Source organism: Hetaerina americana, unplaced genomic scaffold, assembly GCF_022747635.1.
Source record: "Hetaerina americana unplaced genomic scaffold, ioHetAmer1.1.p SCAF_27, whole genome shotgun sequence".
Classification (NCBI taxonomy): Eukaryota; Metazoa; Arthropoda; class Insecta; order Odonata; family Calopterygidae; genus Hetaerina; species Hetaerina americana.
Window position 1 is genome coordinate 1,502,335 of NW_027286841.1, and position 72,089 is coordinate 1,574,423.

A 72,089-nucleotide genomic window follows, 5' to 3' on the forward strand; every position below is an offset into this window, starting at 1 on the left:
TGACATCCGACATTCGTGACAAAAAAACATAATTTCTCGACATCGACATAAAAAACCCCCAATCCACCAAAGGGGTGTGTGGCAGGGGGTGCAATCATCTGGTGGGAAGAGTGAGTGATAAGGGAGGATATCGGAGGGTACAAATTTTTATACATGCTGAAGGAAAACTTAATTCAATCCAAGTGTTGATTTCCTTAGTAAATCAGTCATTTGTAATGCAAAAAATGGAATAAAATGAACAAATATTATTTCTATAGCAGACATCCACAATAACAAGACAGGTCATGTAGAACTGAGAAGTAGGAAGGGGAAATTCCACTACTACATGGAAATGCAACTCATGGTCTCCGCCCTAAAAGTCACAGGCAGGGAATGAGTCACACCGCTGTAGTCCGCAACTGACGGCGTCCCCCGCTACAGAGAGAGAGAGAGAGAGAGACGAAGGATGAAAGGTAGACTGACATCAAACAAAGCAAGGCAAGCAATACTGTAACCAGAACTGCATTCATTAAATGGAAGTTGTATGCGGTCATGCGTGAAGGGATTTGACAACAAAACACACGAGATTTCCCAGTGTACTCTCCAATATCCCCTAACGTTTCCTCCCAATTTGCGTCGCCGATCCAGCACTCTCCCAACTCGAGCACAGCGTTTAATGGTCACTCACCCTTGCAATACCTTCCATCCTCTCCTCCCTTCATCACATCACAACGGAGATCCCACTTCCCCTACCAAACCTAGCGTTTCCTCATGTGTTTCCCTTTCCTGTCCGCTTAATTTCCTCTTCTTACTTTCCTATTCTCTTCCAAGTCTGCGTCTCAAAGGCAACGTGTTTTCTCGAGATCCCTGGCATCACCTCCGTAATTTTCACAAAATGCTTCTTTCGCTTGTGAAACTCTTTCTTTGATGTCCTAACTATGAGGGGCAGTCAAATGAAAACCGGAAAATACGTGCACACTCGTCAGGGGCATGCAGTGTTCACCATACACAGGAGACATGCGAGGGTAAAGTAGTTTTTGAATGGATGGCAGGGTGTCATGTGAATGAGGAAATAGAGGGAATACATGTAAAATGACTGGTTGCCTACCACCCCCTGCCACACGTCCTTGCGACGGCCTGCGGGAGCTACATAATACGTAGATGTAGATGACTTCCGCGTACTCCAGCACCCACAGCCACCAGAAAGCGAGCCACACCTCTCTGCCCTTACTTGATTGCATCTCCATTTCTACAGCAACACACTCGACACCGTGTCGATGCGTAGCAACAGTGCTGCCACCTTTCGCGCGGACTGTGCGTTATGGCATGTGTTCCGTTTTCAATTGACTGCTCAACATACGAGCACTTTACAATACACTTTTCCTAAAATATTTTCCAAGTGTTCTTCCCACTGTAATTTATTTTTTTTCAATTTTAAAGTTTATCTTATCTTTTATATTGTTTCATAGTCTCATTGTCTTTTTTTTCATTTGAATTGATTTTCTCATAACTGATATCTATTGCGTAGATACCGCAATAACTGCGTTACTTGGCTGAAGGGCGATCTAAAGGTTGATCATCCGCATATCTGGCTTAAATAGCTCCCCGCCTACTTTCATGCTTCTGCATTCTCATTACATTATTATTCCTTTCCTTCAGTGATCATTTGCTGCCATGGTACTTCATACGCCTTCCCGAACTATCTCGCAACTGTATTTCACCTTAGCACTCAATTTCCCAATTGTAATTTTCATTGATGTACGTATTATATAGACCTTGTGCCTGGAACACTTCCCCTTCTTGGTCTTCTTCTTCTTATTGAATGTCAACGCCATACTCTTCCTTATTGCTCACCTCCTTACCAGCGGACAAGTGTAATTCTTCATTTTCCAAATGGTCCTGCAAGATCAAAGATAAACATCACTTTTTAGGTGCATAACAATGCAAAATATCCAGCGAGGTCCCGCCGTCTTCCACCATCTTGAATTTTGGATACGTGCAAAGCTGTGCAGTTTATTTTAAATTTTAAAATAATATTCCCACTGAAAATTAATTTCATTGAAATTAATTTTCTATCTTCAAATAACTCTCTACGCATGAGTCAAACCTTTCAACATCAACAGATATACATGGGTGGTTTGAAAAGTTTCCGACCAAACAAAGATACAAGATATTTTTCTGAAATTTTCGATGCCGGAAACTTCTCAGACCACCCTCGTGTGTGGTGTTTTGGTATCTAAGTAATCATTACAAAAAATACCCAGGATGTCAGGATTAAATATATGCTTCAAATTAATTCGCCATGTAAAAAAGCCATTTACAGGCATATCACTAGACATTTATAGGCATATCACCAGAATACGTCTCCATGCTTCAGCTTCTCAAAATACTCTGGGTAAATTTAACGACCTCAAACCTGCGCGTGCGTGTTGAGGGGAATGTTTCTTCCACATGCCTGCAGGAGTGCTTATGAAGTTAATTTTGTCTGTGGTCTAGAAGCATGTGTGCCTTAGTTGTCAGCCTTCCCTCGTGCATAGGTATACCTAAACTCAATTACGTGTACCAAAAGCTTTCGTATTCCGCTCTCTCGACCGACGTTGACCGAATCCCCTCTGGTTTGACCGACAATTTTCCTGTCGTATCTTGAACTCTTCGCGCTGATCTTCATTTCATAACTATACAGCGTATTTCATCCATATAGCGCACCCATTTTGCTTTTCCTGTACACTTTTCCTCCCTATTCCCCTGTAGCCAAATTAATGTCGCCGTTCAATCGATGCAAAACATTTGAACGAGACTGAAATTGTCTTTTGTTCACCATGTATAAGTCGAACAGACCAAAAACTCGCTCGGATTCGCGCCTAATAAATCATGTAAAACCTAGCGGATTCCATTCATTGCTAGGAAGGGTGGATGCAATGTAATTCACAGTTCTTTCGAGGCCCATGGTCTTTTCGCGTGTGAGGTGTGGTCCGGGGCCAGCTAATGGCTACAGGAAATCGCCGACACCCCTGCTACGAGGCACAAATCCTCGATTGTGCGACGAGGGAAGTCGTCGGATTCGGGGCGTGCTCTCCCGGACTGGAAATTGTCTAAATTCTCAGAACTGGAAATAACAAACTTAAAAAAAAATGTTGACCTTCAAACAATTTAGCCTTCATTAATACCGTCACGCCATGTCTATGCTTTAATCAAAGAGATATATGAAAATTGTTGCTTCTTATTAAGTATATTACTTCCAATTTACCAATCTTCATTCTGCCCTTCAGTTCTATTCTTGTTCGGCTTTGGCTTTCTCTCCAATGCCACTCCCCTTGGTACTAACAATATTTGGACAAAATCACCATCATAGCCTTCATATCAACGCTACGCAATCTGATATATTCATTCATATGGATACAGGTATAAGGAAAAGGGATTGGAACGCACATAAAAGACAAGCACATGAATGGTGGGAAAGGTGGAATCGAACAGATCACAAACGTGAAATAATTTCCTTTACCGGGACTCGAACCATTGAGCTTCGACTTACCAGTCCGATTCTTTTGACCAATTGATTCATCGAGGAAACATAAACCACGGGGGAAGGGGGTTATGCTACCACCTGCCTGGATTCTTTGGCCAAGAGATGGCGTTAGGGAGCCGTCTCACCCACCAAAGGAGAAATACACAACACACACAAGAGGAAAGGACGGTAGGAAAGCAATCATACGACGTCATAAAGGATAGGAACAGTGCGTTTCGTGCCACGGAGAGCCGGAAGAAGGGAACAAGCCACATTCGCCTAAAACACATTCAAACACGAAAATCCGCCACATGGCAAACTAATATTCATTCACAATAAATCGAAATAAGGAATAAATATGAATATAATATAGAGAGAGCCCGCTATGCCTCGTGCAGTTAAGGCCGACTCAGCGCTCGCGTTGCCTCAGGAGAGGACGAAGGGGCATCGCCGTACAGCATCAACTGGCGACAGGACGTCGTCGTCTGGAATTGTGTCTCCTGAGGACCTTCGTCGTGTGTTCGGGAGAGGGGAGTCGGCGCCAGCGTCGGCTTCCCCGATCCCGTGGACGGCGAAACCAAAGGAGACCGCTGGCAACGTACCTGCCACAAAAACAGATCCAGCACCAACGGTGACACAGGATAGCTCCAGCGGCCCTTTTCAGGACCAAACTGGAGTTGACGACCAGCAAGGTCGCAAGACCGCCAAGAGGAAGAAGGAAGCGAGAAAAACGGTGCTGCCGGTTTCCTCGCAACCAACTTCGTCTTCGGCGCTCCCAGGTGATGAGGAGGGAGCTGCCCGAGCCCTGGACTCGGGCGACGAGTCGGGCGACGGTTTTACCGTCGTCGGCTCAAAGAAAAAGAAGAAGAAGACGTCAACCCCTACGGACGACGCCATCCCGAGGCCTGCTGCCACCGAAGGAGCACCAACGGTGACAAAAAGGAAGACGCCTCCCATTGTGCTGTATGGCGTCACGGACGTCCAGGGGCTCATCGAGCGACTGGAAAAGGAACTCGGGGACGAGTTTGGATTGGAGGTCAGGCGATCTTCCATCCGACTCGTCACCGAGACCATTGAGGGTCACCGAAAGGCGACTGCGGTACTGGATTCCTTGAGTATCCAATACCACACTCAGCCCATCGAGAGAATTCCCGGGGTGAAGCTTTTCATCAAGGGCGTATCTCGGTGGGTCAGCGATGACAAGGTGACTGCGGCCCTTCAGTCACTTGGCTACGTCGTCAGAAGCCTTCGTCGCCTGACGGTCATGGAGGCTGGGAAACCGGTCCCCATTGATCGCCTCGTGGCGAATGTCGTGAGGACGCCGAGAGCAGTGCAGCCAAGGGACATCCGAAAGCTGCACTACTGCTTCGTCACGGTGGAACAGTGCCGTGGGGGAGGTGGCCCGTTGCAGTGCAATAACTGCATGCGCTTCGGGCACATTTCCCTTGCATGTCGCTGCGCCACCAGGTGCCTTCGGTGTGCTGGAGCCCATCGAGTGGAGGAGTGCTCCAGGGGGAGGACTGACGCAGCCATCTGCGCAAACTGCGGAGGTGACCACGCTGCTGTTGCTCGACGCTGTCCTGTGGTGATGGAGGCCTTCCGCCGCCACAAGGAAAACGGCGACGCGAAAAGAAAGGTTGCTCCGGCTGCTGGGAAGCCGGCGAAGAAACCTGTGCCGGCAAGGGCTGCAGCGAAGAAAGTGGAGGGGGGAAAATCCTTCGCCACGATCTTAAAAGGCCCTTCTCAGGACCAAATGGAGATAGACACGGCGACAAACGCCCGGTACCAGATCTCTTCCCCTCCCCCGAGCACAGAGAGGACCGAGGACTTGTCAACCTCGGCCCCGAAAGTCAAAGGGGAAGTCCTTCCGGGGACAATGGAGAAGGAGAGTACGGCAGAGGACCGGGGAACGTCGACGCCAGCAGGCGCCGCCAAGCCTGTGCCCTCTAAGTCTTCCAAAAAGAAGAAGAAGAACTCCCTTCTAGCTCCTGCGGAGAAGAAGGAGGAAGCTGCAGCGGAAAAGCCAGCCAAAACACCGCCGACCGACGCACCCCCGGACCAGGCAAGGACGGCCCTTGTCAGGACCAACGCTCCCCGTGACCCAGAGATTGCTTCCGCGGCTGTCGCTCCCGTCGCCTCCATTGCTCTGCAGGAGGACCAGGAGCTTTGGGTGACAGTTGCGACGATCTCCAAGACTCTGAGGCGGTACATCAGCAGCAAGCAAGGGCTCCTGCTCCTCTCACTCCTGGAGGAACTGGCGAGCGCAGGATCGGTTTCTTCACCCAGTCATGGGTAGAGACCCTCTAGTGCTCGTCCAGTGGAACGCCAACGGCATTCTTCGCCGTCGTGAAGAACTTCGGGCGTTCCTCCAGGACAAGAATGCTGCCGTTGCAGCCATCAATGAGACGCATCTCCGTCCGTCCGACGCATGGAGACTCCCCGGCTGGACCATCTTCAGGTCTGATCGGGAACTTCAGCGCCAGGGTGGTCGAACATCAGGAGGTGCGGCCATCCTCGTCCGGAATAACATTGAACACCGAGCGTGCCGAATGATCACTCATCGGAACGCGGAGGCTGTCTCGGTGGACGTCCGGACGCGGGGAGGATGGCTCCGGATATCTTCCCTATACTTCCCGCCAGGGAAGCCCTGGGACCCGGATCTCATCCTGGACCTACTAGGAAACGGCAGCCCGGCCATCATTCTGGGAGACCTCAACGCCAAGCACCCCACCTGGAATTCAAGGTCTCTCAACACGAGAGGACAAGCCCTCCGCGAGCTTGCAGACGACGAGGGACTAACGGTGATTGGCCCGGCGACGGCGACGCACCAGCTTGGAGACGTCCTTGACATTGCAATCTCACGTGGTGTCCGGACGTCTCTCAGTATGCACTCGTGTGTTGAACTGTCGTCGGATCATAACCCGACCATCCTGCTGCTGGGGACCAGAGTTCCAGTGATTCCAGCCAGATCTCAACTTGACCTTCGTGCCGCGGACTGGAAGACCTTCCGAGGGCTCATCGCTGGTAAGCTGCCGAGGGAACTGACTCCACCAACATCGGAGGAGATGGCAGACCAAATGGTCGGTCATCTCACTGCTACCATCACCGCTGCCATTGAGGCTGCGATTCCTAGAAGGGAGAGGCGCTCGTACTACTTGCGTGTGCCGCTTCCTCCCCCGGTTCGCGGACTCATCACGCGCCGGAATAACATCCGCAGGCGCTGGCAGCGGTACAGGACCGACGACCTTCGGCAGCAGCTACATGCGCTTGACCGGGAAGTCCGCTGCACCCTCCAGGAAGTCCGCTCGGACAACTGGGAGGCGCACCTACGGGAAGATCTCTTGCGGGAGGATGGCGCGGAGGACATGGAAGAGATCTGGAAGATCTGCAGGAAGCTGCGAGGAAGCCAGCGACTGGACCCCATCGTATTCTGCGGTGATGAGGTGGCGACATCTCCCGGGGCGAAGGCAGAAATGCTTGCGACCTATCTCGAGGGCACCTTCAGTCCTAACCCCGGGAACGCGGATTCGGCGGCCATCGAGGAGGAGATCGCGGTGTCGGAGGAAGCGGTGAATGCTGCCCCTGAAGATGCTAAGGCTGCTCCCCAGTTCCGGAAGGAGGACGTTCTGGGCACGATACGCTGCTTACGCAAGAGGAAAGCCCCGGGAAATGACGATATACCCAATATCGTCATCCGGGAACTTCCGAATGCAGCGGTGGTGTACCTGACCAGCATCTACAACGGCTGCGTCAGGATTTCCTATTTCCCGACCACTTGGAAGAGAGCGAGGGTCATATGTCTCCCGAAGACGTCGAGGACGGAGGTGGGACCCGGAGACTTCCGGCCCATTTCTCTACTCGACGGATTCGGGAAGATGTACGAGAGACTTCTGCTGGAGCCGATAGTAGGTTTCGTCCGAGAGGCTGACATCCTCCCGGATGAGCAGTTCGGCTTCCGCGAGCGGCATTCCACGGTCCATCAGCTGGTGAGAACCACGGACTTCATCACGGACGCCTTCAACAGGAAGATGTCGGTGGCAGGCGCATTTTTCGACGTCAGCAAGGCGTTTGACCGCGTCTGGCACCAGGCACTGCTGTTGAAGATGCGGAGACTCCACTTCCCGACGTGGATCATCGAGGTGATCCGCTCCTACCTAAGAGACAGGACCTTCGTCGTTTCCTGGTCTGACTCGTTCTCTGGGGTGCACCGGATCTCCGCTGGTGTCCCCCAGGGTTCGGTTCTCGGGCCAGTATTATTCAACATCTTCTCCCATGACATTCCCAGGAGTCATGGGAGGCACGAGGTCCTGTCACTATACGCGGACGACGCGGCGCTCCTGTGCAGCTCCCGACGAATATCTTTCGCCGTGGAGAGGCTGCAGATCGTCGTCGACGAGCTACTTTCGTGGTATCGTCGCTGGCGGTTTGCAGTCAATGCCGGGAAAACGAAGGCAATCGTCTTCCATACCGGCAGAGGAGCGCCGACAGAAGAGGAGCTGTCGGTGAATGGAGTCACCCTTCCGTGGGAATCCGAGGTTCTCTACCTCGGAGTGCTGATGGACCGGAAACTCCTTTGGAACGCCCAAGCGCGACGTGTCCGAGGGAAGGCCTTCGCGGCGCTTAACCGGCTTCGGCCGATTATTCGTCCGGGGGTCCTGAGCTCGGAAACGAAGCGTCGACTGTACCGAGCGTGCGTGTTGCCTGTCATCACGTACGCAGCGCCGGTATGGTCAGGAGTGCCGAAGTCTACCCTCGCTCTCATCCAAGTGGTGCAGAACTCTGCGCTACGGTGCATCTTGGGATGCGGGCGCTACGCCCGCGTGGAAGAGATGCACCAGGACGGGAACATGGAACCTCTGAACGTCCTTCTTCCGGAGCTGTCTCGAAGATTCTTCGAGAGGGCTGCGGATTCAGACGTCGCCACCATCCGACGCCTCGGAGAGATCCAGGTTTCAACGTGGGACCGCTATAAGCGCCCCATTGCGAGCATGGATCGCCAAGATGCCCTCCCAGCGAAGAAGAGGCCCAGGCTTCAGTAGCAGGGATCGCCAGAACGCCGTGACAACGCAGAAGACGACGCCCTGCCTTAGAAGCCTAGGCGGCTGGAAAGGCAACACAGTGGAGCCCCGACCGGAGTAACGGGGGTCCGTCCACGAGAATTGAATATGAATATAAGGAAAAGGAATATGAACCACCCCGAAATGTGTAATTATGTAGAGGCTTATGTATATGTACGCGCCATTTCATAGACGCGCCTGATGTATTTCAGATCAGGATAACCTTATTTGAATATTTCATCTCATTTATTTTTGGCTATTTTACGGGAGAGAAGTGAAAATCTCTTTATATTAAAGAAGAAGAGACTTGCACTTTTTTCTCTTGGATATAGGACATAGGCCCCGGATATCTATCCTGGACCTAAATGTCAATCTGGGACATAGACCCGAATTCTATTGTCAAATCTCAAACACTGCACTAGAGGGATCGACCCTGACATTAATTCCATTGTTTTTAATGTCCTGGTTTTCAAGTTTGATCGAAGAGTGATTCGCATATGCAAGGATTGCCTCGAATGCACTTGCATCCCGTTTTCCATTCCAGTTTGCATCTCCGTAATTCGTGAATTGAACGCGGGATGGATGCGGTGCACGATATAGTGCCATTTAAGTTTCTGCGAGTCAGCGACGCGACAACATCAACCTTGTTCACGCTCGATTGACTTTGTAACTACCCAAGCTGTCATTGTGTGCCGCAGAGTTTAAAATGATGTATTTCCAGTAGACTGAACGTCTTACTGGTAACGAAAATGATTGCATAATTAGTGACATATTACTAACCACATATTGTTTCGGTGCAGTCTCCAAATTGTAAAGAATATTTTATTTTATCGCATCAGCAAATTGTTCACGCCTTTTGTGAACACACTTATTTACATAATAAATAATATTTAATTAATTAATTAAGTAATTAATACATATTATATATATATATATATATATATATATATATATATATATATATATATATATACACACACATTCAAACACGAAATCCCGCCAAACGGCGAATAAATACTCATATATACAGAAACAGATATAAGGAAAATGGATAGGAACACATATAAAGGACGAACACAATAGAGGTGGGGATAGCGGAATCGAACGGATCACAACCCACGGGGATCGAGATGGTGCGGGGGCTAACGTACTGGCTTCCCACCCTGAGGGCGCGGGTTCAAATCCCGGCGGTGTTGAATATTTTTCAGAGGTATCTCGATCCCTACTTGAGGTGCTTTGTGGAGGGCACTTTGAGTGAGTACGGCGTCCGTCGGATGGGACGTTAAGCTGCGGACCCCTTGGCGCCTTTCGTAAAGAGTAGGCTAATGCCGACGCCGGGTTTCTCTCCACCCTTCATCCTTTCCTATCCATCCCCTATGGCGCAAATGACCTTAGCTGTCGGTCGCCTCCCCTAAAAACTACTACGGATCACAAGAGTAAAAATATTTCCTCAACCGGGACTCGAACACCGGATCTTTATATGTGTTCCTATCCATTTTCCTTATATCTGTTTCTGTATATATGAGTATATTCTCTCTCTATATATATATATATATATACACACACACACTAAACCGACCTTCGGGTTGATTACTGTGCTTATGGTTTTTTATATATGTACGTATATATATATATATATATATATATATATATATATATATATATATATATATATATAAAATATCTTCGAAATGGAACGCTCTTCGGCGACACACAAATATATAAAAACACAGATGTAGATTTTTAGAATATAGAGACACAAAGAAAGGACACTCACAATTTGTTATTTTACGTTTCGACAGCACGGCTGTCGTCTTCAGAATCTATATATATATATATATATATATATATATATATATATATATATATATATATATATATATATATAAGGGTATGTATGCATATATATATATATATATATATATATATATATATATATATATATATATATATATATGCATACATACCCTTCAAGCCTCCGCCAGCGTGTTGTGGCAATGGGTATACACCAGAATAATTTTACCCGAATATGACCCTACCGCGGTCAAACAATGTTATTCTGATCCCTTATTGTTCGTGGGAAAAAACATCGTAAATCTATCTGATCTACACTTAATCCCACTAATTTTATTAGTATGATCTCTCCTACCATAGTACAATGGGGGTAATAACACATTTTCAACATCACTGCTAAAGAGACCTCCTTCCAATTTATGCAAGATATTTAACCTGTAATTTCACCCTCGCTCCGTGAGTGATTCTCAGCCTAGCTGCTCTAATATTTTGGATACGCTGCTAAATTTATCATAACAATGTTTTACAAATCTAGTTCTTCTACGCTGCACACGATCCCATTCGGCCTCCCATCAAGCCAACTTCGTGAGGATGCCATATGCACTAGTTGGATATCCTAAATGAGTTCTAATATGACGTGTATTCTAACATGCATATTGCAAAGTAATGCAGTGACTCCCTCAATCACGGGCACAAACATTCACAATTTAAATTCTGTATGATTTTGCGACGCATCATCTCTCATAAGAATGAATTTCGAATAAACGGCTCACCGTTGTTTCTTTAAGTTACTGAAAACTTCTTTTCCATAATTTCTCATTGGACAATGTTTTGCAGAAGATGACGTATTGCGATTGGGGTGACAAGGGAACATATCTGTGAGAGTGAGGATAATAGCCATGTTGGGCGGAACGAAAGGAACACATGCGGAATGTATTCATAGTTTGTTGTAATCTGCAGATCCAGGTCTTGTTTGGTTATAAGAGGAAACTGAATGCATTGCCTTCTGATCGTCACGGCGTGTCCATTCAAAACCAACCTTAATCGAAAAATGACTAAATAATAATAATAATATTTATGTAAAAACGTCTCACAAACAAATATACGAGGGTCATCCGGAAAGTAGTACCCGTTCGTGCCGCATGAAGTGCTGACGACGCGAGTAGCCGCTGGACGAGGTCAGATAGCTTCAGTGGCTTGTCTGCCTTCTCTGAGCCAAGTTGCGTGACGCTAGCATTGCCTGTGTTGTTTCTGTGATTGTTTACAATGTTTAAAAAAATTGAGAACGCCGCCAGTTGTGAAGTGAGGGCAGTGATTAAATTCCTCAATGCAAGAAACGTTCGCCCATGTGATATTCATCGCCAATTAAAGGAGGTGTATGGAGACAATGTAATGGACGAGTCGTCTGTTCGGCGGTGGTGTCGCAACTTCAACATGGGGAGGGGGAACACACACGACGATGAGCGTTCGGAGAGACCGTCTGTCATTACAGACCAACTGGTGAGCTCAGTTGACGAATTCGTGAGGAACGATCGGCGCGTCACAATTGATGACATCTGTGAGCATTTTCCCAATGTTTCTCGAACAATTGTTCATGAAATTGTTAAACACCATCTGCATTATGCAAAAATTTGTGCAAGATGGGTCCCTCGCGTATCTCAATGAGCTGGCGGCGAAGGACTATGCAGCAGGAATACAGAAACTTGTCACACGTTATGACAAATGCCTTAATTTGCTTGGAGATTATGTTGAGAAGTAGTTTAAAGTATCCTCTTTCAAATAAAATTTTTTATGTTTGTTAATATTTACTTTTGTGTCTTTATTTCACGAACGGGTACTACTTTCCGGATGACCCTCATAAATGAGTATTTTAGGTAATTTAACATGCTCAAGAACTTATTGTTTGTAGTAAATATTTTAAATAATTAAAACGATTTCAATTTCTTGGTGTATCCAAATACGTTCAGAGTTTTATAACACACACTATTTTATTGCACCAATTAAATATTGGTTTTAAATAGCTTTCACCATTCGACGAAGACTATGAATGTGACGTTTTGATTTCGAACGCCTCCAAAACTTAGTTTGGAAGTTTTCGAGAGTTGGAAATGAATAGGATTAAAGAAACCAAACTGTACAGGAAGGAAATCAAACGAGGAGATGCTTAATAGGAGTGGGGGGATGAACTGCTGTCGGGCAAATTCAAAGAAGGGAGAGACTGACTTAAGACTTATCGAGTGGGGATGGAATGTTTGAGACTTCAATAGAGTTGGTGCGCATCATGGTAACAGGGGGTGGGAGAGATTAAGCACATTTAATGGAATGCAGAGCTCCAGAACATAAGAGCAGGGATGATTCATTGTGATTTAAGCTGCTTAGGGGTGAATGTAAGCGAGGCTTAAGAATGTAACAGTGCTTTATATAGTATGTGCTCCTGGAGTACCTGCGTTAACTGCTATAGTGACATGAATAATAGTTTTCAGTTCACCTTTGAGTTTAGTCGTCCCCACTCACGTTCAACAAGTGGCGAGGGTCGGGTCCATTGGGCGAGTTGGTTTCTCCGACATTCCCAACCCCTTCCTACTTCGATCGCTCACCTACCGTTGAACCAGGCGACTAACGTGTTGCGGTGCTGTACGTAGGCTGTGCAATAAATACGCAAACATGAGATTCTTAATATAAGCCAACAAAAAGGCCTAAATTGCGAACAATCTCCTTTAAAATGGAAACATTTCATTGCATAGTTAGATATTCGATCACGACAAAGATAGAACGAGAGATAAATACAAATTCTGGTGGAAAAAATGAGGCGAAATGCATGGATTCGTGGTAATATAAGTACGAGTATGTCCGTCCTCAGATATCGTCTGCACTAGTTTCATCGCTGTTTATGTGTGCTTTGTGAAATTTTTATGTTAAATCTTGTAAAAGCGTGACGAGGGGTTGGGTGGTAGGAGAGACTCCGTAGTCTCAATCCCGCCCCCAAATAAAGACGACTGTCTCTCCTTCCACTATTGGAGAAACGTGCGCTTCAGAATATTGCCTACGTAATATAAACAATTTTTACGACACCAAACACTTTAGCGGCTATAAAAGAATTTAGCCTTACTGAGGCCCTAATCATGGCGTTTATTATATTTGAATTTTCTATTTAGTAGTGCAATTCCAATTCCAAATGTCCAGGCTTAAATATTCTTCTTAAAATGCGAGTAACCCAACATTATTTTTCCCTGTTTGCCAGAAAACAGCGTGTTCAATAGGTTTTGGGTGAATTAAGAGTGAATAATCGAGTATGCCTCGAGTGAAGGTAAAGAGCCCGTCAACCGCCAGAGAACGGTGAAGTGGCAGAGAAGAGCATAATGGCTGGAGTCGAGCCTTTTCCCCTCCTCCCCCGCCCCCTCTCGTGAGCGTGTCGTGTCCCTCCAAATGAACAATCGACGCGCGTCGGAGCGAACCCCTCATTAGGGCCGAAGGGGACTGCCCGCCTCATTTGCATGGCATTTCGGCTCGCCATGGCCGCGGTGGGAACGGGCCGCGGAATATAAAACGCGCGCGGTCTGAGCATGCCGCTCCTTAGGATGATTAAGGGGGGCGGGGGTGTGGGAAGGATCCCAGATCAACTTCCCGCGGGATAGAATAGCGCTTCGAGCTTCCCGAACGCGGGGCGCCCGAAGTCTTGAAAGCTAGGCGACCACTCCAGTGCGGCGATACCACGGCGTCCACAGTCGCAGTTAAATCCGGACAAGCATGCGTTTCCTCGAATGAGATTTCCTTGCAGGATTAGCCAAACCTTCCCCAGACTTCGCCGAAGCATTATACTTAGCCAAAATATCGTAAACAGTTGATTTATGGAGTACCAGAAGAATCGAACTTTTTCGAAAAATAACGCCCAGCGCAAACACTTTCGATAATAGCGACTCTTCGAATCCACTCCGTACTTGTACGTAAAATTCCGGCCATTTTGAGGTAATGAATGTTTACTAGATGCCTATCGCTTTCATGAACACCGGTCATGACCTCCAGTGGAACAACGAAATGGCGGGAAATCCAAATTGAAATTTGTACGGATTTAAGCGCCGCACCCAGTATACGTGCATACATAATTTATATATGATGATGTAGATCTGTTAAAAAGATGTGCCTATTAGTTTAAAAAAATAACATACATGAAAGAAAAGGTATTGCAGGGCTAAAATTTCCCTTTTTCAGCGTTCAACTCTGGCAATTTGTATTCGAATTACGTTTGAGAAGTAGAGGAATTGGTTAAATGAGTTTTATCCATTATCATTTTCAAAATAGCGAGGGTGGGGAAGGAATCATCCGTCCGGCCGTGGAGCCTCGATGAGGGCGGATTAATGAGTGCAAATGATAACGCTTCATTTGAATTCCATGGAAATTGAACCGCATGAGCAATTAAGCGCCGTGGCTGGAAGGGGGGCCGTATTCGAAGGCCTGCCTGGTCATCATCGCCACCGGGCTATTGACATCCCCGGCTCGCTTCCGCCCCGGACGCGCGAAGAATCGAGATGAGGTCGCGTTCAAATCAGACATCGGTTTGTCGGCCTCGTTCGGGAAAGAGACGGGGGTGGGGGGCCTATGAGAGAAGGGGGGGACATCGATTGGAGAGGGAGGCAATAAAGGGTGGGCGTAATGTCGCGACCCCCCTCCCTCGCCCGATCCCTGGGAGTGGGCACGATAGCGACCTCACTCCGCTCTTCCCAACAAAGGTAGTTCATCCATGAGTTTTGAACCGTAGTCGTTAAATGGGCGCGCGTACTCCGATCAGGGTGAAGGGCAGTGAACGTGGGATACCTGATAACGAAAGAATACTTTTCAAGTTATCTGCACGTATTTCACTATGCATAGGTTAACTTATATAGGAGCTTTCCAGAAGAAGAACCTCCGTTTTCCTGTAGCGTGAGAATAAGTGGAAGAGGGAGCCGAATGGTGGTTGTATTGAGGCACACAGTATGTCAGTACGCCTCGAGCTGCAGTGATTGGAAATTCGATTGTCGTTTGTTTATGCAATAGCGAGGAAAAATGAACAGCACCATTGTAATTCCCGCCGCATGTGAAGTCCGTTCGATGATAAGGTTTTCACTGATTGAAATATTTTAAAGCTGCTGACATTCGCAATCGGGAAATTCGTGTTCTGCACGGACCAAATGTGATGAGTGGCGATCTGTGTGGGTTGTGCGTCTGTGTTCTCGTGCGTTTAAGAGTGAACGGACAAATGTCCATGAAGAAGATGATAGAAATGTACGCCCCCGTTTGTGGCAAACATCGAACTGCACCTAAAAATTGATGAAAAACTTCGTGAACACCGGCGTTTTACGTCTTCTGAAATTTTTGGAAAGTTTTCCACAGATTTCCACGACTCTTGCATAGAAACACGACTGAAAAGTTAGGCTACTAAACATGTTTTGTGCTCGTCTCGACGAGGGAATTCAACTGATGCCGCCATCGGTTGCCTGCGATCTCAGGCGGCAGAATTTTATGCTGAAGGAATTTTGAAAAATAGCTCAGAGATATGAAAAATGTTTAAAACTGTTCGGCAGATATGTATAAAAATAATAGGGATATTTAGTTTTAAAATGAAAATAATAAATTTTTGGTATCTACTCAACTGAATTTTGTGTAGTATAGCGGAGGTTACTTTCCGGACAGCGCTCGTGTATAGACACGCCAACAAACGCAGGAACGTATTCATGAATATGATGGAGACCCATTCATTTTTTCTTTTGTCCCGCTCACTCAGTATTCTAACACCCGCCATAGTCTTCAAACATTCCTAAGGGAGTTGCAATTGAATGTTGGAGAGAGTGATTTAGAGGGTATAATGAATGACGGTACGAGAATAGATGCAGGAAGTGATAAGGAATGATGTGTGGATTTGAAGACTGGTTGTTGCAGTTACGTTGTAAAGTGTCTTGTTGGGCGAGGCAAAGAAGTGTAGAAATGCGCTGACCCCAGAAACACCTTGACCAGTGGATCATCGCCAATAATGACAAGTCTACATAAATAAGTCTTCTTTGGCATTATGGTCTTAATTTATACTCATAGAAACAATAGGATCACGACATTTACAATATTAAGAGTTTTATTTTTACGTGTACGAATTAACGTTGCCATAGCAGGATTTCGCTAATGACTGCGCGAGCACACTGATATGTGGCATTGATAACTTTTGCTATATCACTACCTTAATTGAATGTAATATTTATATAATTATTTATTCCGCCTGCATTCCAATTAAATAGACAATCTCATATTTCACTGTGGCTTAAAGTAAATGTAATCATCTTAAAATGTAGGTATTATTTTATTGCGCAATAGAGATTCGAAATAAATACGCAAACTGAGGTCATTAAAATCTTTATTTTGCAAAATTTAGTATGCATCGATTTTGTCCCCTTCAAAGTATTCTCCATTCGTTGCTATGCACTTATTCCATCTTCTTCTCTTCCAGTTTTTGAAGCACGCTTGGAAGTCCTCCTTGGTAGCTAGGCTTTTTAGTTTTCTCGTCGTTTCTTGCTCTATTGTGTCCACATCTTCCCAGTGATGTCCCCTCATCACATTTTATGCATTTTGGTAAAGGAAAAAGTCTCAGGGGCGAGATCTGGTGAATAAGGAGGATGATCAAGGATCAAGGTGATTGAGTTTGTTGCCAAAAACTGGCGAATAATCAATGCTGAATGGGCAGGTGCATTGTCATGGTGAAGGATCCATCGCCTTGGGTCAAATTTAGTCACACACGACGAACGCGATCTCTAATACGCTGGAGAACGGTAAGGAAGAACTCAGTATTTACGGTAAGGAAAATTGGCCGCACACGATCAATGTTGTCATCAACACCGGTGGTTGAAAGTCGTCCCGGCCTTTCATCATTTATGGTGTCCTGTCGGCCATCTTTGAAACGCTTAATCCACTTGAAAACGGATGTTTTCTTCAAAGCATTATCACCGTAGACAGCTTTCGAGTAGTAGTAGTAATAATTAGGGGAGGCGACCGACATCTGAGGCCATTTGCGCCATAGGGGATGGACAGGAAAGGATGAAGGGTGGAGAGAAACCCGGCGTCGGCATTAGCCTGCTCTTTACGAAAGGCGCCAAGGGGTCCGCAGTTTAACGTCCCATCCGACGGACGGCGTACTCACTCAAAGTGCTCTTCACAAAGCACCTCAAGTAGGGATCGGGATACCACTGAAAAAAAACTAAACTTTGAACTCGGGCCCTCTCGGTGGGAAGCGTGTACTTTAGCCACCGTATTATCGCTATTCCCGTAGGAATGCGTAGTAGATCAGCGCGGGGCAACTGAAACGATAGTTAATCAATTTTGAATGAATTTAAGAAAATCACGAACATTTCAAGTAGAGATAGAGATATCTCTGAAAAATATTCAACACCGCCGGGATTTGAACCCGCGCCCTCTGGGTGGGAAGCCAGTACATTAGCCCCCGCACCATCTCGATCCTTAAACAACTGTCGATATTTTGGTAATTTCTTGATAACTTTTACCGCACTTCAGCAAAAACTTGATGCTGATTAGTTGCTCCGTGATTTCGTCAGTTTCCATTTTGGACTAATGGTAAAAACAAGGACAACAGAAACTAACATAACTGACACCATGCGCACAGCTCGACGATCCGCCAAGCACAGACGGCTCATTGGGTCTCAGGCAACTAGCGCCGCTAGCGGGCTGGACTATAGTCCGCGTCATGGCCGCCAGAATGCGCCGGTTCGCCAATTTATCGTACGTGCTACGTATATCAAACATGTTCACTTTTGAACTGTGAGAAGAAAAGAGTCTTATGTATTTTGCCCCTTAAATAACTCCTTAGGCACACCGATGGCGTACGTAAATACTGCCGCAAATATGTTTTAAGCATAAAAAAAGTTTCCATCGTCTCAACCATTTTTAGCTTTGGACACCTTCTCCCAGGCTCAGTTAATCTACGTATCCGCCCCGTTTACCCATTTATTCATAGGCGCACACGAGAGCAATTGCATGTTCCCAGCGGAAATGGAAATGATACTGTGAGAATTAATTCTAAGGATAGATATTCGGCGTTTAAAAAAGACCCATTCAGTATTTTTCATTCGGACTTGGATTGGCTCCCATTGCCGATCGTCTGGTTCACAATACATCTACACCTGCATAATACCCAGCAAGCCGCCGCAGGGGCGTGTGGCGGTGGGTGTTAGGTCACCATCCATAAAAGAGAATAAAAACCAAATGCAAAATATTTAGCCATCAAAGTCATGTCAATCTACACCTGCAGAGACATTCTTGCAAAAACCTTTTTAAGGCACACGCTTGCAAAAACACATAACATCAACTAACATACAGGGTTCGTCCGGAAAATAAGTGTACTGACTCCTGGGCTGGGCGCGCCTGGAGCGGCGCGCCCAGCACCGCTCTGACGGGCTGCGATTGGAGGGGGGTATGTTGGCAAGCGATGCTGAAAAAGGCAGTCGGCTCTGAGCTGTGGTGTAGTGAGGAGCTCTGTTAACGCGAACCTCCACGCTCGACCCACGTCACGGAACGCGATGCCGAAGTTTTTGGAGCAGCGTTATTCCATCAAATTTGCGGTAAAGCTTGGGAAATCGTCTACCGAAACTGTCGGTATGATTAACCAGGCTTACGGGGAGTCAGCCACGTCCAGAAACATGATCTTTCGGTGGCACAAGATGTTCGTGGAGGGCAGAGAAGAGGTCGACGACGAGTCTTCGAGAGGTTCCCGATGATGCCTTCGCGGGAGCGTTCCAGGAATGGGAACGCCGCTGGAACACGTGCGTGTATCGACTCATAAGGGTCCTATTTTGAGGAATATTAGCTTAAGATATATATAAGTGTAATAAATTTTTTTTCCTGAGCTCAGTACACTTATTTTCCGGACGAACCCTGTACATATGCACCTATGAAAATACATTATGTCTACGCAGCGTTTAATCTTATCTTGGCTTGCAAATCGAATGTCTTTAATATATTTATTGTGAATTAGGTTTCTAGCTATTAAGATTCCATATTGTCTGGAGGAAGAACGAGTAATTGAGATTTTAAATATAAGATAATCTGTGCTGGAATCTATTTCTCCCTTATCTTATTATCTTTGTGGCCTGATCTATCCAAATAGTATGGGGCCATAATAACATTTCCTTCAGAGTCATTCTTAAACTCGTTTGTTCTGAACAGCTTCAGAAGCCTATGTCTCCCTTGTTCCCTTCGTATCTCAAGTGGTTTCCACCCTAATTCCCCTAAAAGGCCTTTACAATCATTTTCCGTGAATGTCCATGCACAAGTCCTTGTATTCTCTGTCGTTTGACCACCGTGCATGACAAAACAAAGCCGATCGAGTAATATAATGATTTGTTTTTACTTCCTACATGTTGAGTAAAGGAATAATGTCTTTATTTGACCATTGAATCCATAAGTAACGCCGAATAAATTTAAGCGAAGGACGGTTGGCGCAAGAAGGAGTCGTACGAGACCGTGGACTGCTCGGCGCCGAAAATTCTCTCGCGTTTCGTCGATATGATGCGATGCGTGTGCCAGAGTCGAGGGCATGAAAGAGACGCGTTTTCCCCGCATGTCCAGTCAACCTCCGGGGTGAAAAATAACGAGCGAACGAGATGGGCCATTAATTTCAAAAGAATTCTGTGCGAAGCGCGTGCCGGGCATATTGCACGACCCCTCGGTCGAAGCGATTCCCGAAGAGATGCCAAAAATTCATAGATTGCGTATTGGGAGGCTGATGATTGCAAATAAAAAAGCCAGAAAAAACGTTAACAAATATTCGGATCAAATATGATGGGTCACGCATGTAAAAAGGTTATCTAAATTTGATGAACAATAATGTACGAGGGTTACTAAAAAGAATTAATGGTTTCGGGTAATATGTGCGTCACCATAAATTATTAAAAACGTATTGTGTCGCATCCATTGTACATAATAAAACAATTTGTCGTCATTTAACGCAGTTTTTCTGTTGAAAATTGATAAATTGTGCCAAATTTCTTGCACGAAAAAACTGGAAAATTACAGCGTTTTAATAACCAGCGATGGATCACGCTAATCATCAAGGTTAAACCTTTGGGAAATATTTGTATTATTTCACCTCAGTCCATCATCTGTATATTTTTTGCAATTCGCAATTAATTATATGTAGGATAATTAGTGATTGCAGGTGGCACAAAGCAATCCCTTCTCCCTCATTCACCCCGGGGTGTGGATTTTGTTCGTCGCGTGGTGGTCAGTACTGGATAAACTCTTAACTTCAACGATCAAAAATAAACCTTCGGCTGGATTACTATGGCCGCATGGGAAATTAATGATGAGCTTATTTCAAGTGGTGCAGCATGAGGATAAGAGAGAATTAATCCCGTTAAAACATGCACCTCACAAATCACTTTTGAAAATGGCTGTTTACTGAGCGAGGGCGGAATGGAAATTGACAAGGCACGCCTCGGCGGTTCCATTTCGCACTTTTCAACTGATGTTTTCCATGTCAAATAGAACGAGTGTCGTGGCCATGTAGGAATGCGTAATCACTGGGGTAGTTGGCCCTCATTTCACTGGCTTAACCACTCTTCTGTCACTGTAAACAAACATCGAAGTCAGTTGATGGTAAGTGCTCTCAGCGGCAGATTAGAATCCTGTTGTTGAAACAGGTGAATATAACATTTAGAATCGCTCCTCCTCTTCATTTATATCTTTTCTTACCAGTCACCAAGAAGGTATGTGGCAGGGAATGTTAGAATATTAAAGGAAATATGCTTGAGAGAACCGACAGTTATGATCATATACCTATTTTATTTATTTATTTAGCCTTAGTCCGAAAACAACACTCTGGCCTTTCCATCGGACTATTAACAAAGAATAACAATGGAGACGAGTACAAACACCCAAGCCCTAGGTGGAAGAAACCCACCCAGGCGGGAATCGAACCCGCGACCCATGGATTGGCAGACGAGGACGTTACCCCAACGCCACCGAGGCCGGCGCTATTCTCAGCCATTTTAAAATTTTAAAAAGGGGATCGAGATGGTGCGGGGGCTAACGCACTGGCTTCTCACCCAGCGGGCCCGGGTTCAAATCCCGGCGGTGTTGAATATTTTTCAGAGATATCGCGATCCCTACTTGAGGTGCTTTGTGGAGGGCACTTTGAGCGAGTATGCCGTCCGTCGGATGGGACGTTAAAATTGCGGACCCCTTGGCGCCTTTCGTAAAGAGTAGACTAATGCCGACGCCGGGTTTCTCTCTTCATCCTTTCCTGTCCATCCCCTATGGCGCAAATGACCTCAGCTGTCGATCGACTCCCCTAAATACTACTACTACTCGAAACCGTTTGATGAAGCCGAGTTTCTTATAAATCGGATCCGCATGTTGTCGGGATATGGGCTCCCCACGAAAGGCGTGGCGTCAGGTCCAAGCGGTTCCCAAACCCTCGTCGTCCCCAGCTGGGCTCCTCCCTCCCTTCCTCCCTTGTCATTGCCTCCTTAAGAGTCACATCTCGTCGCCCTCGCCTCTCTCGGATAGAGGAGGAATATACCGTTTGCGGAGGTCGTGAGTCGAATTCCTCGGGGGTTGTGCCAAACGCGAGGGGGGCAGTGGGGGGCGGGGGGCAGGAGAAAAGTCTCCGTGTGGTATGCCGGGTATGCTCCTGCAAATTCACAGGCACGCACGCACGCGCACGAGTGCGTGCGCCGTTCGACCTCCGCCGCCCAGAGCCCAACTTCGGGCCGCGGGATTCCTGGAACACGGCCGACAGGGCGAGGGCACCTGGCGAACCTCGGGAAACTGAAGAAAGAAATTGACCCCCCTTCCCAAACTTATAAGTAAAGAATTAACCATACACCCAAATGATTTCAGTTTTTTTATGGCTTTATATTTTAGTTTTATACTTGGATAATATTTGCTACAAATTTATCTGTGATTTAGCGTCGTACTTGACTCTTGTCATACCTGTATGTCAGCTTTTTCATTTTAATTGATGAATACGTTCGGTGATTAAAAGGGTTTCGTTCATTATATTTCATGAACAACGAGCCCATATTATTTTGGGTTTATATACATGTAAATGTACACAATACCCCGCAATCCGTCGCAATGACGTGTGGCAGGGGGTGGTTGGTCACCAGCCACTATACATATAATTCCTGTACTTTCTCGTTCACATGGCAACCCGCGATCCACCAAAAACCGTGTGGGAAGGGGGCGACCGAACATCAATCACGTAACCAGCCAACACATATTACGAGTGTTAAATGTTTAGCAGCTATTCCTGCGCCTACATAAGGATGACATGAAAACGCGTAAAAAGAGGGATGGTACATATACAACACAGACATTTAAATGCGGTTAGTATTCTACCCGTTCCAGATGGATTAAGTATTCACAAATACAACAGACTTTATGTGCGAGTACATTCGCCAATACTCCACCCGGGACAATGGCGCCCGGCGGGGGGTGTTAGGTCGCCAGACTTTGAGAGTGTTTTTTATTAGGAATTTAATCCTTTATAACCATACTTTCGACAGCATGTACCTATTACTCTCTTATGTGCTCCCCCTTTTATTGCTGTCGCGAATAGTGTGCGGGAAAAACGAATTGTCGAATCTATCAGTTCGACAGTCTCTCCAATCTTTTCGCATTAGTCGGCCCTGCCAATGCAAATGGGAGTATGATTATATCTCGAATGTCGGATGCGGGATCTTAATGATTGGCATTAAAATAAATTATTTATATTCCTATATGTATATGTATTTATTTATTTATTTTGACGCATCCATTTATTTATGTATACGGAAATAATAACAATGGGAACCAAGGAGATATCGCAACAATGCTGCCGACAACATATGTGTAGTTACCGATACTCAAAAAGCTATCAGTGGTGAGGTTGTGGGGAGCAATTTAGTTTTCGGTTCGCTTTATCACTTGATATACTCGTAATATAGTACACTACAAGCGCAATTGCTATAATGGCGTCGTGCAATGGAAGTGATGCTCTCTACGGAAAGCAGTGTTCTGGAGGTCAAAGAGTAATGGAAGACTATTTCTTCTGTTTGACGCACGCACAATGGTGTCTCAAGATGCTTCCCAAACCCCTGCGCAAACAAGCGGGGGCATGGATCAAGTTCTTGATCAGAACGAAACCCCGAAGCGTAAAAGAGATGAAGATACGAAACATTCACTTCGTCAACTTGCTTCTAGACATGTTTCTAGGGACTCTGAGGGGAATGTACCTCAGAAGTCCCCCGAAAGCACACGAGCCGCTCCCCCAGGACGTACCATCATCCGCTTCAACTGGGAGGAGCAGCCGGTTGAAGAAAGTCAACCCACAGAGGAATGTGCCTTCCGGATTCCTGACTGGATGGCGAGACTCATTGATGGAGGCGAGCCATCGCCTGCAGACCATCCAAAGGACCCCCAAGTGAGTCACACCTCTGAAGATGGGCGACTCTACGTTGCCACCAGAGCTCTCCCTGGGCGGCCGGGTGCATGCGGCTTCGTGAGCATATCAGGAGGTGCCGGTGACGACATGCGAAGAGGGGGTTCCCCGACAATTAGAGAAAGAAGCGGAGAGGACGAGAGGAGAAATGCGACGGGTCGAAAGATGCCATGCCGCGGTGAACAATACCCCATTCACCGGCAACAAGCAAGGGCTGGAGCAACACAGCATCAATGCATTCCCGCTACTGCACCTCAAGACATGAGAAGAGGCCAATCCACCGAGGTATAGCAGCTCAAATTTAAATGACTATACAATTGCAAATGCTCCACATATTGCCATTATATGCGTACTACCACCCTTTGTATTCTCCTTGACAATTTTCTTCTCTGTACGTGAATTTATTATTCACTTCAACATTAAGTTCATGCCATCTACAAGTTTGCTTGTATATTAAAGATCAACATTAAATATCCATGAGAAAAGCATTATGGTGCACGATAAACAGCTTTCAATAGAGTCACCCCTTCATATTAAGTTTTTAATTCCAATTGCCATTACACAATTAATATTTAAACGAATGGCATATTCTAAGCGGTGAATTATCTACTTGTTTAGTCTAGACATGTCCGAGAAATCATTGAACGTGCCAAGGAACAACTTCAGGCTGATTCCATTTATGAGCTCAACCAGAAACTGGCCTACCTGAGAGAGAGAATGTTAACCAAGATTTGAGTCGTGCTCAAAGGAAGTATCAATTTGCGCGGTGGTCATATGAAATGGCGATGAGGGCACGGGAACAGGCAATTGACGAGAAGGAGAGAGCATTGGCAAGAAATGTCAATGCCCTTTTGAACAAGCTGGATGTACTGGAACGCCGAAATGTGTACCTTTTAGATTTGATCGAGAAGGGAATGATGAAATTGTATGAGACGAGAGGATATGTGAGGGACATTAAGATATTACGAGCAAGAGAATTGAAAGATCTCGAAGATGAACTAAGCATGAAGCAATTGCATCTGGCTGATTTGATGAAATACTACGAGGAGAATTACCTGTGTCCTCCTGAATTCACTGGCAATTATTCAAATGAGCAGCAATTATAATTTTTTATTAATCCTGTAAATAAAATATTTTGTTTATTCCTATCGATATACATTGTGTGTTATAATTAAATGTTATTTAATAAGAGTTATCCCGTTTGATTTTAATAAAGAAATATTTCAAAATGAAGTCATTTGCATTTTCACTTTTCTGGTGGATTTAGGCCAATTAGAAATTAAAGAAATACAGTTTAGTACCCTGTAAGCCACCACTTGGATGTGTGGCAGGGAATGAATACACACCAGACTATTTTTTACCCAAATATAACCCTACCGTGGTCACAAAATGTTATTCTGGTCCCTTATCGTTCGATGTCCTGAAGATGTGACGTAGTAACGAAACCTAGGTTGTAATAAAAATACTCCACGTGGAAAATCAAAGTGTCATCCTCCGCTAAGGAAAGAGTACGTCGGCGATTCGCATAATTTCACAAGACAGACTTGGGGGTAGAATTTTGGATATCAGCAGAAGAATTGAATTGGGAAGGTTATTTACAGAGCCGAAGAGAATTGATGGAGATTATACCAGTTAAAGATACAATCTCTATGTACAAACTCAAACAAATATCTATAAAATTTGTTGCGTCTTCTTTCTCCATACCATCTAACTTAATTTTCAATGACCACCAATCTCCCACTGGAACACTGCCTTCAATTTGCGCCTGTGACCCATTTTTCTCAAATACCTAGTTTCAAATCCCTCTCTTTCAGTGATCTACATTTTTTATCTTACTAGTACTTTGCCAAAAAGATCATTGAAATCAACGACATAAATACCCCGCGATTCACCAAAAAGGTGTTTGGCAGGGGGTGCAAGCACCATGCGGGTAGGAGGGATATAGAGGGATATGAAATAAAAAGGGAAACGGGAAAAATGTTCAATAAAAAACTATGAAATAACCTGAAAGTTTTTATACATGCTGGCGGAATACTTAATTCATAGCAAGGGTTAATTCACCTAACCAATTAGTTATTTTTTTTGTAAAATAAGGATATAAAAATTAACCAAACAACTTTTAAGATCGACATTTTACGTTTAAACACTTGAATATGCGACTCGGATAACCCACTCACCGTATTCAAAAATTTAATTCCTATGTGTTATGTGGTTTTGTTCCCTTTTACGGATGGTGACCTAACACCCTCCGCCACACGCCCTTGCGGCGGCTTGCGGGGTATTATGTAGATTTGGATATTCGGGAAAGCACATTCCGGATAAAATGCCAGTTGAATGGCACTCTGATTCCACGAGGGTTGTTAATTTAAGATGTCGATGGTAGGAATGCCACTGCTCGGGCGCTTTTATCTTTTTCTTTTTTTTGTATCCCGAGAAAAAGAAATGAAGTCTCCGTTTCGGTCGAGCGGATTTCAAACCGTCACCTGGAGGCGGCGACCTTGACTCGTTCGATGGATCGATCCCGCGTCGACTTGCACTCACGGTCCCAGAGCGCGGCAATCCAAGAGTGACCTTAACCGTCCGACGTCGATACGTTGAGTTTCGACATTTCCACCGCGCGCAGTAATCACTTCCGGCTCTCAGTGGTCCGGGAACAATGGACGATGGAGGCGAAGCCGATTGACGAGGATGGGCGATGGGAGTGATGCTGAGGAGACGCGGGAACAGGGAATCTGGCGATGAAAAACACATTTTTGATTCGCCATCATCTTTTTATGAACGTCCAGCAAGGCTATGGAGCTTACGGTCCGCTCTTCTCTTAACATCTATGCAGTACTCCGTAACTCGCCGCAAAGGCGTATGGCGGGGGGTGTTAGGTCGCCAACCATGAATGACAATCCAAATCATTACACCTCTACACAAATATTAGTTTGATCGTGCACTCGAAAAATGTTATTCATTCGAAAGAAAGTACTCACCTACAACAGTATACAATAACAAGATGCGTACATTCAAATCAAGCTGTGGAACTATTAAAAAAGATGGGTATGCATGTATTAAATAAAAAATATATAATTAAGCAAAAAACACGCAGAATGTCAGCAAAACATATGCACTACTAATTCTAATTACCTCTAATGCGATTTTTGTCATGTCTATTTTGATCTCTAATGGTAAGAGGGTAAAACGACATTTTTTAAATCTATCCGTTTTACCGCAAAACTCCCTGATTTTACATACGTGATCTGATCTAGCGTAACAAGTAGGGGCATGTGATGTGTCTTTAACATCCTCAGATAAGTAACCTTCCTCAAATTGACGGAGTCAATTAAACCACTATTTAAGCCTGCGGTCAACCAGTGGCGCCCATCCTAATTCTTCCATTAGTGTCGTGACACTGCTACCTTGGTCATAACAGCTTTTTACAAACCTAGCTGCTCTCTTCGTTGCACTCGATCTAGTTCCGAAATTAAACTTACTTCATGAGGATACCATACGATCGCAGCATACTCAAGGTGGGGCTCAACTAACTGAAAATTACAAAGATCCTTGACCCTTTAATTACAATTTCCTAGCACCTTTTTTATGAATCCTAACTTTTTATTTGCTATTTAGCGAAAGGATTTTTCCTAGGACATATCAGTAGTTATCGTTACACTCAAGTATTCACCGATTCCACGTGTGTTATGTTGGTTCCCCGTATAGTGTAAGTGTTTTCGGGTGAAATACCTCCAAAAATTTATCGAAACTGAATTTAAGTTGGAAATTAAGATTTAAGAGTATCGAATTTAACAATCAATAAGTCCGTGTTGATGAATACGTGTCTTTTTCCTTCATTAAAATAAAATAATCCAAGAAAAATCAATTTCAATTTTAAGAAAAAAAAAATCGTTTGTCAGTTGACTTCTATTGAGCGAGGAATCAAGAAGTGTAAAAACACTTTTGCGTTGAGGATTACCGATGCTTAAGTTCCTTTGAGGAAAGGAAAAAAAAACCTGCATTAGCTTCAAATATTACATGCTACTGATGTTAATCATTTCGATTTGTGCCTTTTAACAGCTCTTCAGTTATTCTGAAATCCCTCCCATTATAATTATTGTCATCACATCCCTACCGGTGTTTATGGATTTTGATTATCTACTCCCGGCCATTGAGTTAAATGAACAACGGGAGTGAAGTCGAAGGTTGGTTAAATATGTAACGGCATGATCATTATTCCCCTAAGACTGTGCCCATTTGTTGTATGAATTCTAGATAAACGGTAAAAAGAGTGGCCAGTTCTTCATTTCTTGCTGTATTCTGTTCAATTTTGTCAAGATCGCTGAAAAAATTAACGCATTTATGACTTAAATGTCGGTAGTTTAACAGGATAATCTTGTCATTGGCAACTATTGGGACGCTGCTGGTTGCATTACAATCAATATCATAGATGTAGATGTAGAAAATGGTGTGGGGGTCGATCACGCCTGCCTGGCAGAAGGCCAGAAGCTACTTTCCATGAAATTGGCGCTCATTCCGTCCATTACTACGTTTTGTTTTCACGAGGTAAGAAAAGCATGAGCACATTTCACAGCTTGGTAGGTTTGTAGATCAACTTGTAGTGTGGAAGTCGTCGATGAGAAACGTTTTTTGAGACATAAAAATATCGCGTCGACTTTTCTGAATTTCTCCAATTTGAAGATCATTAATCCCGGTTATGTTTCGCATGATTTGCTCTTTCAATATCCATTTTGGTTATATTTTTTGTAATTTTTTTTACTATCCTGCTAGCTACAGGGAGTGAATGGCAGGGGGTGAATATACACCAGACTAATTTTGATCCGAATATGACCCTACCGCAGTCGGACAATGTTATTCTCATCCCTTATTGTCTATTCTACACGTAATCTTTCTAATTTTATTGACATGATCTCTCCTACCGTAGTACGATGGGGGTAATAATACATTTTTCAATATCACTGCTAAAGAGACTTCCTTCCAATTTATGTAACGAATTAAATCTGCAATTCGTTCTGCGAGTGATTCCCAAACTAACTGATCTAATATTTTAAGTACGCCACTAAGTTTATCATAACAAAGTTTTACAAACCTATCTCCTCAACACTGCACGCGATCCAATTCGGCAACCAATCCAACTTCGTGAGGATCCGATATTATACTTGCGGCATATTCGAAATGAAGCCTAACCAGCGACAAATAGCATTTCTATTTGACATTTTCAACGCAATTACCGAGTACTCTTCTAATAAATCCTAATACTTTGTTAGCTTGTCCACATATTCCCCGGATGTGTTTCAACCATGAGAGATCGTGAGTGAGGGTAACGCCTAAGTATTTAATCGAATCTACATATTCAATTTCGGTGTTTCCAATGCAGTAGGCGTTTGGGTGGGAATTGCTCCTCTTCCAAAAATTTATGACTACGCACGTCATTAAGTTTAATTATAATTTCCAAGTGTCGCACCAGCATTGTATAGCATTAGGATCATCTGATAAAGCTGTTGTGCCCTCAGGATTACGGATATCTCTGTAAGCCACTGCACCGTCGACAAATAAGCGGATGTACTGAAGTTGTTAGTGAGAGAGAGAGAGAGAGAGTATTACTCTCTAGGAAATGGATGACGTTGATCGGAGTCCATCTCGCCGACAGCCTGATTGTGGTCCTGCCTGCCAGTGCCACCATTCTCTCGGCCTCGAGATGAGCGAGGAGGGAGAGGGTTTGACAGAGGAGGAGGGGGGGGGGGGTTCCGGCGGGGGCCCAAATGGAAGAGAAAGCGGACGGCGACGTCCGTGTCGTCGTTACCACTTTTTTCCATTACGCCCTGCTCTGGGGAAGTCATTGGTGAAATTACCTTGACAACCTGATACCCCTTGCCTTTCCCGGTTTCCCTGGGAAAGGGAAATTATTACAAGATAGTTGACCGGCCAAGACGGTTTGACTGCTTTTGGGCGACATTTAAATTCCCATCAGCGCCGCACATATACATATATATATATATATATATATATATATATATATATATATATATATATATATATATATATATATATATATAAAATAATGGGACGGCACAATAGAACTCAAATAGTTGCTGGCATTCCATATCATTTATGGTAACGCCAAACAGAGAGATGAGATGAAAAACCGACATGTTTACAGATCTACACGCATGTACGGAAACTTTTTAGTCTCATTCTGACCCCCTTCCTCTCATCGTGAGTGAATGGACTATCATGATGTTTTCTCCCTGGGACCCATCTTTTTTCTAGGAGTGACTATTCAAAAATATAGCAGACCCATGAGCCTTAATTGCTTCGCTTAGGCTTTCTCCTTTGGAACTCACTCAAAGGTTGTCAATTCAGAACGTAGTTGAACCAAGGATGGATAGCAGTTCACCTTTATTTTTCCTTCTGTTTTCCAACACACGAGGAAAGGTGTTTGAGCACGAAAGTCCATTAGACCTACGCTAAATCTCTCTGAAGAATGCAGCCGCGATCCAATGAAGGACGCAAGCAATTTAAAGGACAATGTACATAATTCGATGATTAACGTTCAGTAATAACTTTATTGCGGTTCCTACCAGAATATCTAATATAATTTTTTGAACAGTACGTTTTTTTAAAATTTTAAATCTCAGTAGGAGTCACTTTTTCAGCAGTTAAAAATTCGATAACAGCACGCTGTTTAACTCGCGTTCACATATCACTAGAACACGTCTCCATACTTCCGCTTCTCAAAATATACTGGATGAATGTAGCGACCTCAAACCTACGCATGAGTGGTGAAGGGGAATGTTACTTCCACATGCCACCTGGAGTGCTTCCGAAAGTGAGTTTGTTTATGGTCTACAAGCATGTGTGTATTAGTTTTCAGCCTACCCTCGTACTACCCTCGTGAACTAATTTACCTCTTTCCTATGTATTAGGAACGAATCGGAGATTTTGAAGTTTCGCGACGATTCCCCGAAGCGTTTGTCGTCTGGTCTCTCGCGCGGCTTGATCGACTGCGACTCTCGCTGTCTCCCCCCCCCCTCTCGCACCTGGAAGGCGAACCTCCGTGTCGAATAAGTAGGAGCGGCCGGCCTTCATCGAGGGCGGAGGGACCGCAAAATCGAATGTTCGCAGTGGCCAAGGTGAAGGCGTTTCCCCTCCCTTCCCCTACTTTTTATTGTTTCGCTGGGTCCCACGGGCAAATATCGTCCCCACGCCATGATTCGACCTTTACAAGAGATTATTCGGGCTGCTTGCCCGGTGGATTTGGGTTCCCGTCATATCTCCCTCCTTCGGAGTTTCCGCCCGAAGCCAAGGAATCCAGCAGATCTCTCTCTCTCTCTCTCTCTCTCTCCTCGTTCCAGGAACGGTCAGGACAGCTTCATTTCTCTTTGTTTGAACCGTTGCGCATGCGTACGTGGGTTTATAATACGCACATTCATAAATTTTGATAGCACGTGATTTCAGAAGTCACGGACGAATATTCGGAAATTTGATTTCCGTGATCTCAAAGATAAAGGAAGAATATGAGGGTCGGTGGATTTTTTTTTCGCAATCCATCATCTGACCTTGGAAATACGAGTTAATATAGTTTTGCATCGCCTTGTCCAGTTTCATTCTTCTTTTAATTAAGGAGATTTAGGTCCCTTCGATATCTTATCCCGAAAATTATTAAGCGTAATAATGGAGTAGTAAATGAGGACTATCTCATTGGTGGGTTTGAAATGATTTTTAAAAGAATCGTGACGGGTTGCGGTGAATCGCGTGATAAAAGCTGTTTTTCTTTATATAAAATAAGGTCATATAGGTATAGGTATGTCAGTTATTTTAGTATCAAATATATGAGGAATATTGCAAATGGAAGAAACAAAACACGTTTTCTTTATCATTGTACTGGGGTCCGAAGCAGCTCATTTAGCAGCAATATTAATTGAGCAATAATCCCGAAAAGCTAGCGTATTATCTCATCATATATTTTGACTGAACCAGCCATTACAACTTCCTTCTACAAAACGCTCTACGGATTTTACCAGCTCAAATGGTCGCTGGGACAATATATTATTATTAATCCACTGAGGGTCATTGCACGCCCGAGTCTCTCCCTTAATTCCCTCATCCTTTCCAAGTAACAGTGCCTTGACCCTGGTCTTTTCCTTTCTCTCTTTATTCTCTTAAGGCGGGTCACGAATTCAGTCTGCCTCACAGTTCACCGCTGCCGATACCTCTCCCTCCCTCCGTATGGAATGGCAAATAAAAATATCTAGCGTTGGGTCACTACCTCTGTCCTTGGCGAGGAGACTGTTGCATGTTGCATATCCATGTGGTGGTGGAATTTCGCCTTCTTTCTTTTCAAAATCTAGCTTGCACGTTATTGCATAAATTTCTCTTAAGGTGCAATTATTTGTTAGATGATAGAATATGTATGTATATGCATGAGCGTGTAATTTGAAATGATTTTTGCATGAATGTACGTATTCGCCACCGTAGGTTTGCGTGCATGTGTTGATTTTGCTTGTGGTTTTGCTCCCTTCTACAGGTGGTGACCTAACACCCCTTGCCACACACCCTTGCGACAGCTTTCAGGGCATTATGTAGATGTAGATGTACCTAAAATAAGATCCACGTTTCCTTCTCTGTATGGCAAATTCAGAGGCACGGCCACAAATAAGCTAGAGCTCCGGCGAACCTTCTTTAGTTGCAGTTAAAGTTTCCCAGAGAGCAGTGTGGTCGCCTCTCTATCGCCTACAACTGTTCAACGGTCCGCCGCGCAGAATATTTTTGTGACGCATAGCATGATATCGCTTACATGTGCATCGTGTGTTTTTGCACGCATAACTGCTATCCTGTATGAATCAATGGGTAGTTAGTAATTATTTGACAGGCTGTTATTACAATGAAAGTCATAAAAATGAATATGAATATCATCTATAAAAATCAATGCAACAATTTCAGAGTGTAAAAATCATTCGCCTTGACTGGGATTCGAACCCAGATCCCTCAATATCCGGTCGAGTGCTTTAGCCACTTAAGCTACCGAGGCGCCCTCTTAAACTCTGAAATTTTTGGGGCTGTTGCGGCATCTCCCGCAGTTTCTTTGGAAATCATCTATAAAAAAGCTGTTTGCCGTAAGCGCGTAGAATTAGTTTATAATTTAACATTTTGGAAATGAACAATATTTCTTTAAACTGAGTAGCGTTTTATCAGAGGAACTAAACTGGGATTAACTCACGGGGCGGAGGTTAAATTACTGAATGAAAATCATGCATTAATTGTGAGTCTCTTTAGCAGCGATGTTGAAAATGTATTATTAACCTCCTCGTACTACAGCAGGAGAGATCATGTTAGCACTATTAGAGAGATTTAAGTATAGAGCAGATAGATTGAAGATGTCATTTTTCCCACGAACGATGAGGGATCAGCATAGCGTCGTCCGACCGCGCTATGGGGGAAAGTGTTTTGTGTCAATTAATCCTTGGGGTAGCTTGCAGGGTATGTAAATAATTTAAGTTAAATGCAAATACTGACGGAATAATTCTAATGCCGAATGGATAGACGAGACCAAAAGGGGAAATTAAAGGAAAATGGCTGTAGAACCAATCGGTATTGGAAATCGTTTTTCCCTCTTGGAGGTCGAGATCTCAAAATCTTAGAGCAAATTTAACTTCCAGAGTGTATTAATTACGAAATACTCAGTGACCCAGCACCCTCTGCCACACCTTCTCATGGAGGCTTGCAGGGTAAGATGCAGATGAACGTCCTACTACATGCGATCTCGAAGGCTTTCAATGGGACTTGTTAAAACATTTTTACTTCCCGGTTCGACCAAGTCCCCCGGATGTCAACAAAATTCCGGGCAGTCAGTCACACAACCCTTTGGAATGTAAGGCTCTCGCCCCACGGCCCCACGGCCCCTGGCCACCCTGCCCCTCCCGCCCGCCCCCAAATGCCATCCCCCGCTCGGCCCTCCCGTCGCACTTGCCTCCTGCCGTAAGGTGCTTTGCTCCCCCAAGGACGTCGTGGAGGCCGGAGGGGGAGGTAAGGTCGCCCGAGGGGCGGCGAAAGAGGGGGCGGGGAGGGAGGCGAGGAATGTGGTGAGCGGAGGTGGGAGAGTTTGGAGGGTGAAATGGCGGTGAAAAAATACCCTCCACCCCCAGAATGCGTAGTAGAATCCATGAGAGAACCTATCCCACGAAACTACAGACTCCATACTAATGTAACAATTGCAGAGGGTAAAAATCATTCGCCTTGATCGGGATAATGTTTTACTCGGCAATTATTACATTGTAATGCATACGTATTAGCGGATAACTCCGCCAAAAAGTTACTGTAGCGGCATCTCCCGCAATTTCTCGTTGCTGGCTCCATGCCTAATCTTAGCACTATTTTAATGTACGATCCATTATGACGTGATTTAGTCATATGTTAAAGTGCATTCTACAAATTTCATTTAAATTAGTGGCATCTTAAGCCACAAAGGATGTGAAAAATAATGCATAGTACTTACGTCCCTGGCAAGTCGAGACCCTGATGCTATCGTATTCAGGGGGAAGTTTTGAATGGAAGTCTTTTTAGGTGGATTTAGGCCGTCTATCTACAGTTATAACCTAAAACACGTGACATTTGTGGGGTTATTTCATTCATTCAGCTATGCTATTTCATAATCTTAATATTTCTCGCACTTGGTTGAAATTCACTTCATTCCAATAAGATTTTCCTCGGAGAGATTTTTTCTTTTTCTCATCGCCGCCGGACTCGATTTTTTGTTCCTCCACATCCCTCGCTGCATCCCGTCCGTCGTGCGAGGAGGAAAGGGTTCCCGACTCGCCCTAATCTGTGTCGGACACGAAAGTGGGACGCCGCTTTCGAGGAGGAAGGAGGGGCTTTTTGACGGCGAGGGATTCCCCACACACCACAGGTGTGCGTGTATCCGGGAGCGGAGAAAGGGAAAGCGCTTCACGGTCCGGACGCTCACAGACGATTACACGCACAACCGCCCTTCATTCCTCCCTCCCAAATCTACTGCATGTTCCTCATTCATGAACGTACCTACGAACTATACCTTCCTCTGCACGGAGGAACTGACCTTTCAGAAAACTACTTTCCCCAGAGGAAGGTGGTTTTGCCACCGGATATTCGGAATCTGTGTGAGTTTCATTTGTGTATTTCTCTGTGTTTTTTTCGCTAGCGCCATCTCGCTTCTTCGTTTAAATAGTTAATCACATCCGTGACACTTTCTTCAAGATGTATATGTATATTTTGTTTGCGCATATACATAAGCACACGTGACATTGTACATGAACCTATCTATATGGATGTGGTCGAGATAACAATTTAACTTATCTTTTTGAGTTAATTTTGAAGGAGTGATCACGTCTGATTTGGTTTTGGTTGTGTAATATGCGTGAGAAGGACGAGTGCTTGAATGGTTCACGTGACGGTGTCTGCTCTAATATTTTTACCTGGTGGTCCTATCCACCTGGTGTAATGGAGAATGATAGCAATTTTCTCAGTGCAAATTCAAGTTTTCTGTACATTTCTAAATTCCCGAGTCATGTGTGCTCTCTTCGTGACTGAGGGGCTTCTATCCTAATTCATTGCATAAAAAGTTATATATTTCAATTATGAGATGAACATATCTGGATAAAACCTGCCGCTGTTACATACACATGGCTACTCTGTGAATTTTCCGTTTATCTAATAAATCTTCGCTGCAATCGTTCGGTGATTCGGGGAGTTGGATTATTTTAGGAAACCAACGAATTATACTGGACTGTAATGTCTCTTCGCGGGAAATCGTAATAATAGGACTGACGATCTTAGTTATTTCGCGTTAGTTAGGCCCCACCTTCAGTATACTGCAAGTGTATGGGATCCTCACGAGGTTGGTTCAATTTTGGAACCAGATCGAGTGCAACGTTGAGCAGATAGGTTTGTGAAAAGTTGTTATGGACAAGGTAGACATGTGACGAAACTATTGGAAGAATTAGGATGAGATCCACCAGTTGACCGTAGACTTAAATGCAGGTTAAATTTACTGCGTAAATTTGAGGCAGGTTATTTCTCTGAGGATGTTAAGGACATGCTACAAGCCCCGACTTACTATAGAAGATCAGATCACGCACGTAAAATCAGGGAGATAGATAGTAGAATGGATGGATTTAAAATGTCGTTTTTTCTCGTACCAATAGAAATCAAAATAGATATCACAGCAATCGCGCAGGAGAAAATTAGAAATGGTAGTGAATACATTTTGTCGATTTCCTGTATGCTATGTTTTTAATTTAAAATACCCATATTTTTGACAGTTCTACATCATGATTTGAATGTACGTATCCTGTTATTGAATACTGTTGCATGTAAGTGCTTTCTTTCGTGTGATTGATATTTTTCGAGGGCATGATCAAACTAATATTTGTGTAGAGGTGATAGGATTAGGATGCATGGTTGGTGACCTGACACCTCCCGCTACACGCCCTTGTGGTGACTTGCGTGGCAATTTGCAGATGTAGATGTGTAGATGAATTAAATAGCCGAGAGAATGGGGATCCCACCTCTGTGCTCTACCGCACCGAGGGTGGGAGGGGAGGCGGCGGCGGGCGGGGAGAGTGGGGGACGCTTTCTTTTCGACGGGACGACACCCGCGTCAAGGAGACATACTACCCTGCTGGACGCTCTCTCTCACTCTCACCCCCATCCATGAGCACACGCCAAGGGGCACGCAAACATAGGGTATCCGATATGGCTGCGTGGAGGACACGCCGAGGTCGACCGTTTTTGTGCCCCCCCCCCCTGTTATCCTCCCAGCGTCCCAACCAAGCCACGGCGCGCCCTCACCTCGGAATGGGAAAAAAATACTTGAAAGGGAAAACTCGAGAATCACCATCACACGGGGATAACGCTCATTTTCACGAGTTTCTCCGCTCCGCTGAGTTTCGAGACTTAGAAACTCACGGTGTCACGTTTCATTCTGCCGACGGGCGTTTGGAGTAAATTCGCTAGAATTTCAAAGCTACGTTTGTCGAGGTATTTGGGCCGAGGTTTGTCAGGATATTGCAATGGTAGCAAAAAAACCAGGAGGATCTTCAAAGATCACTAAACGTATTGGATCAAGTCCTGCAAAGATAGATCATGAACATAACGACGAACGAAGGCTAAAATCCTAATAGGTGGAAGAGAGAAGCGGAATACGATAGTCTCATTGAAAGGATAAAAATTAGAGCAAGTGGATTCCTACACCTATTTCGGAAGTACCATCACATTGGATGGAAGAAGTACTAAAGACATCAAGTGATGAATAGATCAATCTAAGAGAGCATTCGCAATGAAAAGACAACTACTGTGTTCAGAGAAGATGGAACTACAGATGAGGAAACAATACGTGAAAACATTCTTATGGAGCGTGGCACTCTATGGATCAGAAGCATGGACCATCGGAAAAATGGACCAGAAAAGACTAAAAGCCTTCGAAACCTGGTGCTGATGTAGGATGCTTGAGATCAAATGGATGGATAAAATAAGAAATGAAGAATGGTACAGACAAATAGACGAAGAACGAACCCTATGGAACACCATAAAGAAAAGAATAACCAGATTGATTGGCCACACCCTGAGGCACAACGGATCCGTGAAGAATATAATAGAAGATTAAATAGAGAGAAAAGTCCCAAGAGGAATGCCAAGGTATAAATAAATTGGACAACTAAAGAAGAAAGTACTTGCAAAAAATACCAGCAAGTAAGCCAATTAAAATCAAGGAGGGCAGGATGGAGGGCTGCAGCCAACCACTCTTAGGATTGAACGACCAATGACGATGATGACGTATGTCGAGTGCCTCTGATTTGACGTAGTGACAAGAGACGTCTTAATTCAAGATTTAAGTCTACATTCGGTAGATAAACCACAGTTATAAATTTCAGGGAAATAGATTTGGTTAAATAAACGTTCCAGAAACAGATGTTAACAGTGGAGAAATTTTGTAATATTGCTAGGTTAAACTAGATACGAGGGTAAGCTGAAAATTAATGCACACGTGATTGCTGACCACAAACAAAATTACCTTCAGAAGCACTCCTGGTGGCATGTGGAAGTAGCATTCCTCTTCAACACGCATGCGCAGGTTTAAGATCGTTACATTCATCCAGTGTATTTTGAGAAGCGGAAGTATGGAGACGTGTTCTAGTGCTATGTCAACAAGAGTTAAACAGCGTGCTGTTATCGAATTTTTAACTGCTGAAAAGTGACTCCTACTGAGATTCATCGTCGTTTATAGGCTTTTTATGGTGACGATGCTGTTGATAGGTCTACTGTAAATCGATGGGTAGTAAAATTTCGTGGTTTAAAGCCTGGAAAAGCCGTAATTGTTGATGACACTCGTATTTATTTCACATCTTGCGTCTGCTGATCTTCCATCAACCATCACTTTCGTGCATGGTATCGTCATCGTGAGTAAAGCTAAAACCATTTAATGAAAATTGATCATCCAGAGATCTTTTCTATTTCTGAGAAATTCAAATAATTGCATTTTTTCTTTCTGTTCTGATACCCTCAATTCCTAATTGATTCAAACTAAAATTTTGCTTCATTATTGCAGTCTTTGATCCTCCGGACATTCTCGAGTCCAGTTCTCATTTTCTGACGGCCACGTCAGTCGTGAAATTAGAGGAATTTAGATTTCATTATGATTAGGCAGTCGCTTTGATGTCTGCCGCTCACAAAAAAATCTGTGTCACGGCCTCTGAAATCATTTTCCTTTTCCGCTTTTTACTCAAAAAGTGACTTAAACTCTAATAACACTCGGTGAGTAAAAAATGAGGCTTTACATTGCGATATAATGGCTTCCTGCTGGAGGTCAAACTTTGGAGAACATTGGAGGCCGCGAATCTACAATCATTTAATTTAAATCTCGAAGATCTATTGCATTTCTCAACTAACTCAAAAGTTCACCTTAAATAAAAAACGTATTATTCATAAACAAAATAAGTCTGTAAATTATTTTGATTGGGGTCTTCTATCACCTGGCTTTGGTGTCCTACTCCTCAGCATGTGTGAGGTCAATGTCCTGATCTGTGTTGTAATTTGGAAGGCCTGACGTATAAGTGGTTTTGGTTAATTTTATTCCCTATTTTGCATAACAAATAACTAATTAATTAGATGAATTAGCCTCAGTTTTGAATTGTATTCCACCAGAATGTATACAAATTTGCACCTTATTTGATAGTTTTTAACAAATATATTTCCCTTTTCCTTCCCTCTCTCCCATCCTTCCCAACAGGTACTTGCATCCCCTGCCATAAACACCTTTTCGGCGGTATTTACTATATGTTGATATCGATCAATTTCTATCAGAATTATACTTGGGAACGTTGAAATTTAAAAACGTATCTATCAATATATTTAATTGAGAACATAGACTTTGATGGTGCTTGGCTAAGCATTAAGGGTATGTAAGGGAAGGGTCGTCACCTAACACCCCCCGCCACACACCCTTGAGACTGTTTGCGGAGTATTGTGTAGATGTAAGCATATCAGTGAGAAATCATTGAGCAGGGTATGTTAGTTCTTTGAGATCCGCCGCATCGTTTGCAAGGGTGGGTGAGAGTGTTGCCAATGTGGACGTGTCGCGAAAAAAGAGTTTCTGTGCGCGCATCGCCGGCACCGGTGTCACTTGGTGGCACCTCGAAATGTTGTATTCCAAGGCATAGCATCAGTTTCTATGAATGGATTTATCTTTAAAAAAGGACTGTTTATATTATTGATGTTATTTCATTGCTCTTTTTAGCAGTAAAATACACACATCCCTAATCATATATTTCCAGTGCCTATTTGCGGCAGAAGTTGTTAATGAAGTATTCATTGCCCTACGAGATTGCAAACGACATACCTCCGCCCCAACAAGACAGGCCATGAAGAACCAGAAAGTAAAAATGGATGTAGAAGTTTACACCAATTATTGTAAAATAACTTCTCTGTGGATATTAACAAAATTGTGATATTAATTGCTCATCACAAAAAATCGTCACAATATTTTTTTAGAATTATTAGAAATCCTATTTTGGATTGACCTCAGAAACCGGTGAACATAAATAATAGCAAGTGGAAAATAGCAAAGTCCCTTTCATTTTCAAAAATGACTCCGAAAAAGTCATTCCTGGCTGTTTTAAACCTTGGGACCTGTATATGCTCATTACGGCAGCTGACCTCCTCCGTCTCTAGTATAATAGAAAATGAAAGAGTCAAACGTTTACAATAACATCTTCTTCGTGGTACGATTTCCTGCGATATGTTTTGATCCTGTTTCCGTCTTCTTGTGCATTGTGTGGAAGACGTTTTTCGGTCGGCAATTTTATCTCGGCAATTGATGAAATTGGCCAGGGGGTCTCTCTCTCTCTCTCTGCTCCTCTGCCCCCACCCGCCGCACTCGTTTTTCCCTTTCGTGTCCTCTCAATCCCTCGGGGGCGTTCGTCGCCGGGGGAGGAGGAACACTTCCCCCCCGCCGCCTCCCCCTCGTCCCCCGCCCGCCCCCGGCTCCATTATCCATGGACAAATACGCCCGCCGCTTTCCTCCAACATTCCGATTACTCCTCCCCCCTCTCACTCCACCCTATTAGCCGTCGCTTCGAGGAAACCCTGCAATTACGCGTGCCCGGGGCGCGTTCCCCCTCGCGACCCCCCTCCCCCCGTGGTCGAGAGTGGATGATGCGAAGGAAGGTCGATTGTTGAAATTGTGGAAATCAGGGGGAATGCCCCCCCCCTCTTACAGGACAAAAATGGCTGAGACCTGCGATCATTAAACCGTTTCCCTCCCATTAGCCTGCCTTCTAAAACCCTCTTATCCCCACCCCTCCCACTGCTTCGCCCCTGTGTGACGCCCCACGCCACCCTGGTGGTCCACGCACGCGGAGGGATGGCGGGCCACGGTGGGCGGCACTGCCTTCCGGGATGTATATATATATTTTATATTTATATTTTTAGTACCCTGCATCCACGGCTAGGGTAGAAACAGGGGGTTGTAGCAGGGGGTGAAAACATACCTGGACAACTTTGACCCGAATATTTTTGCCCTTACCGTGGTCGGAAAATGTGATTCCAATCCCTTATTGTCCATGGAAAAAATTATCTTAAATATGGATGTGTTGGTGCGCCGATATGCTGAAAATGAGCACATGTAACAGAGATGGAGGTCAAGATGAATGGGGTCTGTCCAATAAATACGAGAACTGAGATCATACAAACTTTAATTTTCAAAATTTAGTCTACATCGATTTTGTCCCCGTCCAAGTACTCTCCATTCGTTGCTAAGCACTTATCCCATCTTCTTTTCCACTGTTTAAAGCACCCTTGGAAGTCCTCGGCAGTTAGGCTTTTTAGTTTAAAATAATAATTATCCCCATCGCGTCTGCGGTCATATCTATTTTGATTGCTAAAAGTACAGAAAACAAACGACATTTTCAATCTATCAGTTCTCCCGACTATTTTCCTGATTTTACAGATGTTTTCTGATCTGCAATAGTAAGTCGGGGCCTTTAATATCTCTTTAACATCCCCAGAAAAGTAAGCTGCCTCAAATAAACGCAGGAGTCGTAACCTGCATTTGAACCTACGGTCAACTAGTGGCTCCCATCCTGATTATTCCAATGGTTTCGTGACACTTACTTGCGTGACACGCTACCTTGTTCATAAGAACTTTTCACGAACCTAGCTGCAGTATGATGCACTCGATCTACTTCCAACACTAAATTTACCTAATCTATATTTACGCAATACCCCGCAAGCCGCCGTAAGGGAGTGTGACGGAGGGTGTCAGGTCACCAGCCATGCAAGCAAGATTCCAATCATGACACCCCCACACAAATATCAGTTTGATCATGCACAGGATGAAATATAATCACACGGGAGAAGGTTCTCATACGACTCACACGTGAGGAACTCGTGAGGATTCCATGCACCCGCCGCGCACTTTCGGTGGGGCCTCACTAACGCATAATAAATAAAAAAGCTCTTCAATCCTCTCATTACATTTCCCAGGTGTCCTTTTCTTTTGCATTTTCAGTTTATCTGCCATTAAAAGTAGTTGCCATCCTCTGTCAAACACAGTTTAAATCTCTTATGCGCGAACTGGTGCTATCTGGCGGCCATGACGCGGACCATCCATGAATATCCGCGGGAAAATTGTCCGATTGATAGTTGATGAACTGAATTCAGGTAAACCAACAGTGCGCACCATTTTAACCGAACATGATGGATGGATCCTTCACCATGACAGTGCACCTGAACATTCAGCATTGATTTTTCAGCAGTTTGTGGCCAAAAATTCAATAACCTTGATCCTTGATCACCCTCCTTTTTCGCCAGATCTCGCCCCTGCGACATTTTCCTATTCCAAAAATGCAAAATTGTGATTAGGGGACATCACTGGGAAGATGTGGACACAATAAAGCAAGAAACGACGAGAAAACTAAAAAGCCTAACTGCCGAGGACTTCCAAAGGTGCTATAAACAGTGGAAAAGAAGGTGGGATAAGTGAATAGCATATTAAATGGAGAGTACTTTGAAGGGGACAATATCGATGTACACTATATTTTGCAAAATAAAGTTTTATGGAATCAGTTCGCGTAATTATTGGACAGGGTAGTATTCAGGTTCTTCCCTTGATTACTCGAATTCAAAATTAGTTTTCGTAATTGGAAATAGCCTTGATTGCGAAATTGAGACGCAATTTGAAGAATGCGAATATAAGGTATTTCTCCGATTCCAGGGTGACGACTAAGGACGTAATTAGGCTCTTCTTTTGAACCCTTCTCGCGAAGAAATAAAAAAGACGGGCAAATCTCCGATAAGTGGGTCACGCGGTTTATCGCTCCGTGCCCGAAGGAAATTATGGCTCGAAGAACGGGAGGAGGCGGCGATGCCAATGGGGGGGGGGGGGAGTACCCTGGGAATCCTCCCGACTCGGCGCCTCTCTCCGAACGTGGCCTTATTTTTTTCGGGAGAGCGTCGCACAACGCCCAAGTGTCGTTCTTTTAACAGCAACGGAGTCGAGGGCTAACGAGGGACCTATTCATGAGGATTGGCGAAAAAGCCTCTTGAAGCGAATAAAAAAGGATTTTTATTCACGATGGCCATGTAAAAATCTACGGAAAAAATGCTCCCCTAAGAATAATGGTTTATATCGTATCCCTTTTCCTTCTTATCGTATGCAAATCAGAAATGGCCCCCCCATTTGAGCAAATTAATAAATTTGTTTTTTTCGAAGAACTACATAAACTTTTTGCGATATCATCACGAAGCACAATCTCACCAGATAGCATTTGATGGAAGTACCAGCCAACAAATGAATCACGTGACGCGAAAACCTTTCTGTTCAAATAATCTGTATTTGTTTTCGCATATTATGAGCACACGATTATTCAAAACTAATTTTTTGAATTGAATATTCGAATGAGGAGCGATTTCCAGCTTTTAACAAAAATTACTCACCTAATCTATCCGTACGCCTGTAAATAAAATAACTTCCTTGAGATTCGGTATTTCATTTATCAAATTTGATGTGCAATGTTTCACTAATAAATCTTAAAGGTAATATGGAAATTCAAAACCGCATATACTGTTGATATTACATGTGATAATTAGTGCAACAATTCATTGTCTTTGGAAGACTCTGCATGAATGATTTGCAAGGGTTTACAAAGTAAGTTGTAGTTTGGGAGGCATTTGTCCCGATCCCCGTTCCATAGGGGTTCTTGAGGGTCAGTTCTTCCTGGAAAACTAAAGGCATAGTTGAACAAGAAATGAAACTGTCTCTGCTCTCCCACAGCTGATCTCACCATTTTAGAGAGAGAAGTTAGAAGACTTACAAAGAGAAATGACAAAAAAACTTCTTAAATGCCAATGATCACCAATCGTCCCACCTTCTGGGGCCTTAAAACTCCTTGCCAAATGCCATTTTCGCGACTTGTACAATTTGGATGTAGATCGAGAAAGAGACGATGACCCATAGTACGTATGAGGATGCCCCGTTATTATAAGAGCGATCATGACTCGATTCCCATTCATCTCTTCGCGCCAGCATATTTATTCGATACTTTTTAACCATAATTGCACCGCGTTCGTAACCTAGCTTTCAGTTCACCCTCGTCGAATCTTTAAGTAAGTACCGCCTTTCAGCGTGCTTCTGATCGTGGGAACAGGATAGCCAATCAGTCAGTTAAGGATCCAGAAATATAGGTAACGGAATATTTAGCAACTGTGAAAAAATGTGATAATTACCTTCATTTTGCTCTTTACCCTTGGCGAGCCTTGGAAAGGTCTTGCTACCTCGATAAATAACAAACGAAGGGAAAATTATTAAATGGCCGTTATACATTTTTAAACATTATTTTAATACTGCCAATGAAAAAGTACCGATTTTTTTTGTTTCCTACCCATCTGACTCTTTAATCACGATGATAATATATTATTTTTAAGCAAACAAATTACTTTAGATAGACAGGTAGATAAACGTCTTTATTCGGGCAAAATTGAGACCATAAGGTCCCTTCATTCATATAAACTTTAATTACATGTTGTGATTGATTCCAAATTGGCCTTGATGGTAACTAATCTCTTATTAATCCTGAAATCAATTTTGGAATTTTACATTTGTGAGCTAATTGTTTTTCATGAAACTTTAAAAAAATTTTAGTTGCAAAATGTATAATATTTTTCCTCGCGCCGGACCACTTTCCATCCTATATATCCTATCGATATATGCGTACGACGCAGCACGGCTCAGGTCATTAACTACCGCGTGGCACGGAATATATACTTCACTAATAAATTTACGACCCGTATCAATAACTAATCGTCGGCCGAGTGGAGTGATGATAGTTCACATTTAGATAATTCACTTATGGCGTGGAGTTATTCCCCAGAAATAATGCTTGGCGATGTAGACTGAAATTAATCTATGTTTGTAAATTTATTTTCATTGCCACGCACGTTTTTTGTTGTGCGCTAACCCCTCTCCATTAAACCCTGAGCTAAATGAATGAGCGCTTTCCTTTCACTCCCAACACCTTGCTGCCCTGCGAGTATCACTGGCACAGGGCACACTTAAATTTTGACTAAAAGCGAGTCGCAAGGATAAAAAGAGCTGGGGATGTTACTTTCCATCGTCCTCGCCGGAGCATAAATCGCTGGAGTTGAGCCTCAATGGGAGTGAAAGCAAGGCACGTGGGGCGTAATTCCTTTGGAATCTAAATGTTTCATCGTAACAGTAAAACTTTGTTGGAACTGCAAGCGTTCAATTACTCCTTTGAGACAAGATTTTAGCCAAACATTAAACTACCATTAAAATTACTGTATTTAATTTTTGGATTGATGTCTCTGGAAACTTAAAAATTGCCAACCGGCTCACATCTTGATTTTTCACCAGGTTTGGCTCATGAATCTCTTCCCCCATCAGGTACTTACATATACACACCTACGCAACATCCCGAAATCCGCCGCAAGGGTGTTTGGCGGGGGCTGTTACCTCACCATTCATGCATGTAGGATACCAGTCATATCACCTCTTCACAAATATTAGTTTGATCATGCGCTCGGAAAATCACACAAAAGGAAGTACTACACATGCAACAATTTTCAATAACAGGATGCGTACGAGGGTAGGCTGAAAAGTAATATACACATGCTTGTAGAGCACGAACAAAAACAAATGGCAAGATCGGGCAATAAGTACAATTCTTAAGTTTCAAAATCATATATTTATTTTTCTACATAGTTACCGTTAAGGCTATCACATTTCTCCCAACGTGTAACAAGTTTTTTCATTCCGTCACTGAAAAACTCTCCCGACTTTTCTCGAATCCAGGAGTTGACAGCTGCCTTCACCTCATCGTCCGAGGTGTAATGATTACCCTTGAGACGTACCTTCGTATGATAAAATAATGCTGTAGAAATTTGAAAAGAATAAAAATAAATACATTTTAAAAAGTACTAGTGAATGAAAAATAACATGCAGGATATCGACAAATATAAGCATTACAAATTCCAATTATATCCTGCGCGATTACTGTAATGTCTATTTTGATCTCTAAGGGTACGAGGAAAAAATGAAATCTGCATCCCATACCATACATTTCCCTGATATTGCCTACGTGATCTGATAAGTAGGTGACATGGTAAGTAGGGGTGTGTAATACGTCTTCAATACCCTCAGATAAGCAACCTGCCTCAAATGTACGCAGTAAATATAACCTGTATTTAAGCCTACGGACAACTAGTGGCTCCCATCCTAATTCTTCCGATAGTGTCGTGATACTTCTATCTTGTTCATAACAGATTTTTACGAAGCTAGCTGCTCTACGTTGCACTCGATTTAATCCCAAATTTAAGCCTACCTTGAGAGGATCCCAAGACTTGTATCTTCATGTATTCATACCCTTCAAACCCTTCATTTTTCGACGAAAATCTCCTTCTAATGTCTTCTACTATGGTCCCCGCACAATCTATTGCCTAAAAACATAAGTTTCTTCCCCTGCTTTAATTCATGCACTCTTAATTCAATGGTTAGTGTATCTTGAGACTCTCATTACTCTCGCTATCCTGTGATTTATTGATCTCCTCACCGAACACATCCATCGTATTAAAATAATAATGATTGCAATGTCTACGTTTACTGGCCGCAGATCTCCTTAAATAGTGAACTAATCATCTTCAATAATTTCTTTTCGCAGCTTTATTCTCTTGCCACTTCATCTTTAAAGAATGGAGAATATTGAGCTCTTAGAGATGTCATTGCATTAACCCCTTGCTTGGTAACGCCCTTCTGGAATTTTCATTCGCCAACTAATAGGGTAGATAATGCAATTATGGTAATTTTGGGTAATAGTCTTAACAAATTGTAAGAGGCATCGAATTATGCGTCTTATCAATCGGTATATTTAATATTCCTGTCAATACTGTCTTTAAATTTGCTTGCGTCAATTTGCCAAAATTCCTTCTTGGATCAATAAATGGAATTCAGCTCCTTATATGGAGATTTATGGTAAGCAGGTTACCGTCATCTCGTCCATAAACATCTAAAGCACCAAAGCGAAGTTAGCTGCTTTATTCGTAGGTATCGCCATGCATATTTGCCTGCACGGGTCGCCGTGTTGCAAAATAGACAGCGCTCTCACAGTATTCAGAAATCGCAGGGAAATCACATCTCTTTAATCATAAGGGTTACACTTTTAAGCAATCCGTTTCCGCATCTGACCTTCTATGAATAATAAAAGAGTTGCCTCAGATAGTTTGAGGAAAAATATCAAAGAAGTTATCTCTATGAGTCTGATTTTAAAGAGAGTCAATTCTTCATTTCCACCTAACCTCTTTTTTGGCCAAAATAGATAATTCATGAAAAAGTGATCGAAACATGATTTTTGAGGCAAAAGTACCAGTAAAATTATGAATTTAATGCTCTCAAGCAATGGTTCTGGAAAAGTGGACAAAATAAAATGGGCAGAAAGGTAAACAAACAACAGAAGTGCTGGAAAGGGAGAAGGTAGCTGGGAGAAATTTGAAATCCGCGAGAAAGTAAATATGGACTGTATTAAGAGACATTTACGGGGACAAAAGATTGATGTAGATTGGGGGATATTTGGTTGTTGACGCAGAGGATGATTAGCCATGTTGTTTGAAATGGCATGAGGTATGCGGCGGAGTTTAAGAATAGTTTGGTGATGTGTAGACCGTTTTAATGTACGATGTCTGTCCATTAAGTTACTTACGTTTCGACCTAGTGTGACTGTGCTTAGAGCTAGTGCCACCATTTTGGTGTCTAAACATCCCTACACTCAGTACTATGCATCCTGCTGTGGTAGTGTGTGTACTGACTGTGATTCTTCTACTTTGCTCAATGCAAACTGCTAAAATCTGCTTGTAGACTCGCGATTTTGGAAGTGCGTACGGAGACGGAATAATGAGTGAAGGCGGAGTGAGGCAGAGGTGCTTTCAGTTTAAAAAGGACCACAGCACCCATGTTCATGAAGAGAAGCGGGGAGGTCGGAATAGCCTCGTGACAGATGAGAACTGACGGTGAAAATCAACGAAAAACTCGTAAAAATCGCCGATTAACGATTACGGAATTCTCGCTAGACGTTGCTTACAATACAGCGCCTTGACAGTGACGCAGAATTACATGCTGGTGTAAACAAATGGTCAAAATATAAGTTGGCAAATTTCTTCAGAGAGGGAATTAAGAAGCCTGCATATCGGTATGATAAATGCCTCCATTTGAATAGCCAATATGTTAAGAAATATTTTTAAAACGAGCTTTTCAAATGTCTTTAATAAAAATTTGTATTGTTACAATGTTTATATTTTATTTCAAAACGTAAGTTCCTTCCTAAACGGTCATCGCCCTTCACAACCCGCGGGATTTTTTTATTGCAGCGCACATGTCAACAGTTCGCAATATGAGCAAAGTAGAAAAGCCAAAGTCTGGGTACAATACCACAGCAGGGTGCGTAACACTGAGTGTAGGGACGTTTAGACGCTAAGGTGGTGGCGCTAGCCCAAAGCACAATCTCGCTAGGCCGAAACGTAAGTCCCTTTCTTGTCAGCCCACAAATAGTGAGGCGTAAGGACGAGCTTTTAAATACAGTGGTGCTAAGTTCCTGGCTCCACGAGAAGCCTCCGTGAATGCAGATTATTGTAAATAGGAGGATGAGAGGGATGAAGGCTGGGCGGGAGGAGGACGGGGGGTGATGTGTTCGTTTCAAGAGAGCGTAATTCCTGCCGCGTGGCCTCTCCACCGAATGTGTGCGTTGAAGGACGATCCACGTGAGAACAGAAAAGTGAACGGTACGAAAATGAAATGGGGGAACGGAAGACAGACTCTCGGCTCGAGACATGGGGATGAGAAAATGAAGGGTGAACTACCCCGCACTACCCGACGAAGACCCGATGGCGCTCCAGGAAAGTATGTACAGTTCGATTAAATCCTTGGAAACGTACATATTAGATTTGCAGAGAAAGTATCGGTATTAATAATTTTTTCCCGGCGTGTGCGTGAAGTGCTGAATTCAGAACCATCGCTCAAGTGTGCGCATGATTGCAGTTCGTTTATTAGCATTTATAAAATAACAGTACACACCACTATCACTGAAAATTTGGCGATGCAAAATATCTGCGGTAATTCGTCCTCCTGAAGGTCTTTCGACGGACGACCAAAAGAGCAGAGTCGACCGTGTCTTCTGCAAGCGCAAACCTTCTACAACGACATCGCGACAATTTCCCAACCACCTTAAAGTCCCAACTTGGAACCAGCAAACTATATTTCCTATTTTCGAAAGTATAATCCTGCCTCCCTCAAAAGACAACACTACCATGTGACCCCTAGTGCCGTCAGAGAAGCTTGCACGAGTACCCTCGAGTACCTCCCGCCGGCCAGGGAGCCTTCGAGTCGTGGTTAAGCCGCTCTGGTAGAACTGTGTTGACGCTCAAGGGATGCACTATGAAGAATTTTATGGCATTATAGCAATATCTGAAAAAACCACCTTTTCCAAACTTTTTCCCAATACTTTTTATACAAACCTTTTAAATCCCAGAGCCGGTTTTACAATCGAGAGGTTATTAGAAAATGAATTTTCATTCGATCTAATTCGTGGAATGGGAGCTTTTGTATTCCAATCCTGAGACGAGTTGTCAATTTATTGAATTTATTTTGGAACATTAAATGAGGAGTTTCATCATTAGAAGTTTTAATGCATTGCCAGGAGGGTTCCTCCGAAGTGAAATGGCGATTGTTTTCTCTCAATTTATCCCCGGTGCCGAACGGAGAGTTCAAATGGGCCCTCCCTCCCTCCCCCTCTGGAACGGGGGTAATTATTTCCATATTTGGATCTTTCTTTCTGCAATTGCTTCATCGTGATCATTCGCCCAAAGTCTTGGGCGGGTGTGTCAGTTGAGCCTTCGGGTTCCCCCTTTGGATCGCAGAGATAAAATTAATTCCGTCCCCCGGTCCATGTATGGACGTCGGCCGCTTTAAAATAAATCATATCCCTCGACCAATCAGAGACATTCTGTTGAAGTGAAAACGATTTTGTCGGCCCTCGTCGTCATTAGGGAGAGAGATCTGGACCCCCTCTGACGGGAGAAATGGAGACTCGTGGGACTGTGAGTAGTAGCGAAAAATATTGCGCATTCTTTCCCACCGGCCTGATTTATTGCTGGTCGTCGTCGGCGGAGGACAACGCAGAAGAGAGCGGAAATTGAGCCGTTACCTCGGGGAATTAATTGTGAGGTGCCTTTTTTTTAAAAAAAACGGGATATTAACGGTCGTCCAAATTTCCATCAATTAAAATTTAATATTGACCTTTCGAAAACCGGATTGATTGGAGAGCGATCTCTTTAAAATCCTGTCAAAGGGAAACCGTAGCTCATGGTCCAGACCAGAATATAGAACGCGTGCATGTTGAAGTGCTCTAAACTGCTTCAAAATAACGTGCTTAGGCTGATGATTATAGGAAAATAAAGCAAGTATGATGGTAGGCTGAAAAATAATGCAAACGTGCTTGTAGACCCCAAACAAAATGACCTTCAGAAGCACTCCTGATGGCATGTGGAAGTAACATTCCCCCCTCAAAACGCATGCATAGGTTTGAGGTCGTTACATTCATTCAGTGTATTTTGAGGAGAGGAAGTATGAAGACGTGTTCTAGTGCTATGTCAACGCGACTTTTCTCGAATCCAGAACTTGACACCTGCCTTCACTTCATCGTCCGAGGTACAGTGATTACCCTTGACGTGTCTCTTGAGTTGAAGAAAAAAATAAGAATTTCAAGGTGCAAGATCGGGGGAATAAGGAGGGTTTTGTTTTTCTCGTCCGTGAGACGGCGTGGTACCCATCGTGCACAGATTTTATGGTATCCCAATTATTCAATAATGAAGCCGACACGTTCCTCGGAGATATTCCAATGTGGTTTGAGATACGCTCATGAGTGATTCGCCGGTAATTTCGATCAAATCTTAGACTAGTTTGCGATGTTCATCGCCTGTGGCAGTGATCGGACGTCCGCTGCGTTTTTCATCAACAATTATGGCTTTTCCAGGCTCGCAACCACGAAATTTTACTACCCATCGATTTACAGTAGACCTATTTACAGCATCGTTACCATAAAACAGCTTTTAAGCGACGATGAATCATCTCAGTAGGAGTCACTTTTTCAGCAGTTAAATATTCGATAACAGCACGCTGTTTAACTCTTGTTGACATAGCACTAGAACACGTCTCCATACTCCCGTTTCTCAAAATACAGTGGACGAATGAACGACCTCAAACCTGTGCATGCGTATTGAGGGGGATGTTACTTCCACATGTCATAAGGAGTGCTTCTGAAGGTCATTTTGTTTGTGGTCTACAAGCATGTGTATATTAGTGTTCAGCCTGTCTTCGTAATAATGCCTGGCGACATATTCAGTCACGCTGTGTTCTTCCGCGAGCGATCCTGCCCCCGTGCGGGATGCAGAAGACCGCCTCCGTTGCGCGCCAGGGAAGGGGGAGGGGGAGGAATGACGCGTGCACCAGGGCACCTCGGGCAGGTGAATGTCTGCCGATGTGGATTTTACGGCGAGCGTATTTGTTGGCGTTCAACAGAATAACAAATGAGCAACGGGCCTCGGGCGAAAGCGCTTTTTCGGTCCTCCGCGACTGGATGAACACACATAAATAATTGTGTGGAATTTTACTGCTATTTTCTTTCATTATTATATTTTCCTTTCATCGCTGAAATTTGAGTACATTAAATGTTTATACCTATTGATTAATTTCAGCAATGGCGCGTAAAAGTCGTGATAAACCCGCGATTGTTGTTAATATGTTTCATAGCATCTTGCAAATGGTAGAGGTAAATCTACATCTACATAATACACTCGCGAAGCCGCCACTAGGGCGTGCGGCGGGGGGTGTTGGGCCACACAAGCACAGCCACGCATACACTATCCTAATCATGTCACATCCACACGAATATTAGTTTCAGTATGCATTCGAAAAGTGTTAATCACACGAAATAAAGTACTACTATTGACAATATATATTCAATATCAAAATGAGTATGCTCAAAGCATGCTGTAAAACTGTTAAAAAGATGGGTTTATTCAATTTACAAAAATAACATGCATGGAAGAACGTGGCGAGGGAACAGTTAGTAAGTAGGAAGCGAGGGGCAGGCAAGCTGTAGCAGTTAACTCTCTCGTATTATCGAGGAATTCTATTTTTGGTTTAACACTCAGGCCTGTGATTGCACGTAACTAGGGAGAGGTATGGCGAATCTCATTACATCCGTCGTATAACGAACGTGTTTTTTATCCGTTTAATGAGTATTCATCCGTGTCATGTCCGTGGGACTGTCCGCTGTAATTAAGTACTATTTTGCCATTGGTATGAATGTGCAATTAACAGCCTGTCACGCCCGACCGCAAATCCATTTCCGAATCCGTGTTTTTTCCGCATTTTGATTCGACGCAAATGACAGTTCTATTTCAAAAATTCTGGGAAAGTCATTGTCGATTAGAATGTCCGCAGCTAACCACGCCGAAAGCAATAAGCAATCAAACAGCAAATATTAGCCAGTTAAACGGGAAAAGAGAAAATCAAATTTCATATGGGCACTTCATTCCTGCCGGTACTTCCTCCGGAGTGGCGATAGGGATTTGGACGAAGTATTTGGCCACGTTCCATCAGCGCATTATGTTGAAAACTGGTATTGGCAAACCAATTGACGTCAAAGAGTGGGCAATTTGGCGCGGAAGAGTGAAATCTCTTCAACGAAGAGCATATGAGTATGTTCTGCGTCCCAATGCAGAAGCGTCAAGGCGACACTTGGATGCCTTGACGCCCTTCAGTCCTGAGTCGGTCGATTTTATAACTGCGCATGCGTCAGTTGGAAATGTTCTGGGGCAAAGGTAAAGTGACACCTTAATTGAGAAAAATACTCGCGAAAGCGTGGTTTAGTACGGAGCAGAGATCTAGGCCACAGAGGTGAAAAGTAACTTGAAAGTTTAAAAATGAAGTTATGAAGGAAAATATGGAAAAGTATATTGGATTGATAGAGTGAGACATAAAGGAGCGTTAATAGGAATCGTAGAAGAAAGACGTGTATGATAAAAAGTATCGGTAAAAATTTTTTCAGAACAGTTGCGTGAAGTGCTGAATTCAAACCGTCAGTTAAGTGTACGCATGATTGGAGATCGTGTTGGCATTGATAATATGACAGTGCTCGCACCGTTATCAACGAAAATTTGGAAAGATCTGCGCTAAACTCGTCCTTCCGAAGGTCTTTGGACGGATGACCAAAAGAGCCGAGTCGAATGTCTGCTTGAGAAGACCTCCTGCTATGTGGCAGATTTCCTCAAGGAACAGGATCTTACCTTGTCTCAGCTTCCGGACAGGGTAATGCCGCCATTCAAATTTCACCACCCTTCATAGTAAATTTTGGAGAAATTCTTGAGTAAACATCTGTTCTCCCTTTTGTTGCTCACGGCGCGGATAGAGGTAGGTAGAGTGGGAGGGAGAGAGGTCGAAACTGGGTCAGGAAAGAAGCAGCCATCGGGTTCGAAGAAGTGGATCTCTCTTTCCCCTCCCTCCCCCCCCCTTCCATGCATCCGTCTCTTTCCTTCCTCTCTCAGACCCCCCCCCCCTGAAATGGTCACATGCAAGTGGGCGCACACCACTTTTACCCGCGCGCCACGCCGTTGACTTTCTCTGTTGGCCGGAGGGGGCGGGGCGATCTCTCGCGCGCTCACACGCAACCTGGACCCTAATGGTCCGCTATCGAGGCGCTCGGAGACGTCGGTCGCCCTTGCCGCGAGGAGAAATAAGCGGCCGGAGCGCCACATTCCCTCCCCGCACGGTCTCCCTTTCAATTACCAAAGATACGTATAAGGCAGCATTTCATAATTGCCGACAAAACATATGGCATTGCTCAGGACTATTCAAATTTTAACCTTTGTTCCTCGGCTAGGCTAGTTGAGCTAATAGTCTCTCATAACCTCTTACAGTTTCATAATAAGTGAAGTATAATTTATGTAGCGGTCCCGCTTCAACGATGCGGAATAGATTCGATTTGACCCATTCAAAAGAATGACTTGGGGCGATATATGCATTTCCTATGGTGGCCATATACATAAAGGTTAAACAAAACACTGAAGTAGTTATGTGAACGACATTTCGGCCACCCATTTGGCGACTTGCTCAACTTCCCTCCATGGCTTCCGAACGTCTCTGAAACCCCTTGTTTGCTGGGGCCCCTTTGCTGCGAGTGGAGGGGGAGGGGGCGTTTTTTAAGGTTTGCACTCGTCCCGGGTCGGCTGATGACTTCCTAAAATGCGTCACTTGACCGAATATTTTGGTGCTGTCCACCTGTGCATCACCCTTCGGCCGGCTTCCCGAAACTAACAGTCGATGTGCAAGTCCTTTTTATGTATATATATATATCTATCTATATAGCTATCATTATTCGTAATTTTTTGACGAAAAATGCAACAAATACCATCCAACAGCCACCGAATTCACCTGATTTGGCTCCCTGTGACTTCTTTCTGTTCAATCGAGTTAAAAAACCATTACGGGGAACGCGTTTTAGCAGCCGAGAGGAAGTAATGGAAAAATCGCAGGAAGCACTGATGGACATACCGAAAACCGAATATAAAAAATGTTTCGAGGATTGGATCAAGCGCTGGCATAAGTGTGTTGCAGTCGATGGGGATTACTTTGAAGGGGACAATATAGATTTAGATGAATAAACTTGTATTTTTAATTTTCTGAATAAATTCCGGGAAATTTTTGATCAAGGTAGTATATATATATATATATATATAATATCTTCGAAATGGAACGCTCTTCGGCGACGCACAAATATTTATATATATATATATATATATATATATATCCTTTCTTTGTGTTTCTATATTCTAAAAATCTAAATCTGTTTTTTAAATATTTATATATATATATATATATATATATATATATATATATATATATATATATATATAATCATACAAGTACATTGACATTAAGGACGGTATGCAGAACCAGAAGAAGGAAATGAACCACATTGGCCAAAATCGCATTCAAATACGAAAATCCGCCGATTGGCGAATAAATATTCATTCGCATAGATATATCGTTGTTTATATACGTGATTCAAGTCCCAAACAAGGATACGTTTTTACGCTTATGCTTTGCTCGATTCCACTTTCCCCACCTCTCGTGTGTTCATTCATTTTATGTTTTCCTATCCCTTTTCCTTATAACTTTATCCACGTGAATGAATGTGTTCGCTTTTGGGTGGGTTTTCGTGTTTTAAATTGAATACAAGAGTTTAAGCGCCGGTATGTATCCATTATGTCCCCAATGTTTATCCTTCGATTATTATGGAGGAACATTCTCCCATCCATCCCAATATTTGCACTGTACAATCAATAGATATGCGGAAACCAAGGGACTCCTTTCATTGGGCCCCAATATCTTCCGTGGATGATTGGCGGTTCATTCCTTTCGAGGCTTCGGCCTTGCTGCGCGCCCGACCCGGCTCTCCCCGGGGGCAGCGGTGCCATCTGTGGGCGAGCGGCGGCGGCGATTGCCGTCGTGCTATGGGATTGCCCCTCCATCCCCCCGGCCGTTCATTCATTCCCTCACCCAACCCCCTCTCACGACCGCAGAAAAACCCCCCTTCCCTTCTCCCAAGCAACCCGCCAGACATCATCCCCAGACCGTCATCCGACCCCATCGAGGAAATAATGAAAATTGCAATTGGGGTTCACATCGAACGGTTCATTTACTTTCATCAATTGATCGCTGCGTTCTCAATAGGTCGCGCTTAAAGGGACACCCCCCTCCCTCCCTCTCTCATGCCTACCCTACTCCTTAGTCCGAGTTAATACAATATCTCTCGCCTCGCCTTCTCCCAATGGATAGCGAAAAATATATTGTTAGTTCAACGCCAATTTCAGGAAAAAATTGTCTGAAAATGTTGGCATTTTGCCTTTAAACGCATGTATATAAGTCAGAATGGACTCCCTAGTTTAAAAAAAATCACTGAAGATCGCGCAAGTAAATTAGCGGAGTGGGAGTAGTGGCGTTAGCTGGGGGAGACAACGCCATTTTTAGTATTCACCATTACTACACCAATAGTTCAGGTAAGCATCGAAGCTTTGCCGTGGAAACGTTTTTTAAAAACAAAAATAGTATGGTGGCGACGCAGAGAGCGCTGTGGTCCAGCGATAAAGCGCATTTTCACCTCTCCGGCTCAGTAAATAAAAAAGAGAGGGACGATATGAATCTTAAGGGTTGCAGATGATAAGTCCGCTTCCCCCTCGCCCCCAGTTGATCCCTAAGAGTATATACATGGTAACATATTTAATTGTTTTATAATACAGTACAATTCAATGTCGCTTTATCTTGTTTCATAAATGGTTGCGTAGGCTCTTACTCTTACTCTTAGGTTCTCTTCGTCACTGGCCTGGATGCGTTCTTTCAGGAATTCTTCAATTTTGTCTAAATTCGTGGGCAGTAGTTTTCCAATGTCTTTCAGGGATGTCACTGGGCCTCTTATTTATTTCCTCCAGCTGTCTCTGGTTTTTCTGTGTACATTGGGCAATGAAGTATGCGGCGTTCGACCGTATCTTCTTCGCCCGTTCTGCAACTGCATTCCCCGTCGTTGGTTATTCCCATTCGCTTAAGATAGGCCCGTAAGTTCCCATGTCCTGTTAAGAGTTCCGTTAACTTTTGGCTCATTTCAAATTATAGTTCAAGGAGTGCCTCAATGTCAGGGAAGAATTGTTGGGTTAGCCTTCCCGTTGTTCCTGCATCCCATATTTTCAGCTATTCGTTCAAGATGAGGGTTCTACTTTGTCTCTTGACTGCGTTTAATCGGCTTTGTTCAATTGGTGCGCCTAGTAGATTAGTTACCCCTTTTATCTTTAGATCTGAAATACGTAGCTTGCCGTCCCAGGATTGCGAGGGTTTTAAATTAGCAATATTCAGTAAATAAGTCGGTAATAACCAAAGTTTTCGTTACTGGGCGACTGACAACCCTCGCGAGCTTCACCCAAGACCTCTTCATTGCTCCAAAGTGACAGTTTGGTGCGTTGTGTCCTCCATAGGCATTTTTGGGCCTTACTTTGTTGAATATCGAGGTTCAACTGTTAGTGTGAACTCTGTGCGCTATTGTGAGATGCTGAAGAACTTTTTACTTCCCAAAATGGAAGAGTATGGTGAGACATATGACCCAGAAGCCTTTTGGTTTCAACAGTTTGGTGCCCCGGGTCATACTGCCCGTCGTTCACGCCAAATGCTGCAAGTACAATTTCCCGGCCGCCTGATCTCCTTACGAAGGGATGTTCCATGACCCCCTCGCTAGGCCCTCGATTTGAGCCCGCGTGATTTTTTTCTTTGGAATATCTCAAAGCTGTGGTTTACTAAGTTCGACCAATTACCTTGGAAGCTCTAAAGGAGGCAATTACAGATGCCATCGCCGGAAAAACGCAAGATATGTTGAGAAGAGTTTTCGAAAACTTTTTCGAACGACTCAACATGTGCATCTCTCACAAAGTTCGTAACTTGAATGAAATGATTTTTAAAACCTAATGAAAATAAAATGGCATTGAAGTTAGTTTCCATAAATAAATCCATATTTGATTATCTTGGTTGATTTTTTCACATTTTGCACGTCCAATTAGGGAGTCTAGTCTGGCTCACCCTGTCGTTTCTTTGGGACGGTCTTTCTACGGGAATAATCTTCATGGAAAGTAAGGCCCTGATTATGTTGGAAGGTCGGGTCGTTTATCGTCTGTTTACAGCAGTGAGGCAAAAATAAAAAAAAACAATTGAAATTCCCGCCAAATGTGAAATCCGTTCAGTGATGAGGTTTTTACTGATGAAAAAACTTCAAAGCTGCTATCACTCGTAATCGGGAATTTCGTGCTCTGTATGGACCAAATGTGATGGATGACGTGGAGTTGCGCGTCAGCGTTGTCGTCCGTTTAAGAGTGATCGCAGGAAGGTCCATGTTGATGCTGACAGAAGTGGCCAACGCCGTTTGTGGTAATCAATGAACTGCACCTGAAAATTGATGAAAAATTTCGTGAAAACCGGCGTTTTGTAATGTCTGAAATCTTTAGAAAGTTTTCCACATATGTCAAGATTCTGCTGCATGGACACACGACTGAAAAGTTATGCTATTACACATGTTTTGTTCTCGGCTCGACGTGGAACTTCAAGATATGCCGTCAGCGGTTGCCTGTGATCTCAGGCGATAGAATTTGATTCTGAAGGAATTAGAAAACGTTTTCAGACACATGAAAAATGTTTAAATCCGTTGGGCAAATATGTATAAAAATAATTGAGATATGTAGTTTGGAGATGAAAATAATACATTTTCTGTATCTACTCCCGTGCAACTAGTTTATAGCAAATTGGAGTTTCCCTTCTGTGCCACCCTTGTGTATACCGCAATATCACCGTTGTGTCGATGGTGCATGTATTGGAATTGGGTGAAAGTAGTGAGGGTGGAACAGGAGGAAGCTATTCTCCTCAATATCGGATAATATCGGAGCTGTCCCAGATCTCTCAGCTTTGATATATTTTGGTCGAACGGCCACGTCGTTGATCGATTCTCTGGACCGTGGAGTGAACCAAAATCATCGCCAATATCGCAAATAGCATCTATTGACTCCTCTTGTCCATCTTCCCCCTCCCTCTAAGCTTCTCCGCCTCCATCCGTCTCTCCTTCCATCGTACTATCTCTCTTCCTTCCTCTATAAATGTATCTTTCCCATTAATACGAATTTTTTATCGTTCATTTAAGATTTTAATTGTTAAAAGGATATGATGGATTATTTACATTTTAACTCTTCATAAACCATGTGAATGATTTCATGATGAGAACATTAAAATTAATATTTGTGTGATTTCTCGCGAGTTCGTTCGGGAAAATATAATTGTAAATTTATCGGTGATCCTTGAGTTGGTGTTCATCATAATTCAAGTTCTTATAATCAAGTATCAAACGCATGGACCATGGCTGAGAAGCCTGCATTTTATAAATAATGTTGCATTATTATTACTATTATTAATTGAGCATATAATTGATTTTCGGTGTCTGTGTGTATTATAAGCATTTATTCAATTAATTAATGCTTAAAAATATGAAGTGTAAATATATTTGGGTATAAGTCGTTAATTAGGAAAATCCGATGCAAGAGCTCTGTAGGAGTTTCCCCATATGAGAAATTCCTCCAGTAGACCGCCTCTTAGTTTATTGATGTTGATATTTTGATATTTTAGTACCCTGAAAGCAACCTCTCGGGTGTGTAGCAGGGGGTGAATACACACAAGGTTAATTTTGACCCAAATATGACCCTACCGCGGTCGGACAATGTTATTCTGATCCCTTATTGTTCGTGGATAAGATCTATCTGTCCTACACTTAATCTCTCTCATTTTGATGACATGATCTCTTCTAACGTAATACGATGCGGGCAATAATACATTTTCAACATCACTGCTAAAGACACATACTTCCAATTTATGCAAGAGATTTAATTTGTAATTTAACCTTTGCTCCATGGTGATTCCCAACCTAGCTCATCTAATATTTTGGATACACTGCTAAGTTTATCATAATAATGTTTTAAAAATCTAGCTCCTCTACGCTGCACGCGATCCAATTCGGTAATTAATCCAACTTCATAAGGATCCCATATACTGGCAGCATACGAGGCCTAACCAGCGACGTATACCGAATGAGACCTAACCAGCGAATGAGGCATAACCAGCGAATATTATACTACTCTGTAAACGTTTCATCACATTTACCCATTACTCTTCTAATAAATACTAATTTTTTATTAGTTTCTCCACATATTCACTGTATATTTTTCACCCAGGAGAGGCCGTGAGTGAGGGTTAGCCTAAGTATTTAATCGAGTCTAAACATTCCATTTCGGTGTTCCCAATGCAGTCGGCGTTCGGGAGGAAATTGCTCTTTTTTCAAAAAAATTATCACTGAGCACTTATATAAGTTAAATCCTAATTGCCCAGTATCGCACCAGCTTTGTATAGAATTAGGATCATCTGATAAAACTACTGTGTTCTCAGGATCATGGATAATACAATAAACCACTGCATCATCGGCAAATAACCGTATACTCATAGTGATTACGAAGTCAATGTCGTTAACGTAAAGTAGGAATAAAAGAGAGGTCCGATGGCACTTCCCTGGGGAACACCTGAAGTAACCTCCACTGCAATTGAGCTAACTCCAACTATGGCTACCCTTTGAACCCGACCGTTCAAAAAATCTTTGCTCCAACCCAGGATATTTTCATCTATGCCATAAGCTTCTAGCTTTGAATACATGTGTATGTAGACCTCGACAGGTAACGGAATGCAAAGTTGGTTGCTGTTTGCAACCAGTCTATGTATTCATAACTCATGATAATGCGATTAGGAATTTCGTAATTAGAATACAGTATTTCTGAGAGGAAAAAATATTGTTCAAGTAATTTTGGGGTTGGATTACTTCTCGCTTCATCTCCCGATTAGTAAAGCTCGCATCTTGACTAACTCTCACTTTCCTTGAAAGCTCTGACAGCTCCGAGGTCTTTAGTATCATATCTACAGGGCGTTCTCACATACTAAACTACTTCCCAGCTTTTATCTTTGAGAATATCTTCTACCAAACCTATTCATCGCAAAAGGGAAGCAATTACTACTTAGGTGACGAAATGTTAACAACATTGTTACTTGCGTCCAGCAAATGTGGGTATGCATTTTTAATATTCAAAAGACATGCCACCCTAATTTTATATAATGGTTTATTTTTGGAGAAATACAATTTTTCAATAATATTGAATATTCAAAACTTCCATGAGGTGAGACCTGAGATTTTTCAAGGTGTGCTTTGCTGAGTTGAAAAGGGAGGCCCAGGAATGCAGTCGAGTCGGCGTCCGTCATTGTTAGCCCACGTGGCTGTCACGGAATCGTAGCTATCCGTGTCAAGATGATTGCGGTGCTCATCTCGATCAGTGGCCATATCGCAGTCGTCACCGCAACGCTGGTCACAGTCGTCTTCTCAGGGAGGTGAACCCTGGCGACCTTTAGTGCCCTTAAAAGTGCTTCTAATAGCTCAACGGGGCCGGTCGGTGAAATATGAGCTAGCATCGCCATTTTCATTTCGAAGGCCTTAATACGTTATCCATCAGTTTAAGGCCTCGTCATCTGATTCGCACCGATAATAAACACTTGGTATTAACGTGAATTTTACAGAACAGTTGCCCACAATGGCCAAGACTCGAATCCACGTTCTTAGAATTTCTAAACATTCTGGCAGTGTTCTACATAGGCTGTCTATGAAGTAACTTACATTTGCGTGTAGCAAGCGAAGTAGCTGGACGAACCGAATGTTTGCTGTGTTGACAGTATTGACACACACTCACACACACACTAGGGAGGCAGTACCTTTCGAGAAGCAGTGTTTGGAAGGAGGTGCCACTTGTCGTTTTATTACAGTAGCGAGTCAAAATGAACAATACAATTAGAAATTCTACCAAATGTGAAATCCGTTTAGTAATATGGTTTTCACTGGCAATAAACTTCAAAGCTGGTGATATTTATCGGAAAATTAGTCCTGTGCACCGAAAAATGGATGAGTGACAGTGTTGGTCGCCATTGGCGTGGTTAGTTTAGGAAAGAACGGACCAATATCCATGATGTCCAAGAATCGGCCATCCGTCAGTTAATCTGTCACTAGGCTAGGTCGACCACTGCAGCCCTCATGGTGAACATTGGCGCAGTGGACATTTTTAAACTGAAAGCACCGCTCCCTTACTCCACCTTCGTTCATTATTCCGTCTCCGTACACACTTCACAAAGTTGCCAGTTAATTTCAATTGGCTTTTGGTTTTTTGCCAGTAAAAACCTAATCACAGATCGCACTTCACAAATCGCCGGATTTTCTATCGCAGTGCATATTTTAACATTTCGCAATGTGAGCTAAGTATAAGAAGAACCACAGTCTACCACACTACCACAGCAGATTGCGTAGTCCTGAGTATAAGGACTTTTAGATATCAAGGTGGTGGCTCTAGCCCTACCCAACGCCACACTAGGCCTAAACGTAAGTCATTTATATACATCGTGTTATCATACGCTTGATTTATCGATTGCTATAAATAAAGGTATTGGGAAAGGCAAAAACAAGTTGTACTATAAAAATAGTGCCACCTGTTTTTCGTTTTTTTTTCCAAAATCAGTTCTGTAGTTACAACGAAGAGGTCGAGCCAGAATTTATCGAACAAAGTACTAAATTAAAGCCTAAAGGATAAAGAACTTGTCATGGGCTGTATTTAAAAGATTTTTCAATCGACTTATTTCAAATGGACATTCAGTTTTGCTTCTTCACTCAAGATTTTTAGGCGTTACCCTCTCATATAAAATGAATGCTCGATGATTTTTATTTTTACCATCCGCGACAACTCTTATGTCGCTTGGGAAAACGGTATTTCTGGAAACATTCCCTCCTCTGTGGCCGCCTGTAGTCTCGACTCGAGGTTGCTGTAGAAATTACTGGCCCAATTTGAATTTGATTTACTCTGACTTCATAGCAGAAATTTGAAACATTTTATCAATAATCTCATAAATCCGTCGGCTATTCAATACATACATTTTACATTCTCTTTAAGTACAGTATCAGAATTCCTGCAGTGAAATCATTACATTATCCCCGAATTCTAAACATTAAATTCTTCATCTCGTCACGTGGTACAATCTACACACCAGTTATTCTGTACCTCAATTACAGCTGCTCTGGGCTTTACAGAGTTTGTATAAAAATTATCGGAAAAAATTCCGGAAAAATAGCTTTATTTCAGATATTGCTAGAATACCTCAAAATTCAAAACTACATTCTTTGAGGGTCGACACATTTTTGCCAGAGCGGCTTTTCCACGACTCGAAGGTTCTCTTGTAGGTTGTAGGTACTCAAGGGTACGCGTGCAAGCTTCTTTGGTGGCACCTAGAGTCCTTTGAGAGAGGGAGGATTTTACTTTTACAGGGACAGGAAACAGTCTGCTGGTGCCAAGTCGGGACTGCAAGGGGGTTGGGAAATAGTCGCGATACCATTGCAGAAGGTATTCGCAGGCAGGAACTCGACTCTGCTCTTGGTCGTCCGTCCGCAAGACCTGGACGAATTTAGTGTACATCTCTCGCATCGACAATATTTCAGTGATAGTGGTGTGCACTGTCATCTTATCTATGCCAACATATTCGATCTGCGATCATGCGCACAATTAACCGACAGTTCTTAATGCAGCACTTCACGTTCACGTCGGGAAAAATTGTTGCTGATATTTTTATACAAACCTAGTGCCGTATACCCGCTCCTCTAATGCTAGACGCACAAATTGATCGTCTGCGGTCCCTTGTCCTTACCGATCGTCGGAAAACAGTCCGAATGATAGCTGATGAAATGAATTTAGGAAAATCAACAGTGCACACTACTTTAAAAAAATTCGACTCAAGACGATGGATGGATCCTTCACCATGACAATGCACCTGCACATTCTGCATTGATCGGGCGCCAGTCTCTGGTAAAATATTGTAATCACCATCCTTGGTAATCCTCCTTATTCGCCAGATCTCGCCCCCGGCGACTTTTTCCTATTCCCAAAATGCAAAAGATGTGACATCACTGGGAAGATGTGGACACAATAAAGCAGGAGAAGACGAGAAAACTAAAAAGCCTAACTTCCGATGACTTCCAAGGGCGCTTTAAACAGTGGAATAGAGAAGATAGAATAAGTGCATGGCAACGAATGGCTAGTACTTTGAAGGGGACACGATGTAGACTAAAAACATTTATTGCAACATCAAATTTTTTATCGTCACAGTTCGCATATATATTGGACAGACATTGTACGATGGAGTCATGGACTATGAATTCCGGAGAAATGCCGCCTAGCTGTTTTTCCACATCGAAACACGAGCCATCCTAGAAGGAATACTAATTGGTTGCTGGACCAGAACAAGAAAGCCGACAAACTGAACTATTCGAATGGCATCTGATATTCGAGAACAAAACAGCCGCGCCTACTTTTCAATGGAAACGCGATGGAATTACTCTGTGTTTGTACACACGCGGCTTTCTGCCGCACCTCCCCCCCCCCATGTTTATGTTTCGCCCCTCTCCCCCTGGTGGTTTGAGGCCCCCTCCCCATTGTGGTTTGCCGCCCCCTCCCCCCACATAAAGGAGGAAGTAGAGTCGGCGCGCATTCGACGAGACTGTGGTCTGCGCGTATCGATCTTCGTCTGTTTTTCGGTGCGCTCTCCTCCCCTGCTGGGTGCTCTCGCCTCCGTATCACGCGGGCCGCATCGCATCCGGCCCTCGGGCCTGCTACCCACCCGATTGTCCCGGTCGAGCATCCGGTGGTCCGGCGGCTTTCTCTCCCAACTTCCTTCATTTCCTCTGGTACACCTCAAGGGCATGGCAGGGGACCACCGTCTCGATGCCTTCGCAGGAAAAAAAGCACCAGGAAATGAAAGCAGAGCTGAGGAGGATACCTAGAGAGGGAATAATGCATTCCTGCAGAACTTATGCTCGAGGCGTTTTGGTTAATTTATTTGAAAAAAAAAATTTCTCACCACAAAAAGGTTTTTTAAATTCCGAGAAAAGATTAATTTTCGATGGGTTTTACTGGGAATCGCCGAGACATGGAGGGTTGGCCAAGTAGAGAGGTATCTTCGTGAGATTCTTCTCATTGCAAGACCCACGTAATCTCTTCAGACAAACCTTGAGATGTTACAGATGCCGTCTGTTATCAATATTTACATAAAGCTCAGCATCCCGTCGCCAGATCTCCTCCTGTAATGGGTTGCAGCAGACACGGACATGCGGAGGCTTGATCCCAAACTATTGCACCGACGCTCTCTGTGAAATTGCATTGTCCACGGTACTTCAAGCTTCCTCATTAATTAATGGCGAGTAAATTACATCAAGAAGAAGGGAAAATATATTCACCTTTGCTAGAATAAATATGACATCATCCCCAGAGGGTTAAATGGAGCACTCATGCAAAATATTGCCTTGCTTTGCTCCGATCGTCCCTGAAAGCCTACTCAGTAATTTAAATGCACCCAACCCCTAAACTTGATGATTTCATTTCTAAGTAACTGCCAAAGGAAACGTTTGAGGAAAGTCGTAGGATTAAGGGGCAAGCGCCTTGAATTTCAATTCTTTCCTTCTTCCTTTAGCTTTACCCGCTCGTATTTCTAGAAATAGGCATTTCCATTACGATGTAGTCCGTCCTATTTTGCGTACAGCCAAATCGGAGACGCGCGCTCATTGGTTGATAACGGAAATGAACTGACAATTTATTCTTGATTCGTGAGTTCACTAGTCCTTGGAAAGAATTGGTAGTATTAAGTTTTAAATGAGTTAAACTTAACCCTCGTCGGTCTTCGTGGTGGATGATCAATGTTTACCTAATTTTTTGTCTTAATACGTTTAAATTTTGTCTTTTTTTTAGTGGAAAAGCTCCATATTGAAATGAAATGATATAATTGACTTTTTAATACCATACACTTTATTTAAAAACACGGCCATGGTTTCGAAGTTGAACGTCATCATCAGGTGGTCCTCATTGAAGCGAACTTGGTGTATATGTATACCATCTGATGAGGGAGGAAGGGTTGGTCAGAGATGGAGGGCAAGGGAGTGTGGAGGGAAAAATGATTTGAATGTAGGTGGGAGGAGAAGAGAATTACATCTTTCCAAATGTCAATCGTTGACTTGGAAGAGTGGTAGGTGTAGGAGTGGAGAGTGGGAGGGATACAAAATTTCGCTAGCAAGTTCATCCTAGCAAACAGACGCATTTCAAAATTTCCAACTGCTCCAAAGCATTGAACCTTTTACCTTTATTTTCAAAATGAAGAATTTTTAGTCACAAAGTCACTGCAGTGGTCACTTTCGATAAGTTTATCCGCAAAGAGGGATGTTACATGTACTTATTCTTAGCACATATTTTGTGTTATTTTATCCTTTCTTTAAATTTTTGCCCTGTTTGTCCAATGTACTTAGTTTTACACACTACGGGCACTTAAAGTCATACACTCCACTGTAATGATGTAGTGTATGAATATTTCACGTGCAGGATTTGGTTATTTCCTGTTTCATTCTAGGGGAGCCTTGTTGGGGTTCTCCACCGGGCAGTCATGGATTCAGGTGCCGACGTTTCGACCCATGGCTAACTCCGCCATCCTCCTCGGGGCTTTGATGGAGGGTCATCACTTTCTCCGTCCTCAAATAGCCTGCGCTCAAGCTCGGGTGAATTCTGATTGGTTGACGTTCTCTCCTCTCAATCTACATTTTCCGGATCACGGACTTCCATGTTTGACCCAGGGCGTTTTCTCTTCCTCAATTGAAGGTTCTCACTCTCACAATTCAATATTTCATTCCGGATATCATTTGGATAGTTAACTCGCTGTTATTTGCTTTGCGGACATGCCAAGCACTTTTACGTCGCGGGTCGACCTTGCTGGCAAACCTTGGCTTCTGAAACCATTTTACTTAGGTAAAGATGGTCCTTATGTTATTTCTCAAGAAAGTTTACCTAAATTGGGCAACTGTTGTGTCACACTTTCCAAACAACCCCTATTACAAAAAAAAATGTTTTCGCTCGGGGCGGCCTTCCAAACTTGCCTTAGCCAGCGGAATCAACTTCAATGCATCGGATTTCCTCTCGTGATCTCTCCTCCTTTGACGCACTCGCTCGCAGCACTCTCCTCACCCTCCTGCTCTTCCTACCCGCCCCAACGCGGTGTGTACATGATGTAATTTATGAGTGACCTGAGGAAAAATGCCAGCCGGTTTGGTCAGGTGGGCCATCTGCTGACCCAAAGGTTGCAGTTTTAAGTCCCATATGCGTGTCATGTAATTGCCAACTAATCAAAAGGTTATTCCAATAGGTGATTAAATAGTATTAAAAACCACTCGTCGCCCCTATTAAATGTCCCTCTATTCCCTGGATTCTCTTATGGTACGAGGAAAATACGACTTTTTAAATCGATCCGTTCTACAATAAATCTCCCTGATTTTACTTCCGTGATCTGACCTGTATTATAGTTAGTGGGGGGGCCTGTAATATGCCCTTAACATCCTCAGATAAGTAACCTGCCTCAAATTTATGCGGTAAATTTACGTCTATAATAACATATTCGTCTCTGCAAATGTAAATTGGTATGCATTTTTTTACTTTGCATGTGGTTTTATTTTCTTTTACAGGTGGTTTTATTTTCTTTTACCCCTCGCTACATGCCCATGCGGCGGCTTGTGGGATCTTATGTAGATGTAGAACTAGTAGATCACCAGTCATATATTTATAGCTATTAGTTCATATATTCATATGAATATACATATTAACTCATATACGAAAAGACTCGCACAAATATATAACTGCATGCCTTATTACATAATGCAAGAATTGATTTATAATGTAAGGTTTCCGGTTGAACAAATCATTTTCGCATGACAGATAACTGATTCATTGGATGAATGCACCCTTGTTTTGAATTAAGTCTTCCCTCAGCATGTATATGCGCATATGCACGTTCTTTCATAGTTTTTAAAGAGTGTATTCCCCTTTTCCCTCCCTCTCCAATATTCTTCCTTATCACTTACCTTTCCCACCTGGTGGTGCTTGCACCGCAGGTTTGGCAGTTCTTCAACTTCTGCCTCAAAATATAGTACGTAATATCCTGGAAGGCGACCCCTGTAACTGTCTTTATTGATAGGGAATACTTTTTTCAATTTGGCCTTTATCTCACTATGCATGGGATCCTGCTCTTGTGTCTGGGATCATTGGGAGAAATTATGGCAAAGAGTATTAGATAAAGTACTAGGAAAATCCGCACGATACTTGAAACATTGTAATAACAAGAACACAAGTGTGACTGGTCTATGTGGGGATAAATGCGGAGAGCCACTTGAAGAGATGCGAAGAGAACAAGCGAGACTTATACTTTTAGAAAAGTTCAGATCAAACGAGTTTGACGATGACACCAGAGGAATTATAATGGCCCTACACTACTTGGGTGGATCAGACCACAAAGATAAAATAAGGGAGATAGATTCCAGTACAAATAGATACAAATACTCGTTCTTTCCCCGGAAAATCAGGATTCATAATAGTAAGAAACCAAAGTCACTAAGCAAAGACATTTGATTTAAAAGTCAGGAAAAAACTGAAAGTTTTGTAGACATTAACGGCATTCGTGGGTGCATTTGCACGTTGATTGATAGAATACGATTTTTATTTGCATAAGTGTAAGTTAAAACGGTTTTCGCTTGCACATTCCATTCGCCTCAGTGGATGTAGATTAGAATGTTTTTTTGGTCCTGCAAGTTTTTTATCCTCTTTGACTGATGGTGACCAAACACCCCACGCCACACGCCTTTGCGACAATTTGCGGAGTATTTTCTTTGATGTAGGTATGCACTTTATGGATATGCTATACAAACGTACCATCTGTGTAATGAGCCCTCCCAAGTGTTCATTTTTTTGCAAATTGGAATGCGAACCGCCAAAAGAAACTCGTCGGCCATCGGTGGCTCTCGTCCCTCGGAGAGATCATCGCCGGTGTGCGCCAGAGACCGACCCTCGCACCAATCCTCAGCGTGGCGCACGGACTCCGTCTCACGTCGCTGACGAGTCACGCGAGCCGTCGCATTCGCCGTTACGTGCCTCGTGCCGGGCCGCGGGTGGCGCCACGTGTCATGGTATGCGGGAAGACATCTGGTTTTTCGACGCGTTAGCAAATCCCGACCTGGAATCCAATTCGTATCAATTAAAAGCGAGAACCCGTCCACGCCCCGAGAGGAAGTCGAATTTCCTCCCTCTCCGTTCCTGGAAACGCCTTCCCCGTTACTCCGGCAAACATCCGACGGGATGATTGCTTTAATAACGCCATCGCCTTGACCATCGGGTGCCGTGCAGAAGGGTGGGCCAAGGGAATACCATGTTCCGGATGCCCTGTCCGTAGTAAGGGACCGCAGTACGGCGACAATCGCGTCACCGCGGGCCGCACGGAGCAATTCAATCCATTCGGGTCCTTCTGGTTTCATAATGAGGGCTAACGTTCGCCTTGGGCTGTATCAAGGGATTACCGAAAATGTCTATTATAGTTTTGAATATTTTTTTCGTGTGAAAATATCGAGAATTATTACACGACATGAGTAAGGTTATCACATCCTAGTCCACGATATTGTCATGCGCAAGTGGTAGTGGTTTTCATGGGAGGCGACCGACAGCTGAGACCATTAGGGATGGATGGGAAAGGAAGGGTGGAGAGAAACCCGGCGTCGGCATTAGCCTACTCTTGTCGAAATGCGCCGAGGGTTCCACAGTTTAACGTCCCATTCGACGGACAGCGTACTCCCTTAAAGTGCTCTCCACAAAGCACCTCAAGTAGGGATCGGGATACTGCTGAAAAAAATTCTTGTCTCCAAGATTTGAACCCGGGTCCTCTCGATGGGAAGTTTGTACGTTAGCCACCACACCATCATGATCCCCGCGGAGAATGGAGCTTTGCTAAATGGCAGAAATGTGTGAAATACCGTTTCAATCGATGTTTTAGTCGCTTTTATTGTTCTCTCCTCGTCGAAGGCACAGATGCCATCAAATCAATGAATTCACCATAAATATAAAATCGGATGTACCTCAAGCAGTCTGGTGACTGAATCACTTCACTGAAGCCTGCACGTTAGCCACCGCACCATCAGATCCCCGTTATACGCAATTTCCATTCACTAAGCATCACGCATTAAATAGGAATGTCTTACAGCACACTATTTTTGAAGGACTGAATATAATAACTGAACGTATTTTTTTAAATTTTAACCGTATATTTAAAAAAATGAAGTCAAAACTGGGTTACATTACGGGTAGAAACGGAAGAAATGAATTGAATGTAAGGAGTTGAAAAGGGATGACGTCAAGGTGGCATCCTCTTCCCACAATTTCAGAGGTCTTCCTCTCCGAGCGACGTGGTGTTCCTCCCTTTGGGACTTAGCTTACCGTTCGTTCAATTCCCGTCCGAATCCCCGCTCCACTTCACGATGGCCCTCTGGCTTTCACCTCATTTCATAATCAACCCCCGATCAACAACGCATTGAGGGATTTTCACGGTGATAGACCCAATCAATGGCGTGCTGAATTACATGATCCCATATCAGTGCCTCGTTTCTCGGGCCATGTTTGCCGCGACGTGCACCGATAAACCTCCCCCTCGAAAGGGTAATCGTCCAGCTGCCTTTATCTCGCCCGCATCAAAGAGGGGCAGGCTGCATTCGCCGTTGACCCCTGCTCCGTTTTCTCATCATCTTCCTCCCCCTATCCCCCTATTTCCCTCTCCCTCTCTTCTTGCCTGACCGCAGAACATTGATTAAAATTATTTTTCTTGATTCATTTCTAATTCAACGTCCATTATAAGTTTCCGTGAATCTAAAGATGACATTAATATATTTTCTGGCATTAGAAGTGTATATATAGTTTTTTTTACACGCGCAGACCATCGGATGAGGGACATTTTTGTATGGACGAAGCAGTGAGATGCACTTAGTGATTGAAAATATTTTTACAATTCTAGGAATTTTCTCGGTATTATTGTAGTTTAAGTCAACATTTTGAAATCATTAGTCGTCCATAAATTAAGTTTATTCATTATGTCTGTTGACATTCGCTCTCTCTGGCTTTTTAGCATTGCTATTAAATGAGTTAATACGAGAGAATTCCTGTGTTCTCGAGCCGGTACCCTGCATTCGTAATGGGTTACCTGCATCAAATGCCTAATAGTGTCTGCATTGGTGCCGGAAAAATCTAAAATTTATGAACACATTTTTTAAAAACAAACTAAAATTGGTACATATTGCCTCCTGGGGGTTATTCTGTTTAGTCAATGAGTATGTATCATTGCTTGGGGGAATAGATTTCAAGGTATATATTTCTTTTTCTTGGTTATTATTTTATCATCTATCGAAAACTATGAAAAATGCAATATTGTGATAGATTTGAGTTTTTAATTCAATCGGGCCACTCAATGAGCATTTTCTAATCGAGACTTATAGTTTGGCACCTAAAAAATACGTACTCCAGGCGTATGTAATTGCTTCAGTAGTACGTTCAGTTTTCAGACTAGCATCTCTCCGCAAATGAACAATTTTCTTAGCTTACTATAATTTTTTGTTGATTTTTTGTCAACTTGTCGACCTCCGTATCGCAATTATGTATCATAGTGAAAGATAGGGACTTAAGCTGACATTTTTGCAGGTATTTAATTCATAATTATTCTTTAGATGAGTTCATATAGTAAGTTCAGAATTGTTATGGTCTTTTTTACACCATTAATAGATGGATAGAGGTCTTCATTTGGGCAAAATTAAGACCTAATGGTCCCTGCTTACATTTAACCAATCGTCGTATGCATTTCATTATGCACAGATTTGCACATTGATAAGAAAAGGAATATACATATATATATATATATATATATATATATATATATATATATATATATATACACATACATACATATGTACATATATATACATATATATGTATATATACATACTTACATAAATATATATATATATATATATATATATATATATATATATATATATAAATAAATTAGGACACCTACGCATACTCAAAGTAAATGACAATGAATAAAGAGAACAATAAAACAAGGAAAGTCAAAGCAAAGAATTAATTAATGAGGTGCGGCCTATGAGCGAAAGAAAATAAACTCCAGTGTATTTATTGCTATCTCAACTCCAGTTTATAAAAAGTATCGGGAAAAAGTTCCGTCAAAATCATTTATATCAAATATTGCTACAATGCCTCAAAATTCCTCATAATACATTGCTTGAGACAGCGGTTTTTCCACGACTCGAAGGCACCCTGATAGGCGGATTCCGGAAGGGCCTTAAGGGTGCAAGCGTGGAAGATTCTTCGACCGCACTTAGAGTCCCATGGTGATGTCCTTTGAGGGAGGATTATACTTTTATAGGAATAGGAAATAGGCTGATGGTGCCAAGTCCTGACTGTATAGGGGTTCGCGATGGCGTTGTAGAAGGTCTTTGCAAGTAAACACTCGACTCTGATCTTGCTCGTCCGTCTGAAGACCGTAGACTTTTCGCATTGCCGAATTTTCCGTGACAATGGTGTTCACTGCCATCTTATCAATGCCAATCTAACCGTACGAGCTGCAATCACGGGTACACTTTACCGA